The following is a 71,267-nucleotide window of genomic DNA, read 5'->3' as shown; positions in this document are numbered from 1 at the left end:
CTATGAGGGTGATAGAAAATAAACGATATATGTAGTATGTCGGAGAAAAGTGTGATGGAGACAAAGGAGGAAAGGGAGATCGGGCGTGTGGGTGGGAAGGAATACGGGTCTTGATGTTTTGAATAGGGTATTCGGGAAGTGCCTTCCTGAGAAATTATATATGAGCAAAGACAGGAAGGAAGTGACAGGGGGAGCCACATGGATGACTGTGCCAGACAGAGGGAGGAGCAGGTGCAAAGGCCCCGAGGCAGAAACGTGCCTGGCTCTTTGACAAAGCTGATGAGGGGCAAGGGTGGAAGCAGTGGGACCTGTTAGGAGGCAGCTGCCGTGATCCACGCCAGACATGACACAAAGGATAACATTGGAGGTGATGAGAAGTCCTCAAGTCTAGATTTTTTTTGAAGGTAGAACAGGTGAAATTTGCTCCTGGAGTGGATGTGGGTTATAAAAGAAACAGAGGAATCAGAGATGTCTCTAAGGTTTTAGTCCTGAGCGCCGAAGGTTGACATGGCCATAACAAGAACATCTTCAGTAACACAATTCAAATCAGAGCATCCTAACACTCCCAGGAAGTGAGTTGTGGAAGAGGGAAAAGCTGGGACCAGACTCTGGAGGATGAATTCCTATGCTTCTTCACCCATAGGCACCAAACATATCCCATTCTCATCCCACTCTACTCCCGTTTTAGTGGTTACTGATTTAAAAAAAATATTTAATACAATTTTTAAATGAGGTATAATTTATATATAATAAAATGCATAGACTTTTAAATTGTTTATTTTATTTATCTTATTTTTGGGTGCGTTGGGTCTTCATTGCTGCACGCGGGCTTCCTCTAGTTGCGGTGAGCGAGGGCTACTCTTCATTGTGGTGCGCGGGCTTCTCATTGTGGTGGCTTCTCTTGTTGTGGAGCATGGCCTCTAGGCATGTGGGCTTCAGTAGTTGTGGCATGAGAGCTCAGTAGTTGTGTCTTGCGGGCTCTAGAGTGCAGGCTCAGTAATTGTGGTGCACGGGCTTATTTGCTCTGCGGCATGTGGGATCTTCCTGGACCAGGGCTTGAACCTGTGTCCCATGCATTGGCAGGTGGATTCTTAACCACTGCGCCACCAGGGAAGCCCAAATGCATAGATCTTAAGTGCTCAGTTCAATGAGTTTTGACAACTGTAAACACCTGTGACAACAACACCCCAAACCAGATATAGAATATTTCCATCACCCCAGAAAGGTCCTTCACACTCAGCTGCAGTCACCTCCACCCTGACCCCCAGGGAACTAATGTTCTGATTTCTCTGTACCATGGATCAGTCCAGCTCATTCTAGGACTTCATGTAAATAGAATCGTACTGTGTGTTCTCTTGTGTCTGAATTCTTTTCCTCAACATAAAGCTTTTGAGAATCATCCCCACTGTTGCCTGACTCAGTGGTCTTTCTTTCTCCTTGCTGAGTAGTGTTTCATGTTTGAATAAATCAGAATCTGTTTATCCCTTCATCTATTGATGGACATTCGGGTTATTTCCAATTTGGGGCTATTATAAACAAAGCTGCTATGAACCTTTGTGTACAAACCATTTTGAAGATGTATGTTTTAATTTCTCTTGATAAAATATCTGAGTGGAAATGCAGTGTTGTGAAGTAAGTGTACAGTTAACTTCCTAAGAAAGTGCCGAATAGTTTTCCAAAGTGGTTGCATCATTTTACTTTCCCGTGAACTATGTGTGTGTTGCTCCATATTCTCTCCAAATCTGCTGTCATTCTTTTAACATTAGTCATTGTAGTGGGTGTGTAGTAGTATTTCATTGTGGTTTTTATTTACATTTCTAATTTGTAATTTGATTACTAATGGCATTGAGTACTTTTCATTTGTATATTTGTTATCCATATATATTCTTTGGTGAAATGTCTGTTCAAATATTTTTCCCATTTTTTAATTGGGTTGTCTTTTTATTATTGATTTATAGAAATGGTTATATACTTTGGAAATGAGTCCTTTGTCAGATATATGTATTTTGAATATTTTATATCTATATACTTCCTTTTTAAATATTTATTTTGAAATAATTTGACTTACAGAAAAGCTGCAAAAATAGTCCCCAAAATTTCCATATATCCTTCACCCAGGACCCATAAATGTTAATATTTTACCAATTGCCATGTCGACTTTATCACTCTCCCTGCCCCACGTGCGTGCACACACACACACACACACACACACTAATTTTTTTTCTGAACCATTTGACACTAAGTGACAGAGATTGTGCTTCTTTATCTCATACTTCAATGAGTGTTATCTATAAACAAGGACATCCTCTTACTTAACCACAGTACAGTTATCAAAATCAGTAAATTAACAGTGACACACACTATTATCTAATCTATAGATCTTGTTCAAAATTCATCAGTTGTCTCATGATGTCCTTGATAGGAAAAGAAAACAATTGCTAGAGTCAAGGATCCAAACCAAAATCATGTTGCCCTTAGTTGTCATTTATCTTTAGTCTTCTTTAATCTGGAACAGTCCCTCTGACAGGCAGACAGACTGCTTGTCTGTCCATCTGTCTGCCTGTCTGTATGTTATTGAATTATTGTCTTTCATGACCTGGACAGTGTTGAAGAGTATGTACCATTTATTTTGTAGACTATCATCTTCATTTTCCTAATGGTATCTTTTGATGAGAAGAAACTTTTGTTTTGATGAAGTACAATTTATTGTGTTTTTTTTTTTTATGGTTAGTGACTTTTGGTCCTGTCTAAGAAAATTTTGCCTACCCCCAAATTATGAAAATATTCTGGTTTTTTTGTTTCTATGCATTTTGGTTGCAGCTTTTATATTTAGGCCTATGTATGATCCATCTCAAATTAAATTTCCTGTGTAGAGTGAGATAGGGGTTGAGATTTGGTTTTATTCATACATATCCTAGTTGTTTCACCACCATTTCTTAAAAATGAATTTCCTTTCCCCACTGAATTGCCTTGGCACCTTTATCAAAATTCAATTGACCATATATACATGGGTTTTTACTGGAGTTTCTATTTTGTTCCACTAGCCTGTTCTCAGGCCAGTACCACACTGTAACTACTGTAGCTTTACAGTTTTGAGATCAAGTGGTATAAATCCTACAACTTTGTTCTTTTTTTTCAAGATCATTTTATCTAATCTAGATCCTTTGCATTTCCATAAAATTTTAGAATCCAATTTCTTTAAATTAAAAAAAAGCCTGTTGGGGTTTTGATTGGGACTGCATGAAATATATAGATTAATTTGGGGGGAAATCTTTAAATGATTGAGATTTCATAAACATATACCATGACATGATATATATTTACTTTTATTTAGGCCTTCTTTAATTTTTCTTAGCAACATTTTACAAGTCTTGCACATAGCCTTAGATTTATTCTTAAGTAATTATGTCTATGATGCTACTGTAAATGGTATTTTTAAAATTTCATTTTCTGTTGTTTGTTGCTAGAATATATAGAAGTACAACTGAGTTTGTAAATTAACTTTGTATTCTGCAATCTTATTAAATTCACTTATTTGTTCTAATATTTTTATAGATTAAATAAGTTTTTCTACATACACAATCATGATTTCTTTGAGTAATGACAGTTATGTTCTCATCTTCATGCCACTTGTTTATTTTCTTTTTTTCTGTATTGTACTGGCTAGGACTTTCAGTACAGAGGTGAATAGAATGGCTGAAATTGAACATTCTTGCCTTGTTCCTGATCTCTGTCTTCAAATTAAGCATGATGTTAACTGTAAGCTGTTCTAAGATGACTTTTATCAACTTGAGGAAATTCCTTTCTATTCCTAATTTGCTGAGAGTTGAGAGTTTTTTCTGGTTTTTCGTTTTTTGTGTTTTTTTTTTAACATGAATGAGTGTTGAGTTTTGTGACAGAGACCATCTGGCCCGAAAGCCTAGAATATTTACTATCCAGCCCCTTAAGAAAAAGTTTCTGACCCTTTCTCTAGATAAAAATATAAAAGACACCCTGGTTCATAGCACATTTATCAATTTGGATCTAATCAAGAGACAGAAACCACACAATAATTTAAACAGGATAAGGTTAATATAAAGACCATTAAACTACAATAAAAGGGTAACCGTTAAGATGTAAGAGAATCTGCATGACACCCAGGGCTGAAAGGGAGTAACCAAGGAAGGACAAACTTGGAGTGGGACCCCCCCCCCCATCCCCAAGGCTAGCATTTAGACTTTTTTGGATCTGGCACAATTGCAGCCCAGTAGATGGCAGAGAAGTTCACTGGTTTGCACAGGTCTGAGCTGATCTGCAGTTGCTGGGCCAGCAAGAAACAACTCACAGAATGCAGGTGGGGTAAGCCACAACCAGTGGCTGGCCACACCGGTGTGCAAAGAAAGCGGGGGCACCAGTGTAAGATGGAGATCTGGAGCTGTGGTGCTTGTGTCAGAAGGGTTATGGCGCCAAAAGTCCAAGGAGACAAACCTGGGGGGTGGGGCATAGGGAAGCAGATGGAGTTGCAGCACCAGTGCAGGCAGGATGGGCTGCAGCATTCGGTGTCCATGCTGAGAGAGCTGCAGGAAGGCAACCACCAGCTCGGGCTGAGGCTGAGACATCATCAAAGGACTGTGTGTTCTAGGTATATGGGGGGTGGGGGAAAAGCACCACTGGTCATTCTCACATCCTCATTGCTGACCGGTGGTGCAGCCGCTAGAAGCAGCACAAGAGTCCCTTCCTGCTTCCTCTACTGAGAAAGCTTAACATCTTGCACTCTGTACAAAACAAATGCTTAAAGTAATACCGGGGAGCAGGTAATACTGGGGAGCTAAAAGGTAATGAATTGATAACTGACATAGTATGGTTGAAGAACAGGGTATACTGGGCAATCAAGTATTTGACCCACCCAATATTCTATTAGAGCATCTTGGAATAAAAGTGAAAACTAGGTGCTGTTTTTTTTTTTTAATGGATGAAGAACCCGAGTCCCACATTAAATTAATTGCTCAAATTTAAAGAGATTTTAAGTAAAATTCTAGACTTTATGTCAAAATAAATCCAGTTGTATTACAGAGTTAATATTAAGGATAAAAACATGTAAAACCCTCAAAAGAAAAGAGTAGACATCATATGTGTAGTGGAATTTTGCTTCTAGGCCTTCAACGAATTGAATGAATCTCAGTGGGAAATGTTTGCAAGTCTGTATAATAAATATTATCATAGCTCAAATAAAAAGGCAAACCAACTGGGGAAAATATTTTCATCAAATAAACCAGAGAGAATCTCTCTCAGTATTGCACAAAACCTCATGAAAACTGAAAGGAAAAACATCAACTTTAATGTAAAGTTGGACATGAACAGATGATTCACCAAGAGGAAACACAAGTAACTGACATGAGAAAATGTTCAATTTTACTACCTCTTATTGAGATGCAACTTAAAACTATAGTGGGGTACAGTTTAGCATGAAATGTGAAAAATAAAATAGAATACTGGTGGAAAAAAATGGTGGAACTGGCAAATGTTTGATGGCAATAGAAATTGCTAAAACTTCTCTTGAATTCAGATGTTTATATCTCTGGAGTAATCCTACTTCTGGGAACCTAAGGAAATAATAAGTCTACCTTATAACCTAAAATAATTACAAGAAATAGGAAAAGGCTCTATGCATGTGTTTTTGGCAGTCATTTAAAGGATTGAAAAATAGGAAATAATTTAAATGTACATAAAAAGGTCAATAGTTGTGTAAATCATTCTATTGATTATATAATTCATTTGACCATGATCATGACCAGTGATAAAAGATTTGGCCACGGCTAAAAAGCATTGGAAACTAATGCAGCAAGATAGGCTATTTCTCAAGATAATTAAAAGCAGAATAACAAAATTGTATTTACATGTTATTATGACTGTGAAAGAGAATATGTGTATGTGAAGAAAATCTAGAACATAACCTAAAATGTTATGTTCTCACCTCTTTTCTATGTGATCTATTTCTATTAAGTCAGCTTTATTTCTCCTTAACTTTTTGCCAATTTTGTGGAGACACATCATCCTGAGGCTTAGCGTCACCTTGAATGAGGTCTGCTAAGCCACGTCTCCTATTCCTGTACTGGGGTGGCTGATTTTTCAGGACCCTAATGCAGAACCTTATACTTGTTCCCGTTACATTTTTTTTCTTGGTCTGTATTTTCAGCCCATTGCTGAAAGCACTCAAGATTATTTTGGATCCTGATTTACACCCCTTATTTGCCATATGTCCTGAGTGCATGTTAGCCATACATTCTATCTATATTAAAATGTACAGGAAGACTCCACATGTTTACCCCAGGCCCTGATGAGAATGTGGTCCTGAGTAGTTGAGCTCCAGGGTACATCACATCTATTAATGAGCACCTGTGATGACATTCATGATACCATCCACTAGAACAGCCTCGCATCCAGTACACATCTGCCAGCTTTAACCATTAGCAGAGGTAATTGTCCTCTTTTGTGGGTGGAAAATGAAGGCTTTAGGCTTAGAGGAAAGCTCGTGTGATGTTCCCAGGCCAGGGCCAGGTTCGGTGGTAATGGGGGTCAAGTTTGCCCTCAGTGTCCAGTGTCTGTCATCTGGGCCCTTGACCCCTCTGATACCACCCACCCCCCTGCCATGGCATCCACACCATCCCACCCTCACTGGTCTCTAGCATCATCAGAGGTTCTTCTCAGTCTTATCAGAACTTTTTATTTGATTCTTTATCCACACTCTATCACCTGGAGATGGGGGCCTTTTTGGCAGCTCCTACCTGTCCACTGCCTGCAAGGCTGGCCTGAAGGGGGTGTCTCCTGGGACAAGGTAGATTAGACCCTACAGCACCACGGTCCTCCTCAGGCTTTTAATGATATTTGGATAGAATTCATAACTCTTCACATTTCATTAATTTAAGTTAATTTTCCTTCCATTCTTCCAACTGCCAGGTAGGCGAGGGAAATATGTCATCATCATTGTCTGAGAAGGAAACAGGCAAAGTGAGCCTTAAAATCTAAAAACAACTGCTTCTTCACACCTCAGGGACTTTTCTCCCCAGATGACTTTGCACTGATGGGAGAATTTTTGCTGGGGAAACTGGTTCATCATTGCTTCTCCTGTGAACCTTGCCTGCCTCTGAATAAATATTTTATTTCCTAAAAGCCATTCCTACAAATTGCCTTATCGTTTACCAAGGATCTAGACCATCTGCCAGGGTAGGCCCACACCCTCCCCCTTACTGATAACTGGGCTTATCCATTTGCATTTCTACTTCTCATCTGCTAGTCTGGCTTATCTGCTTATTAGATTGTGTGTTCTTTAGCACAATGGACACCATATGGCCCCCAGCAGAAGTAGCTGCCTTGTTGCCCACCTATGGGCACAAATTATGTGCCTTCCAACCCTAGCCTATAATTATCAGGTCACCAGGACATCTGAAATTTGTTTGTACTGGACAGATTTTACATAATTAGAATAGCAAAAATTTAGTTCCTCTCCCCAGTTTATGAAATCAAAGTGCATCATGTGCACCCAGAATAAATAACAAATTGTATATTTACAGAGTAAAACTGAAAGACCTAAAGCTACAAGAAACATCACTGAATCTTAATATTGATTGAAAAAAATCCCAGAAGACTATAGACCATAATTACACCATTTCTAAATTTTAAAACAAAACTACATATCATTGGAGAGTCCCCTAAGCCACACCTATACAGGCTTATACTCGGACTCAATCCTTCTGGGCATGGCTAGTATTTATCCTTTCATTTCTCTGGCATTGAAATTACAGGTGAATAGAACTGGTCTCACCAGGTTCCCTGGGGCCAGCCTTCCTCAGCCCCTGATGGCTGGGTGCCACCCTTTTCCCCACAGACCCCTTCTCATTTCTGTAGTGAGTCCTGGCTGAGGCTGAAACAACCTAGGATTCACCTAGTCCTCCCCCTCTCCCAGTCTCACCTGCCCCATCAGAATGAGGAAGTGATGCCTTCTCCATAGCACCCTTCAAACTGTGGACTCCCTCTTCTGCCACAAGGCTTTGGGTTTCTGAAGATCCCTCTGCTGGGTGTCTGGATACCATGGACCTGTTAGGACATCCCGCTAACTTGTCTGGGATTGCCTGGTGCTGATAATGTCCTGCATCTTGATAAAGGATTGCTGTCCCTTCCACACTGTGCCATACACACCTGCTTGTACCTCAGAGGAAGCTTATTAAGCAATAGGACAGGGCTTCCCTGGTGGCGCAGTGGTTGAGAGTCCACCTGCCGATGCAGGGGATGCGGGTTCGTGCCCCGGTCCGGGAAGATCCCACATGCCGCGGAGTGGCTGGGCCCGTGAGCCATGGCCGCTGATCCTGCGCGTCTGGAGCCTGTGCTCCGCAACGGGAGAGGCCACAACAGTCAGAGGCCGGCGTACTGCAAAAAGAAAAAAAGAAAAAAAAAAAAAAGCAATAGGACAGGTCCCCAGAGGCCACCCCACTCAGTGTGCCTTTGGCCCTATCTGGACCTTCCATCCTGGCAGCCCAGGATCTTGCTGCTGGATGCCTTTCCAGGCAAATTCACAGATATATCTTCTCCGGGCTCTTTCTGCTCATTTCCCGTCTCAGTTCATCTGTTTCCACATTCCAGGTGCCAAAAGTTCTTCAGTGATAACTCTAGCCACCCACATAATTTCCTACAGGGCAATTACATGCTCCGTCCTGTAGTGGATGTTCTACTTCATCAGATTCAGTGCACTTCTCCATTTTATAGTCAATTTTGTAAGGTCTTTCTTTCCCCCTCATATCTTAGAAATGGTCTGCATTTCAAAAACAAAGTCCAAGTGGATTTTTCATTTCTAGTCTTATGCCTTAAAATTGTCTCATGATAGCTACTACTTTCTCCAAATTCAGCATTTAAGATTCTTTAGAAGCTCTGAAATGTTTCTGGGCAACAGAGGATAACCACCTGCTTCCTGTCTTCCCTGAGGACAAGCCAACAGGAAACAGCATTAACTTGTATGGTAAATTACAGGGATTAGAGGAAATACAGCATTTCCCAATAATGAGGGCTGAAAACAAAATTGCACAGGGTAATTGATGTATGTTGGAGACTCGCTGGATTAAGGAGACTAAAGGTCTTAATGAGGCCATAGTCTCATGAATTATGTTTTCTCATGTGTTAAATTCACTTCAGATTTCTTCCAGGAGCCCAAATGATAAAACAAGAACTCTCCTCCAATTTGTGGCTTCAGCTTTGTTTTGTTGATTCACCACTTCCATTCATTTGCTTTCATATAACCAGAATCCTTTGAATCTGAACAATTAAGCCTGACTTTTCAAGGAAATTTTTGCTAGGCTTTACTTCCCTTCTCTAAGATGAATGTGTGTACGTGTGCACGTGCCATTCTAATTCTTTATTTCTCCAGTGAATAGTATACACTTCATCTCTCCCTTGAAATGTTGCATGAACTTGAAAACTTGTCTTCTAAAGACAATTTGCTCCATGAATAGACAGTCTGATATGTATGTTCAGGAAATGCCACATACTTGAAGCCCTCAGAGAAACCTCTGGTTTTCAGGCTGCTGGGGGAACTGCTCCTTCGGAGTTTCTTACTCTAAGAGTGTCACTCATGGGAACCTAGAACCCAGAGGCTTCTTGTCCCAGACCAGAAGGCTCCTAGGACCTGTTCCTTCCATCTAGAACGTAAGTGAAAGGGAGGGGAGATTAGGTCTTCATCCTGAATATGTCCTTAGATAAATGACTTCTGTGGAGAAAGTGAGTTTGGAGAAATGTGGAGCCTTTGTTAAAGTTATTTTCTTTGAAAAGAGTTTAAGAAACTCATAAACTCTTCCACAGAGGGCAACGAATACCAGCTGGATTGGTGGGTTTTAATTTTTGAGTCGGGGAATCTGTGTTGTCCGGTGTGATAGAAGGAAACCAACATTCTGCAAGGAGAATACACAATATCCCTGAGAGACATTTGTTTCTAAAACCCTCCCCCTAAGATTGTAAACGAGCTTAAGGGGATATACATTCCCACCTTTAAACTTCAAACTCCCAGATCTCCGCTGTGTCCTCGTGCCGCATGGATTACACTACTGGTAAAACATCCCAGGAAGGAGTCCAAGGAGGCCGTTCGCGGTTAGGGGAGAGTCCGGATTTGACAGACGGACTTTCCTGCTTTCTTGCTCCTGGCTCGCCCCTCTTCCCTTGGAGGGCACGGTGATGCGAACGAGTGGCTTCTGCCTCTTCCGGGACCGCCTTTGAGGCTCCAGAGCCTCACCTGACTTTCGCAGAGAGAGGCGGGCAACCGGCTCCTTCCGCCACCTGAAGAGGAGGGTCCTGGGGCCCGAGTGTGTGGGAGGGAGTGAGGCCGGAGCTGCGGCCCGGAGCGAGGAGGAGACGCTCTGCCAGACACAGGCGCGCCGCGGAGAGCTCCAACTTTGAAGTGGGGTAAGGATTTTGGGGGCCCTTGGGCCGGTTGTTCTTGGGGCGCTGGGAGGTGCGCGGGGGACGCAGACTCCAGTCACTGTGTGGATTAAAGAAGTACGCCCAGGGCAGTGGGGTGGCGGAGCCCGAGGGCGGGCGCGGCGCTCTCCGCACCCCCCGGTGCTGAAACGGGCCACATCTCGGCAGGAAAGGAAGGAGCAGAAAGGAAGGAGCCAGCTCTGGCATCTGCTCCCACCCGCGGCACGCGCACACACACACGCGCGCGCACACACACACACACACACACACACACACACCCCTCCCTCCAGCAGGGATCAAAGGACTAGAAGGCGTCCCCTGCGCCTCCTAAGTCTATCGCACCCCTTTCTACTCACGTCCCGCAGACGCGCTGGGCCAAGTCGGGAGCCGTCAGGGCAGGAGGCAGAAGAAGCTGGGCTCCTTCAGCAGAAGGATGGACACCACCCCCGAGACACCTCCCCAAGAGACCCTGTACCCGGAGGCCGCGCCGCCTCGTTCCCCGGGCTCCAGAACCGGCTCCCGCGCAGAGACTCCCCGAGTACGCGCGGCGCGGGGGAAAGTTGTGTCCATGGCTTGGAGGGGGCAGGAGCCAAGGGGAACCCCGCCGGGGTCGGGGGACTACCTCCGCAGGGCCCTACTCAGCCGTGAGGATGCAAAGAGACATGTGGGCTGCGGAGGAGGCAAAGAATGAAAATGCTTTGGGGGAGTGAGCAGTCACTCTTTTTTTAAAAAATGACAAAATCATAATCCGCGATCTTGGCTGCTCTGACCTTAGGGACTTAGTGCTCAGGAGCGAGGAGAAGGAGCGGGGTGGGGGAGGGCCTCAGATCCTTTGCCAACCGCTAACCGGATAATCACACGGGCCCTCTGTCCTCGTCCTCCGGCTTTTCTCCCCAGCTCAGCCCTCACCCCCGCTCCCGACGCCCCGACGGGCGCGCGGCCAGCAGCCCCTCGCGCTCCGGCAACCCTGGGCAAGGGCTGGATGACTGGAGGAAGGGCCGATTCGTTTTTCTCTCCGTGTGATTCCCCAGTTCACAGCTGCCCTGCTTTGTGCTGCTGTTGAGACTAAAATTTGTCATTCTGAAGTGCGTGTCTCTAGTTAGACACGGCATGTGGCCGAGGATCAGTGGGGCAAGAGCAGAGGGGACCCGGAGCCCGCGGCTGGGACCCCGTGGCGGCGGACGCGGTGCCGGGGACACGCAATTCGCTCGCTCAGGGCTCTCCCTGCCAGCGGTTCCGCCGGCGCAACCCCCCTCCTGGAAACCCGACGGCACGACGGTGGGCGTTACTCATCAAATGTTCCGGAGGGGCGAAGCTGGGGCCGCGCCTTCCCTGGTACCTCACACCCTGAGGCAGTGACTGGCTACCGGGGTTCGGGCTCTACCCCGGAGTGTTCAGTCCAGACCCCTGTCTCTATGGACCTGTCCACCAGCCCCTCCCCCGCGCACACACGCACACACACACTTTCATTCATTCATTCAAGAACGGGCAACGACATCTTTGTCTAGGCATGGGGTGATGTACTCCATGAATGAGAAATCAGTGGAGGGGGCGATGGGAAGCCGGGCCGGGAGGAGGGAGGTGACCCCTGTCACAGCCACTCCCTGAGCTAGGTCCTTGTACGCCAAAGTCCCGGATTCTGCTAGGTCAGGGAAGCGAGTTAGCATTTCACTGAGCTAGAGGGACTCCCTTGGCGCGGAGCGGGTGTGGCAGGAAAGACGCGAACTTCCCTTGCTTCGCAAGAACGCCCGAGCGCACGCACTTTTCCTTCTCAGCCTCTGTTCTGTCATAAACGGGGCCCTCGTCGGGCGTGGGATGCCAGGTGAGGGTGACTGGCTGCTCTCTGGGTGACTGGTCGCCACAAGATCTCAGTCACTTTACCTGGGACTTTGGCCGGGACTGCGTGTGCCTCTTGCCTTTGATGCGCCTGTGTTTCTGCCTCTTCTGTCGTCATTCACTATCTGCCGGCGATTGCTGCGGCTGGTTAATAATGGGGTTGCCATGGCGACCAGTTTCCCGTCGCCATGGTACCCAGGAGGTAAACAGTTGGAAGCCACAGAGGCTCTTCAGTAGCTCTCCCCCACCCCCCAGATTTTGCACAGGCTGCGGGATTCCTGTAGTTGTGAGGGAGGGATGGCAATGATCACATGCTGTGGTCCCCTCCTCCCTCCCAACCCACACTGTCTAGCCGCCTGTTCACCTGAAACCCCCTCTTAATCCCTGCCAATCACTGCGGCCTCCAGGTTGGGATGGGTCAAGCTTTTACCTCCATCCCCCAACTGCTACAATGAGGCTGGGGTAAATGGTTTTCCCTCTGACCTAATTCATGTCAGCTGCACACTGTCTACTCCTGAGTACAAATGACAAGGCTAAGCCCTGCGGGAGACAAAATTAATTAAACAAACACAGTCCCTGGCCTCCGGACATCATGGTGTAGAGATGGCCTCTGCTCTGGGCTGCAATAGGGGTGATAACAGTGTCCCAGAGTAGAGAGAAGTGGGAGTGACAGACCCCTCCCCCAGGGGAGGCCATAATGGAGTTGAAACTAAGGAATTTCAACGGCTGAGCAAGAGGGAAAACGTCTCTCTAGGCAGAGGGACTAGCAGGAGCCGAGATGTGCGTTTGCTCAGGAGAGGATGGGCCCTGCTGTGGTAACACATGGACTCGTAATTGGGGCAGAGCCGCGCGCAGCCCTTAGCGCACGACAGTTATCGCGAGACCCTGAGCACGCGAGACCCTGAGTGCGCGAGACCCTGAGCGCACGAGAGCCGGGATGCTCCGGGAGATTGGAGGTCTGGCTCCACCGAGGAGCACAGCTGTGGTGTTGTCGTAGCAGAAGTGCGGCGAGAAGCGGACCTTGGCCTTCTCCCCTGGGCCCTCCAGGCCCTCCGGTCTCTGAGCCTGAGGGTGAGCTGGGGGGGTGGCCCGGGGACAGGCTGAGGGCTGTGTCCCCCAGAGCTCCAGAGTCCTCTTCACTGCCACCCACTGGCCGGGCCCAGGCCTTGAGGCAGCAGCGAACCCCTCCCCCATCCCCGCCTCCGCAACTTCATGGCGGCGGCCGTCTCCATGGGTCGCAGTCCCTGGAGTCCTCGGCAACGGGAGTATATGGACACAGCCATGAAGGTAACAGCTTCAACCAGCTTTAGTCTTTCCGTTCAAGTTTCAAAACTTGGTCCAGCTTAGACCAGTTGTCCACCCCTAGGAGGTGGCCAGAGGTCAGGGTTAAATTGCAAGGACATTGCACGTCATGACTGCAGGTCCACCTCTGTCGTGGGGCTATTCTCAAAGAAGGGCAGTTGTGGTGAGTGAGGCATTTACCTGATTGGTATTTGCTACAACATGTGGTCCTGTTGATGCTCTGCAAATGATTCTCTCCAGTTTAAATGAAAAGCCTGAGGGCCAACTGGGTGCAGCGTGCCTGGCTTCCTCAGTGATGATGGCTGGGCGGGGTCTGGGGACCTGGCCCCGAGGGCGCCACCAGCTGAGATCTGCCTCCTCAGCGGAGCCTGGGCATTGGCGGGAGGACCCAGACTGGGCACTGGATGAACACTCCCGGGCAGGGTAAGTGGCCTGCACAGGCTCCTCTTAGCCAGGACCTGGACCTCGGAGGGCGGAAGTTCAGCCTCGGGACCTTGCCCTTTCTTGTCAGAATAGAGAAAGACATTTGTTTTGGTGGAGATTTAGGGGAACATCATGACCTGACCGAGACCCGACCTCAAGAACAAAGGATCGGACACCAAGAAGTTAGCAACAACTAACCACGCCCCTCCCTCACCTTTCCTACAAAAGGGCTTTGCTGAAAGTTTTCAGGGAGTTCAGGGTTTTTAAGGCATGAGCCACCTGTCTCCTTGCATGGCCCTGCGATAAACCTTCCTCTGCTGCAAACTCCGACATTTTGGTATTGTTTGGACTCACTGTGCATCAGGCACACGGACTTGCGTTCAGTAACAGACCCAGAACGTCTCAGTGGCTTAGCCCATGGCCTATGCGATGTCTGAGGTTCCGAGGCATTGGGGGGCCCTGCATCATGGTGGGGACTATGCTGGCCAGATCCTGCCACCCAGCCCTCAGCTGGCCTGGAAGGGGGACTGAGAAATACAGCCAGCACTAGGGTGGGCTTTGGTGAGCAGTCTCTGCCACCAGGTGGGATGAGAAAATTCATGCCACTCTTAAGGGAAGGATGAGTAATTTCACTTAAATGGAGCACCCCTTTTAGGCTAATATGATCCAGGTTACAAAAAAGTCTTGAATGTCAAGCTAAGACTGCATGCTGGAGAAAATAGGCAACCTCTGAAAGTTTCTGAGTGACATGATTAGAACTATTGTGTAGAAAGACCCCAGTGTTAGTCTAGAAGATTCATTCATTCTTTCATTCCACACTCATTGAGTACCTCCTGAGTGCCAGGCCTTGGATAAGTTGCAGAGGTGAAACTAAACATGGGAGATGCGCAAAAGGAATTGTTTCAACAGTCCTGGGGAGGGGAGAACAGGGCTTGGACAGAGGTGGGAACAGAACTCAAGAAGGCCAAGAGCTGTCTCCGGCTTCTTCGAGCCCTGGCACATGGTTAGGGCTCAGTGCATTTCTGACTTAGTGAATGGATGAGTGGAAGGCAACAGAGGGGACAGATAGTTGGTGGTGTAACTGAGGGACTTGGTGATGGTGGATCTGGGGAAGTGAGGGAGAGGGAGGCGTGGAAGCTTATGCGAGGCTTAGCTGGGTGATTAGTTGGCTGCAGGTGTCGTTCATGGGGCATTAACCAGAATAAGACTGAGGGGAGGAAGGGTATATTTGGGATGGTGCCATTCAGGACATTTAGTTTTGTACCAACAAAAACTTCCTGGAGGGCTTCCCTGGTGGCGCAGTGGTTGAGAGTCCGCCTGCCGACGCAGGAGACATGGGTTCATGCCCCGGTCCGGGAAGATCCCACATGCTGCGGAGCGGCTGGGCCCGTGAGCCATGGCCGCTGAGTCTGCGCGTCTGGAGCCTGTGCTCCGCAACGGGAGAGGCCACAACAGTGAGAGGCCCGCGTACCGAAAAAAAAAAAAAAAAAAAACTTCCTGGATATACTGTATCCTCCCTCACATGGCCCACACCTTGGCCCTCATCTGATCCCCTTTTTGAGGAGCTTCACACATTCCGTCTTGTACTATAATAATGCAGTGTAGGAATTTTAAAAACACGAAAAACAAAACAGGCTTTTGTTCCCCAGTTCTGCCACTGGGTGACTTTGAATAAGTTGTTAACCATTCCAAGTCTCAGTTTCTTCATGTGTAAGTTGGTAGTAGTAGTTATAACATCTGCCTCATTGAGTTGTTGGGAGAAGAAATGAAGCAATTGGTGTGAATTTCTTAGTACAGTGCCTGGCATGGCAAGTGCTCAAAGTTGGATATGACCATCTTATAATTACCTATAATGACAATGTGTTACTTTTATATCATATCCCAAAAGTTAATTAAGGGAAAAAACACGCTTTACCTCCTATGTCTGCAGCTAGCCTTGGGGAAACAGTCCTTAGGGAAGGAAGGGAGGTCCTTTGCCTGGCCTTGATGACTGTGTGTGTGTCTGTGTGTGTGTGTGTGTGTTGGGAGGTGGGAGGAGAAGATGGAATTCTGGGCAGAGCATCTATAGGGCTGGCTACAGAGCTCCGGGTTCTCCAGCCCTAGATACATCTAGAAAGCACTTTCATCCTTTTGCAATCTCAACCCGAGCAACTGAATCCTATTGCAAAATAGTCATTTAGAAACTGAGTGCACTTAAAGCTCAGGAAACCAGAGTCCCATTAGTTCTGAGTCATCTCTACAGAAGACCAAGACACTTTCTAGGCATGAGGCAAGCCTCTGTCTGGTGGTTGAGTGACATAATTGATAACCTTGTTACAATTTCGGTGGGCTCTTTTTTACTCAGAATCTCTTCCTGTCTGGGGGAACAATGTTAGCTTTTCTTCTCGGGCAGGAATTGAAAATCTACAGCCGGTGTGTGCAAGCTTCCCTTTGCTTGTGTTATAAAAGTGCATAGAGTTGAGAAGAGGGAGGACTCCACCTCCCAGCCATTCAGAGGTTTCCTTGAAAAACAAAATTCAAGTCTCCTAACTCAGACTTATTCTTCCTATCTTGGTGCAGTGACATTCCTGGGTTTGCCTAGCCTCTACTCTGCAGAAAAGGGAGAACAGAGATTCTGACTTCCATTTCCCTTCATCAACCGGGAAGCTCAGCTCTGAGCACAACTGGACACATCCTCATGGTCTAAGACCTGAGCTACCCTTTTGGACATTCCTTGGGCAGATGGAGGAAAGTCCCAGAAATTGGCCTCATTTCTTGAGAGGCAGTGGATTAAGCTTTCAGGCTTTACAGTTAGATTGCCTGCTACAGTCCTGGCTGTGTGAACTGTGTACCTTGGTTTGCTCATCTATAAAATAGGGATAATAGTTGTACTTACTTCATAGGGTTATTGTGAGAATTAAATAAGTTGATACATGGGGAGAAGTACCTAGCATCATGTAAACTCTCAAAAATGTGATCATTATCAGTATTTTTATTAATATGATATTTTGACCTTTCTCCCCTTTAGTATATTTATGTTTCGTGAGTTTCTTGTAGCAGACATTGTGAGTTTTGCATTTGAAAAGTGTTTTGGGGGCTTCCCTGGTGGCGCAGTGGTTGAGAGTCCGCCTGCCGATGCAGGGGACACGGGTTCATGCCCCGGTCCGGGAAGATCCCACATGCCGCGGAGCGGCTGGGCCCGTGAGCCATGGCCGCTGAGCCTGCGCGTCCGGAGCCTGTGCTCCGCAGTGGGAGAGGCCACAACAGTGAGAGGCCCGCGCACCGCAAAAAAAAAAAAGAAAAGTGTTTTGATTTTAGATTTAACACTACTTCTTTTTTAGGTATAACTCACATGTGATGAAAGTCTTCTAAAGTATATATTTCAGTTATTTTTTAGTATATTCACAGCTGTGCAACCATTAACTCGATACAACGTTTAAACTTTTTGTAGGGCCGGGTCACTCAAGATGGCTGTTCTCTTGCCCTCTGTTCATCCCCTGCCCAACCAATGCCAGCTTCACCTGTACCTTACACACCTGACTGACCTTCCTACGTACTTGCCCCAGCCCCCAGCTAGTGATTATTCTTATGGAAGGGGTGGTGAGGGGCATGCCCCTCTGCTGGTTTCCCTGGTAACTAATGAGCCCACCTGCCGTCAATTCTCCTATAAATGGTAATCCCCCCTTCCTTTTGGGGGCAAAGACTGCCACCAGGTCCTGTCTGCCCTGAGCCACACACAGTGGGGTGTTGCTCCAGGACCTTGCTTCAGACGTGTAAGGTCCCCCCATCCATTAAACCATTGATGTCTCTATTGCTGACTCCAGGCTCTTTGTTCGGTCTTAAAGCTGGGCAAGCGCAAGCCTTGTAGGCCTGCGGGATGCAGCCCAACACTTTTCAACACTCCAAAAAGAAACCCTGAACCCATTATCAGACATTTTCTTTTCTGACTCCCCTCCCCATCCTTGCCCCTGGCAGTCACTAATCTATTTTCTGTCTCTATGGATTTGCCTATTCTGGACATTTCATATAAACGGAATTATACAATATGTGGCCTTTTGTGTCTGGCTTGTTTACTTAGCATAATGTTTTCCAGGTTCATCCATGTTGTAGCAGGTATCAGTATTTTATCCTTTTTAATTGCCAAATAAAATTCCACCTGAATAACATTTCATTATATAGATATACCACATTTTGTTTATCCAGTTATCAGCTGATGGACATTTAGGTTGTTTCCATTTGGGGGCTATTATGAATGATGCTGCTGTGAACATTGAGAGACAAGTTGTGTGGACATATGTTTTCATTAGGTATATGCCTATGAGTGGAACTCTTGGGTCATATTGTGATTATTTTTAGCATCTTGAGGAACTGCGCTGTTGTTTTCCAAAGTGGCTGCACCATTTACATTCCCACGAGCAGTGTATGAAGATTCCAACTTCTTCACCTCCTTACCAACACTTGTAATTGTCTGTTTTTTTAATTATAGCCATCGTAGGCAGTGTGGAGTGGTTATCTCATCATGATTTTGACTGACATTTCTCCGTAACTAAATATGTTAAGCATTTCTTCATGTGCTTGCTGAACATTTGTAATTTCCTTCAGAGAAATGTCTGTTCAAATCCTTTGCCCATTATTTAATTGGGTTATTTGTCTTTTTATTATTGAGTTGTAGTAGTTCTTTATATATTCTGGGTACAAGTCTCTTACCAATATATGATTTTAAATTATTTTTTCCATTCTGTGGGTTGCCTTTTTACTTTCTTGGTGTTATCGTTTGAAGCACAAAGGTTTTGTGTGTGTGTGTGTGTGTTTTAATGAAGCACAATCTAATTTTTATTTTAGTCACTTATACTTTTGGTGTAATATATAAGAAACCACTGCTTAATCCAAGGTTGTGAAGATTTACTCCTACGTTTTCTTCTAGGAATTTTGTAGTTTTAACCCTTACATTTAAGTCTATGATCTATTTTGAGTTAATTTTCATGTATGGTATATATTCTTTAACATGTGAATATCCAGTTTTCCCAGCAACATTTGTTGAAAAGACGATTTATTCTTTCCCCCATTGAGTTATCTTGGCACCCTTGTTGAAAATCAGTTGGCCATAGGTGTATGAGTTTACTTTTTGTACTCTCAATTCTATTCCATTGACCTATATATCTATCCTTCCACCAGTACCACTCTGTCTTGATTACTGTAGCTTTGTAATAGGTTTTGAAATCAGAAAGTGTGAGTCCTCCAACTTTGTTCTTCTTTATCAGGATTTCAAGTTTGTTTTGGCTACTCTAGGTCCCTTGAATTTCCATGTAAATTTTAGAATCAGCCTGACAATTCCTGCAAAAATTCCAGAAGGGATTTGATAAGGATTGTATTGAATCTGTAGAGTAATTGGGGAAGTATTGCCATCTTAACTATTAATTTTTCTGATCTGTGAGCAGGAGATATCTTTCCACTTATTTACATGTTTTTAATTTCTTTCAACAATTTTTATAGTTTTCAGTGTACAAAGCTTTCATTTCCTTGATTGAATTTATTCCTAAGTATTTTATTCTTTTTACTGCTACTAAAAATGGGACTGTTTTCTTAATTTCATCTTCTTATTATTTATTGATAGTGTATAGAAATACAACTGATTTTTCTATGCTGATTGTGTATCCTGCAATACTACTAAACTCAATTAATTCTAGTAGTTTTTTAGTGGATTCCCTGTGATTTTCTATATACCAGATCATGTCATCTGCAAATAGAGGTAGTTTTACTTCTTCTTTTCCAATCTGATGCCTTTATTTATTTTTCTTGCCTAATGGCCCTGGCGAGCCATACCATGTTGCATAGAGGTGATGAGAATGGATGTCTTTGTCTTATTCCTGATCTTAGGGGGAAAGCATTCAGTCTTTCACCATTATGTTGTTAGCTGTGGCTTTGTCATAGATGCCCTTAATCAGGTTGAGGACGTTTCCTTCTAGTCCTAGTTTATTGACAGTTTTTAACTTGAAAATATGTTGTATTTTGTCAAATGCCTTTCTTGTGTCTGTTGAGATGATCATATGGTTTTTACCCTTTATTCTACTAATATGGTGTATTATACTGATTGTTTTGAATGATAAGTCAACTTTGCATTCCTAGGATAAATATCACTTGGTCATGGTGTAAAATCCTTCCTATATGTTGCTAGATTTGGTTCACTAGTATTTTGTTGAGGATCTTTGCATATTAATATAATTTTCAAAATGCCCTCTCACGTTAAGGTCTGATATTCAAGTTGTTTATACTTATATTGTGCCATGTCCAGAGAATATTAATAATATTAATATTATATAGTTTTTTCCCCTTTCTGTTTTTGAAGCTCTGGAATATTTTTATTTTCTCCACATAGGATCACACTCACAGAAAATATGAGAGGACCCTTGGGTACAATATTTGCACTGTAGAGTTTTGTCCCATCATGGAACTTCTGAAACAGAAGGACCTTTAATAATCAACTTGGCCTTGGTTTTCAACTCTGTTCCACAGAGTTCCCTAAGGTATTCTGTATGCATTTTAAGGTTTTTTTAAATGTATATTTAAGCCCAAATGTATTTTAAAAGCCCAAATAAATAAAGATAGCATTGATTGACATGTATTCTGTACCAAACTTTACTATATTGGATATCATAAAACCCTAGCTCTTAGCATACTGCCTGGCACATAGTAAGTGCTCAGTAAAAAAGCACTGGATGGATGATTTCAAATTTGGTGTATTTCTTTTAGTGGGAGGCTCCTGGTTCCTATGTTGGCTTCAAAGTTTCTGCAGACATCTCAAACTGGAATCATTCTCTGCCTCAACCCTGCCCCTCCCACAGTCCCTGCCTCAGTGGGCAGCACCACCGACCCCCATGCCAGCGGTCACGGCAGCGTGACCCCTCATCCTTGATCAATTACCACGTCCCAGTGCTTCTATCCATCGGGTAGCTGTGGGGTTTTTAAAATTTATTTATTTTTATTTTTGGCTGCATTAGGTCTTCATTGCTGCACGCGGGCTTTCTCTAGTTGCAGCGAATGGGGGCTACTCTTCGTTGTGGTGCGCGGGCTTCTCATTGCGGTGGCTTCTCTGTTGCAGCTAGGCACGCAGGCATCAGTAGTTGTGGTGCACGGGCTTAGTTGCTTCCTGAATATATCCTCCCCAGTGGATATATCCTCCCCAGTGTAGCCAGAGTGGCCTTTACACATCTGACCACATCCCTGATGGGCTCAGAGGTAAAGCCCAAGCTCCATGACTCAACCTTCAGGACCCTCTGGTATACGTCATCTGCCCCACTAGACTTGTAAGGTCCTTGAGAACAGTCACTGTCTTAATATTCCTTTGTATCTCCTGTGGTCAGCCAGAAACTAAGTTACGTAAATGAATACAGTTTTTAAAAATCAAAACTATTTTTTATCTATTGAGAAAATTATAAAATTTAAAATTGTGGACTTAAACTATCAAACATCAGAGATGAACCAGGACTATCTGAGCCAACGGCTGCCCCCTGCTGAGTAACTCATGGTGAGCAGAGACCACATCCATGTTGGGGACTTAAGTGCAGTGCTCTGGGCTCCTGGCACTGACCTCCCTTTGGATATGAAATTAATTTAGTCCTGGAATTAGTCACTGGGCAATTTCTGGAAATCACCATCTTTCTCTGGAGTGGTCTGTACTGACTTCTGACACACTTAAACCATGTGGCTGCTCAAGAGAGCCTGTGCCCATCTGTTTCAGAGAAACTGTCCTCAGGAATTCATCTTCCTTCTGGAAGATTGTGATCAGAAATCATGCAGTTGGCCTGTCTTTGTATCCATCACGCCAGCTGTGCACTCACATCAGTTTTCTTTTCTCATCAGTCAGAGGGACACCTTCCAGTGTTTGCTGAAGGGAAGGTATTCATGGTCAGATTTCTAGCATCAGGATCATGCCACCGATAGGTTTTATCTATTTCTTTGCTTGTACAAGCTGTTTGACATCACTGAGTCTCAATTTAGTCATCTTTTTTTTTTTATTTTCTTTAAATTTATTTATTTATATATTTTTGGCTGCATTGGGTCTCTGTTGCTGCGCGTGGGCTTTCTCTAGTTGCGGTGAGTGGGGGCTACTCTTCATTGCAGTGCGTGGCCTTCTCATTGTGGTGGCTTCTCTTGTTGTGGAGCACCGGCTCTAGGCATGGCGGGCTTCAGTAGTTGTGGCATGTGGGCTCAGTAGTTGTGGCTCACAGGCTCTAGAGCACAGGCTCAGTAGTTGTGGTGCACGGGCTTAGTTGCTCTGCGGCATGTGGGATCTTCCCAGACCAGGGCTCGAACCAATGTCCCCTGCATTGGAAGGTAGATTCCTAACCACTGCACCACTGGAGAAGTCCCTCAATTTAGTCATCTTTAAATGGAGACAAAAGTTGTAAATATTTGATGAGGTTATTGTGAAGATTAAATGAGATGAAGTGTGTACTAGGTTGAACATCACATTGTAAAGGTTTTATAAATGTCAAGTACTTAGGGTTTTTATGCTTTGTTTTAAAACAAGATTTTGGGGAGTTACTAAAACATGTGCAAAATTATAAGATTAACATAGGGTAAATGAGAAAGCCAGAGTTAGGAGGGAAATTGCATTATTAAAGAGAATCGTGAGGGTTTTAGCTTTCTTACATTGGATACCAACTTGGCCATTCATTCATTCATTTGCTGAATCAGCGCTTAACTTTGAGCAGCCCTTGGGAATTCCCTGGCGGTCCAGTAGTTAGGACTTCGTGCTTCCACTGCTGGAGGCCCAGGTTCAATCCCTGGTCAGGGAACTAAGATCCTGCAAGCCACGAGGTGCGGCAAAAAGCAAAACAAAACAAACAAACAAAAAAACCTTTGAGCAGCTCTCAGCATGCAGCGTATACAAAGGAGTAAAAGACCTTGTTTGTGCTTCTGGTTCGGACAGCTAGCCCAGAGAGATCCAACTAAAACACAGTGTGGCAGGAACTGTGAGAGAAATGGAGGAGGGCACGTGTGCCAGGGCTTGCCTGGGGGAGTAGCCCTCCCATACCAGCTGGGTTTGCAGTTACTTCCTGGGGGGTCCTCATGACATATCTGCTTTGTGTTCATGTTTCAGCAACCACCTTGGGGCTGAATGTGACAAAGCAAGAAGATGGCCAAGATTAGCACCCAATACTCCCACCCTTCCAGGACTCACCACCTTGTGGTAAGGACCACGGACAGAGATCTCGATAGCATTGAGAATGGCCTCAGCAGGTAGGATGGGCTTTTAAGTTCATGCCTGGAACAGGTTATTTCCATAGCTGATCTAGACCTGGGGGAAAGACTGCCTTAGCCTGTGGGCAAGCACGGGTTTGAGGGCGGGGTCTGTTCACAGCACTCCTTCTAACTTCATTTTCCATGTCCCTTACTCCTCACAACCCACACTGAAGTAGTTTTTATTCTCATTTTAGAGATGTGGGAATATGAGGCTCCAAAAGTTATATAACTTTTGTAACTTTTTTTTCTAGAAGGCAAGAAAATGAATATTCATATGCAGCAGATTAAATTCTACTGTAAAAATGTCCCCAAACTGCCACACTTTCCCTTGTATACATCAGACATTTATCGGGCTCTGTCTGTGCACCAGCCACTGCCCTGGGCACTGTCCCTCACTTCCAGGAGAAGGCTAGGACTCAGCCGTGCTCATGTACCTGGGGGGGTGGGCCGTGCCCTGCCAGCAAAGCCGTCAGCCCCATCAGTGACATCCCGACACAGGCAGCCACATGGAAACCTGGGGCCTTGAGCTCTACTTCTAGCCCTGTTCCTAACTTACTAGTAGGCCTGGGAAAACTCACTAACCCCTCCATGCCTCAGTTTCTTCAACTGCAAAATGGAGCAGCAATGGGAAATGGGAGAGTATCTATTTGGTGCAAATGGACTTACATTCTCATGTTTCTTAAATTCTCAGTGAGTTGATTGAGTTGAACAAGAAGAAGCTTTATTTCCAATATTTATGTTATTTTTGTCTCACATATATAACACTTAAAACCTCCCTGCCATGAAAACTGCATATTACCTGATGGCCAAAAGTGCAATGACAGTCCCTCAATCCTCTCATCCCTGGCACTAGGCCCTCCTCCATCATTTCTCCTCACTAACTTATATATGTCACTTCCTCTCTCAAATGCACATTTGGTTTTTCCTACATCTAGGTGCTTTGTCCCAGCTCCTTAGCAACTCGGCTAATAAGTGATAGACAGCAATTTCTCTATCTTTGCAAACTTATGTAGTCTTTGGACCTCCACCCTCTGGGATTCAGGCAAAGGAAGGAAATCTCAAAGCATGGCAACAGATATTCCCTCCAACTCTTTTAAGTTGGTGCTCGGACCCAGGAAATTTGATAGACTCAGGGGCATCAGAAATTCTCACCCTACTCAAATTTCTCCCTCCTAACTGGCCGACTGTCAATACTTGTGTTCCACAACTGAGGACTCCTTCCTTTAGGTTAAGGCATTGCCCTTATTTAAAAGGAAGAGGAACACTATTAGGACAGTTGTCTACTATTAAAACTTAGGTGTGCATTAATAGTTTCTTTCCCACATCTGAGCTAATAAAACCCCCTGAAGAGGGGCTTCAAAGAGGATTGTGGTAGAGGGGAGAAAAGTCCCAAGCATGGAGCACAGCAGGAAGTCAGGCTCCCTGGGCAGCATCAGGCTCCTGGGGGCTTGGGCCCAATGGGAGAAGGAAGAAGCTGTTAGGATCAAGAAGAATTTGCAGCAAATGGAACTTTTCCCCATTACTCCCTTTTGCCTCGAGCAGGACAAAACCAGAGCATCTCGTGGAGCTTCCAGAGTCCCTGGAGTCTCAGTCTGGCTCCTCCCAGTGAGAAGGCGGGCCTGGCGAGTGGGCTGGGGCTCCTGCCCAGAATGCCTGCTTGACCCGACGCCACCACGAGCCAGCTCTGCCCGACTCATCCTGGCTCGGCCTCGGCCGGTGGCCGACAAGCTCCGTCTGGCTTGCAGGCCGTTCAAGAGCCTCTGACTTCCGAGAGCCTCGCTGTGGGCTCACACTGGGTCCGTGCACACTCCGGGGATAGGTTGTCCACACAGCCGGTGCTCTGACGTGATGCTCTGGGACAGTACTCTGCCATCTCACGGGTGGGCAAATGCCCTCCCCTCCCCCACCCCCATCCCCAGGCCAGCGTGGTGACCAACAGCACAGGCTCGGGGTCAGACTGCCGGGTTTGAAAAGTGGCTCTGAAAAGCTGCTCAACAGCTCCAAGCCTCAGTTTCCTCATCTGCAAAATGGACTAGTACTGACGTCAGGGCAGAAATGAGGGTAAAACAGGGTAAAGCTTGGGGCACAGCCCCTGCCACGCAGCGAGCGCTTAATCGGTGCTCACCGCGGGTCTTGGAGATGCTGCCCCTCCTATGGGCCTTCTCTGGCGTCCCAGCTGAAGCCTCCTTCACCTCCTCTGACCTCAGATGGCCCCAGCTGTCCCGACATCTGGAACGGGCCATTTCTTGCCTGTGCCCACATCAGGCTGTCTCAGCCTGACCACTAGCCGAGTCTCAGCAAGCTCCACTTGGGACCATGCCCAGCTACATACGTGGTAAAAGCTTGTTGACAGATTAGTACAGAATCCCGTGGAAACACTTGAGAGGTTTCAAAAGGAGAGAGAGGAAAAATGCTTCCTTCTTGAGAAGCATTATCTCATGGAGGCAGGAGTGGGTTAACAGACAGAAGTTTCCAGAATGGCTCCTTAGCATCACCAAAGATTGAGAATAGGAGTTCAGGCTGGGGGGAGCAGCCTTGGGCTGGAAGGCCGGGTCCAGAGCCCTCCCCTGCTTCCCAGAGCAGCCCGACATCTGTCGATTCACAGACTAGTTTTCCCTGTAAGATTGATTTGAGCAAAGGACTCTGGCACAGTCACATAAAATTTTTAAAGTTTCAAATCACTATTTGCAGAGAGGAAATGGTGTTTGAACAAATCGTAGATCTTTGCCTTGAAATTCCAATCCTTTTAGAAAACTTTTGGGAGAAATAATCATGAATGTGTGTCCTTAAATATTAATCCCTCTTTATCCTCAGTGATATCACACAGCTGTGCTGGGGACATATGCATTGGTGTGGTCCTTTGCCGAGTGCCCCCCAAAGCAGGGAGTATCATTTCCCCGACCCCTGAGACATCCCGCCTCCCAGGTCTTTCACCAAATTAGAGACCCAGGTTTCTGTTTCTCTTTTTAAATCATTGGGCCTATTTTCCTAGTGAAGAGTCATAAGGAAGGATGAGAATGTTTCCTTTGAACAAAAAAATTAAGTTTATACCTTGAAAAGACCAGAAATAAAAATGTCTTGAATTTTGCTTTTTCTATTTAGATCTGTTTGGTTGACTCAGTTATTTGAGAGCCGTCTGGCATATTTTTGCAGATAATGCAATAGAGAAAGACTTCACAGTCTGCCACAGAGAATTGCAGCTAGGACCGAGGGCACCCCAAACCCCAGATCAATCTCCTAGTGTAGCTATTTTAGGCGAGCTTTTGGGCATAAGGGGTTGTGTCCTACAGAGAAGGAGACTTCCTCATGCTTTACCCTGAACAGAGCCCAAAGCAATTACCACAAAAGAAAACCATTTTCAACCTGCTTCCCCAGGACCCCAAGACAAAAATGCAGTGACTTCAGTTCCCTGGTCACATGTGGCCGGGGCAGTATCTGCCCATCACTCTAGTTCCTCAGGGCTTGAGAGCAGGAAAAGTAAAATAAGGTATCATTTTCTCCACCCTTGTTCCAAAAGTCCACTTCTGTTTCCTCTTATGTCCCCAAAGTCACTGAAAGAAGACACCAGATCCACAGAGCACAAAGTTGATCACCAGTTCCTGTTCTAATGAGAACCTCTGTTCCCTCCCAGTGACGAAAAAGCTTCACCTTGTGGGCATTAATTCCTCTGTATAAATAAACTCAGAAGGTGAGCTTTACAGGTTGAAAATGACCTTGTCTTTCAAAACAGTCACTTCATTTTGTTTCACCAGTTGCCCTTGATCTTGCTGGTTGCTAACTTCACAGGGCTTCTTCCTGCAAAGGCACCATCACCACGGAGAACCGGAGACTGCGGGTAGAAGGCAACTTCAGGTTGTCCTGGCCTGATCTGCTTGTTTTACAGAGACCGAAGCCTGTCAAGTCCTGAGCCAGCTCCTGGCCGGACGGTACCTGGCCCGCACTCTCTCCTGCCTCTGTATTTCCCTGGGAGGTTCTGGATCCCTGATCTTGCACTGATTGCCAGAAGTTTCTCCCTTTTGGCAGTACCTGTGTGTCCTTGGGGACACAAAATATCACCTCAGACATTTGGTTCCTCTCCTCCTAGCCAATCTGCCCTTCCATTTACCTCGTAAATCAGTTTCTCTGAGGAATAACTAATTGAGTTTGCTATTTAAATACCCCCAGGCATTTAACGAGGGTAGAGACTATGGAGCTGGAAGAAAGACAGCAGAGTAGAACTCTGGGCATCAAGAAACAAGTGGGGAGATGCATCAAGAAGAAAAGGCCCCTTGGGTCCCTTGAACTTACATTGTATAAGACCCTTCCTATTCTTCACAGCTAAATGTGCCTTTCTGGACTTGGGCATTTGACCAATACTTAAATCAATATGAAATCAATTTTTCCTTTGTTTTCTTTTCGAAGACCAGGAAAATTAAACTCAGGGAGGGTAAGTGACCAGCCCACGGTGCACTTAGTTAATAGGTGCTGGGGTAGGGATTTGAACCCAGGCCTCCGGGCTGCCCACTACGCCGCCTCCCCTTCACGTAGGTGTCAAAGGTCCAGGCCACTTGCAGTAGCTCTCACTGCTGCCAGCTGCAGGCCTGCTTTGAAATCTGGGGCGAGTTCTGCCCTTCTCACCCACCCACAAGCCCTGATGTCATGGGCGTTGAGTCCTTTGCTGCTGATGCACATAAATCTGGTCTCAGGATGTACCCCCAACACCCCCCTGCAATGAACAGAATCCAGACTAGGCAGAAATGCTGGGCCGCCTGCTCAGTGCCTAGAGCTCCCTGAGGAGGGAGCTGCTGGTGGGGCCAGAACACCTCGTCCTGGGATTGCCTCTAGACCTTCCAGGCACACATTCTGTGGCAGAGCTAGAGCCCAGCTGTTAGTTGCTGCCCACACCCCAACTCCCCACCCCCAAGCATGCCAGCTGCTAGGATCCAGGCACTGGAGAGATGGACTCACTTGTCCCCCTGCTGCCGCCGCCTCCTGTAAGTGACCCGGGTGCCTTGCAACATGCATTCCCACCTTTGTAGTACGCAGAATGTTAGAAGCGCAAGGTTATTGTAGCTTCCTAACTGCAGCAGGGCCTCTGGTAGGGTCTCTCATAGGTATAAGGCTGAGGTGTGAGTGGTCTCTTATGAGTATAGAGAATTCAAATAGGCGGTTTGGAAATAAAAAAGCCATGCCCACATTAGTGCAGCCAGGGGAATCAGAGCCATGTCTCTAGTGGCATGCCACAGGGCTCAGCCCTCAGCCATGTCCTATTCAACTTTTGCTTTAATCAGTGCCATGTATGAAAATACAGAAGGCAGATTCATGGAGTAGGTGAGAGCAGGCTTTGAAAGGAGATGGAATGGCATACAAATCTCAGCTTCGCCCGCTTGGCTGTGTGACCTTGGGGAAGTTACTTAACCTCTCTGAACCTCAGTTTCCTCTCCTACAGTTTTTATGTGGATTAAGTAATAAAATGTATGTGGCTGACATACAGCAAGCAGTCAATAAATGGTGTATACTTTGGGTATCACATCTGTGAATGAGACGGAGTTGGGAGGACCCTGCATACCAAGTGACTCAGATAAATGGGAGAGTCCAATACTTATTTCCAACACATCAATGGTACATGCATAAGACAAGGCCTTCTGGCTTAGCAGCAGCACATGTTCTAAGAGATTGGGTTTTGGATGACGGTAGCTGGTGATGGGGCACCAAAAGCATGTCTTGGGCTCCAGTAACAGCAGGGTGGTTCTCAGTCCCTGTGCCCAGTCAGGCAAGAATACAGGAAGCTGCTCACAGGAGAATGACCGTGACGGGGAAGAGACTTGAACCTGCTGAGGACAGGCTGGGTGAGCTGACGCGTCTAACCTGGAAGAACGAGGCAACACGGGTGTGGGAGCCGTCCCTTGGTGGGAGGCGGGCTGTTAGAAGATGAAGTTGCCTGACTCCATGTGGTTCCAGCAAAAAAAAAAAAAGTGTATCCTCGATATGGGGAAGCAGAGGGAGAGAAGAACCTGCTGGCAATCAGGGCTGTGCAGAGAAGACCTGGAGGAGCCATGGAATGGTAGTGAGCTCCCCCCGCTGGAGACGGCAGGGAGGTTGTAGAAAGGAAGAGGCAGCGGCTCGGCGGCTGAGATACGGGATTCTGACTTCCGAATCGCTCACTGGGGAGAGAGAGCGCCTTTACCCTGACATTAATTCTTGCTTGCTTCTTCCGCCGTGTTGCCACCTTGTTAAGAAGGCTGATTAGGCTGGAATAGGTCATGTGATCGAATTAATTTGCCTTGCCTGGGCTCTTCAAGACTCGTAGAATGAAGTGCAGATCCCTGGAGGCCAATGCCTGGATGGCTTTTAATCAGGCCGATCAAACTTCAGCCCTAGGAAGTTTCAAAAGAAAGGGAAAAAAGGAAAATTACACCCCAGCAGGGAGGTCTTATTCCACGAAGTTCAACCAACACGAGGCTCTGCTGATGCTCAGACTGAGCTGTGGACACCTGTCCTGTGGGTGCTGTTGCTTTTCGCCCTGAATTGCACAGGTGAGGTCCCCGCCCCCCTTGCCTCTGCGTTACAGGGGACACGGGTTAGGGCTTGGCAAAAGGTCACAGCAGAAATGGATTTTCATTTGAAAGCCCTACACAAATGCACGTGGAGGGCTAGGCCAATTCCTTACAATATTGCTGGACCCTCTTAACCAGTGGGCTCCTGCAGTACCTACACACTACGACAGAGGGCAAGGGAAGACCTCTTGAAGGAGGTGGCACTTGATCTGACTTTAGGAGATAGGATTTCAGTATGCAGAGATGTGTGTGAACCACAATCCTTGTTCTGGAATCCTTGCATGGAAACAGCTGCTGTGGCTCCCGGGACCTCCCCCCGACCCCAGTGCTCTAATAAGGACCATTTGCTGCTGGCTTGCCCTTTTCACCTGGGCTATGGGCAGTAGCCTCCTTGTCATAAAGGAAAGGCCACTTTCTCCTGAAAGCCAGGACCTGCTGGCTCCTGCTGGAGTATGAACTGAAGTGGGGAGCCCTGGGGTGAGGATCTGTGATAGTAGCTTTCCTCTTTAAGCAGGGCATCTGGCCATCTCAGTCCTCAACGTGTCCAGGAGGTTGGAAATCAATGTTAAGGATGAGCTTGAAATCAATTTCACTTGCTGCATATTTGATTTCCTAGGACCCACTTGCCACGTGAGGAGACGCCGTCAGAACTGCAAGAAGGCATCACCATGGAGACCAGAGGACTGGCTGAATCCAAGCGAAGCTCCTTCACCAGCCAGGGGCCCGCCAGGTAACCGACCAGTCTCAGCCCTCACCTTGGGAAAGGGCAGACGGAGGCAGAAAGAAGGTAGACAAGTCTCAGGAAGACATGGTGGTTGAGGGTAGGGTTGCAGATTTGGAGAAGAAAGGGGCAGGAGAAGCGGAGTCAGAAATCTATCAGGGAGTCATTTCCTCTTGGGTCAGGTGTTCCGAGCTCAGAGAAGTCTAAGAAAAACTGCCTTTATCTGAAATTGCTCTCATAAAAAGTGATATTGAGGTACTTGCTCAATTCTGGAAGAATTCAAGAAAAAAAAGCCAACCAGAGAAGTTTCAGAAAAGAATTCAGAAGAAAGATCAGCCAGCCTTGGGAGACCGTTGGGTGGATCACGGTGGCATACAGAGGGCAATCGTGGCTCTGTCGGAAAGAGCCCCTGGCAGGTCCTCACTCATATAGGTCTAGACTTCATAGCTTACGTCCTCGCAAAAGTATTTGAAAGATTGACTAGGCTCCAAGCTCTGTCTCCCTTCTGATAACATCTGTCCTCTGGCTTCAGTAGCTGTACCACCTGGAGGAAGTCATTTCACCTTTCACGTCTCATCTAAAGATGCATCTAGTAACATGAGGGCTGCGGCAGAGCCCAGTGCTGCCTTGTGACGGGCGCTCAACAAATGTGGGGCTCATTATTTCCTTCCACTGATTTTTTTTTTTTACCAAAGCCAGAGTTTCATAGTCATGTGTTCTACAGGTTTTGCTTAAGAGTATTGCAAAATATTAATTTATCTGGTTATTCTTCATGTTTTTCATTGTGGAGAATTATTTATTTCACTTGCCACTTATAGCTGGGCATTTAAGTGATTTCCAGTGTTTTTTGTCTTACTAATAAAATATCTTACTAATAAGAGGCCTGTTGACCGTAAGTTAGAGAACACCTTCAACTAGCTCAAATGAAAAGGGTAGGGCTGGGGCAGGGGCTGGTATAAGCTAAGATCCAGGCCACCCTGTGGAAACGGAGCCAGTGGGGCTGGTAAGGGGCCGTGGGGAAGCAGCTGCCTTCCCTCTCTCGTTTCTCTAGCAGCATTTCATGATCTGTGTGCTTTTTTCCTGCGTGCCTCCTACGTTTCTGGCTTTCTCTGCTCACACCTGAGCAGGCACAGGCTGAAAACAGCCTTCACCATATGATCCTGAGTTGAAACACCCAACCCCACCTTGGAGTGGTTTTTAGTTCAGAGGCTTGAGTGACTCTGTGGGTCAGTCGTCCATCCCCGAGCCCGTTGGCTGAGGCTGGAGCTCCGGGGAGTAAGACCTTGCTTCTCTCCCTCAGCAGGGGGAAGATGTGGGTGTGGGGAGTGTCAGAGCAGAGAGGTTGGGCTGGGCAGGCACCTTGCCATTCATCTGCAGCAGCCGCTGTAAGCATCTCTGTTCATGGGATGTTCCCTCACTTCAACTTATTCCCTTAGGCTGTGGTCACAAGTGTGTGATGGGGATCAAGGTATGTGACAATTCATGACTCCATGCCAGGTTGCTCAGAACCGATTTCTTGGGGACAGTGGCATGCACAGTGGGTGCCCAGTCAGGAAAGCTGAGCTCCAAGAAACAGTTGAGTCTCTCTTTCCATTACCCCCTGGCCAAGACGGGGAAGCAAGAGGCAGGGCTGAGGGAAGCTTTTTTACAGAAAACTGAAGCTAAGATGAGCTCTGGGCGTGTGGACTGCCTGATCTCGGGTGCTTGAGGCCCGGGTGGTGTCCGCTCCAGGAGAGAGGTCAGGGCACATGGCAAAGGAACTTCTGCACAGGGCTGGGGGTAAGATAAGAGTTTGTATGAAGAGCAGTTCATAGGACAAGGGTTGGGGAAAGAACCTAGGGTGTATCTGGGTGCTTGTTCCTTTATACTTCGCTCTGGATTTTATCACTATTCGGAAATTGTATTTTTTACTGTTCCTGTGCTTACCAGTCGTAACAAAGAGCTCTACATGGGGCAGAGGAAAGATGAGCAGAAAAGCTTGCTAATGGCCCATTGGCAGGGTCACGCCTTTGATGGAGTCCAAGTGTTAAAGGGACAAAGCCATAATGAAGCAATGTCCCTTATGGAGGAAGCTCCGTCCCAGGTGGCAGAGGTGGAGGGAAGAAAAGGCTCTGGCGAGTGGGGGCAGGGGGTGGCGTGCAAACCTGAGCCCGGCCCTGGGACCCACATCCTGCCGGCATCTCTGCCCCTGCCCCAGCCCTCTGGGAGGGGGCTTCCGTCTCCTTCTGCACCGCCCTCGCTGCGGGTCTGTGCCCTTCCAGGTTGTCACGCCTCATCATCTTGCTGCGCGCCTGGGCCGCCAGGCACTTACGCCACGAGGACCAGAGGCCTGACTCTTTCCTGGAGCGTTTCCACGGATCCAAGCTCAAGGAGGTATCCAGCCGCGAAAGCCATGTCCAGTCCAACGCGGGCAGCCAGGAGCCGCCAGACAGAGGGAGAAGGTAAGGGGGGGCGGGGCTGCCTGCCCCAGACCAAGAGGGAAGCACCTGCTGCCCCTTCCGTGCAGCGTGGATCCCGCCCCCCACCCTGGGGTGGCCGGGAGCAGGAAGGGGTCTGTCCTGGGGGAACACCGCATGCTCTAGGAGTCTCCACACGAGCCCAAGAAGCCCTGCGGGAATGGAAACCCTTTAACCAGAGCCCCCAGCCTCATGGGCAGCTGACCCTGTCCTCCGCGGAGCTCCCGCTAGCGCCCCCTGGAGTTGGTGCTCAGAATCGCACCCGGGACGCTAGCCTCACCAATCTCTCCGTTAAAGGACCCTCATCCTACTCACCTTGCACTGTGACCCACCTTGCTAAAAAAATGGGCCTTTTGTACCACGAACCTCAGAGAGTACCTAGATGGTACCCACAATTTTATGGATGGGTATATGTACATTCTTCTGGGGAAAAGGTCCAAAGGTTGGTTAGAACTTTCAAGGGGAACCATCCTTGCCCCAGGTTGGTTTAAGAACCGTGGGGAGCACAGTAGGTGGGAGTAGGGTGGGGGATGAGGAGAGTGTCTGCTTTTTAGTAGGAGAAGGGTCTGCAGAACAAGGGCTCTGAGCACCTTGCACGGCCCCCTGCCCGGTGGGGAGCTTGTGGCTGGTGCTGTCTGGTGCCTGCAAGTAGAGAAATCTGCAGGGGCTGGACTGACACCCCCCAATCCCCCTGCCCCCCCCCGCACAGAGCTGCTGCCTCCCCTCCCCCCCCCTTCTCGTGTTCTTGAGAAGTCAGCCCAGCCTCTGGTGGGCGGGGAGACCACTGGCGACCGTGGGTTGAATCCATTGTCGCTGAACAGCAGAGGGTCTCTCTAGGACCCTTGGGGCAGTTGAGGGAGAAGAGGTAACACGTTCAGGGGAAGCAGACCCCCTCTCAGCCTCACAAACAGGAGGACACTTGCTCAGAACCTGTTCTAAGGAAAAAGGGGCTTGAAAAAGATCTTTTGGCTGAATTCTCTAGGTTTTGCCAGGGTTTAGAAGACGTAAAGTGTGAAAAAAGAAGCATGATTGTTGCAGAACAGGCAGTCCCTGTATAATTGGCTAGAGAAAATGCTGTCTGTTTTGGAGTCAAAGGAACAGAAGGGCTCGGTTGCGGGCCCCTCGAAAAGGCAAAGAAAGCCCCTGGGGGGTAAAGGCCATGAAGCCTCAGGGGAAACAGATGAATCTTTCTGGAGCTTCGATTTTATTTCCAGATTTGGGGCGGGGGGTTATGTTTATTATAGGTTATGCAGTGCATTGCAAAATGTACAAGATGTACAAGCGTATTTAAGATAAAATATGAGAGTTCAAAGAGATGTCTTGCCAGAGACATTAGGAGACCTACATTAGTCTTCTCTGCTGGGGAAAGGTGTGAGAATCTCTGGCTGAGAGGCGGAGGCCCAGTGGAGCAGCGTTCTCAGGCTCCCATTTCCCATGAGCTTGGACTATAAACCCTCGGGCTCCCTGGGCTGTGGGAAGGGGACCGTGGAGGGCCTGGGTGCTGGCTGGATGTGTGCAGGGCCATCCCAGGTTCCCAGGGCCAGGCATCCCAGGCTGTGAGGGAGCACCAGGACCATGAAGCCCACATGCTGTTCGCTGCTGAGCCAGAAAGACAGGAGGGATAGCAGCTAAGGACGAAGTGGGGGTGGAGGAGGAGGAAAGAGTGTGTGTGGGGGGGAGGTTTGCTAGCAAGCCAGCCAGGCTGGTTCAGTTCCTTTTAGGCAAGCAAAGACTTCCATGGCTTAATTGATCAAACTTCTTCTCCACAACTTTAGACTCATGGAGGTGAACATTAGACTCTGCCCATTTCCCTATGTGACCAGATTAACGGAGGGTTGACCCCATCAGAACCAGGCCCCAACTATGCCACCAATGCCTGGTCACTTGCTGGAAGGTTCAGAAGGGGCAGGTGAATGCAAAGGTGCAGGATGGGAGCAGATCAATCAGGGAGGCTTCCTGCGGGAAGAAGACTGAATTTTCAAGGCCAAGTCCCATCAGCAAAGCAAAGTGTATGCAGAGATGGGTCTTTGTTCTCCTGTGGGTTTGGCCCGATGAGATTATGGCAGATTATGGTGCAGCTCACAGGCAACTGCACCCCAGAGAGCTAAACTTTCCTCCATAATCTCACAGTTTTGATTCCCCAGGGGATTTTTAGATGATCTGAACCAATCCTGAAACAAGCAGTTAGAGCCACATCCTGGATGGGGAGAGGGAGGCTTGGGAGGGATGAGCAGAAGTACCAAAAAGGCATTTGGCTGGATGTTCAACATCATAGAACAGGTGCCCTGAGAGTCAGGCTGGAGTGTCACCAGCACCTGGCTCTGGGCCCCAGGGTCTCCTGTCCTGTGAATGGTCTGCAGTCACCACAAACAGGCAAGCTGCCCTCCAGCCCTGTGAGGCCAGGCTGGCTTTCTAAAACCAGCTGTCAAAGATGCAAACTGGCAGGTGAGCTCAGGGAGATCACGCCTTTTCCTAAAGAACATCACCAAGTACCGCCCAATCCAGCTTTCAATAAACGTGCTTGGTTGTGAAAGCAGCCCCCACCTTCTACCAGATTCTCACAGAGATCTGGGGTGGCAGGCCCTGCAGTTCTAAGATGAACGTGGGGCAGGGGAAGGGGGAGAATGGGCTGAAACCTGGGGCAGCTCTGGCCAGAGTCCTTTTATTTATTTATTTTTGGCTGTGTTGGGTCTTCGTTGCTGCGCGTGGGCTTTCTCTAGTTGCGGCACGTGGGGGCCACTCTTCATTGTGGTGCACGGACCTCTCACTGTCATGGCATCTCTTGTTGTGGAGCACAAGCTCCAGACACGCAGGCTCAGTAGTTGTGGCTCACGGGCCTAGTTGCTCCGCGGCATGTGGGATCCTCCCAGACCAGGGCTTGACCCCGTGTCCCCTGCATTGGCAGGCAGTTTCTCAACTACTGCGCCACCAGGGAAGCCCCAGAGTCCATTTTTTGCCCTGAGAACTGGAAGCGGCCCCCGTGATGGGGTTTCCAAGGGAAGGGCCCTGTGACAGCCACATCTGCAGAGGGGGCAACAAGTTGCTGCTGCTGCTATGTCCATTCTGGTCCAAGGAGCTTGGCCTGTTCACCCAGGAGCACCCGAGGGCAGGCGCCATGCCGGGTGGTCTGTGTGTCCCCCCCCCCATAGCGCCTGGCCCACTTCCTGGCACATGCTAAAACTGGAGGACATTGAGAGGAATTGAGGCTAGGATGCGGGATGGGATTCAAAGAGTTAATCCTCAGTTATTCAGAAGCCTCAGTTTACCCAGGTGTTCATCCTTTCCCCTTCACCAACACTAACTAGTCACAAAAAAATGTCTGTCCCTGACGATAACAATTCCCTCTCTTCAAGCTGTGTGGAAAGGCCTGTGAGACAGGGGATGGGAGTCCCAGAATAACCACCTGGGGGCAAAGGGTCCCCAGCAATTGGACTTGACTTCAGATTCCCATGCTGTGCTCTCTTTACCTCCCCGCAGTGACTGGCCCCTGGCCAGAAGCAACACCAATGCCTGCAACAACTCAGAGAAGGAGTGAGTACCTCGGCTCCCTCCCGCTCCCTGCGGCCAACCTCCTCCCTGTAGACACCCCAGCTTTGTACTGCTACTTCCCACAAACCCCACCAGACCATTCTGGGGTCCTGCTCCTTCCATTGGAAACCCATCCCCGTGGACAAATGGGGAGAGGGACCTGGTCTGTGTGACTTCTTTGGGCAGGTCATTTTATCTGTGTGTCTCTCATTGTTCTTATCTAGAAAGCGAAGGGGTTGGATCAGTAAACATTTTCAGTGCTAACACCTCTGTTGCTATGTATCTGAAGATGCAAAGCTGGAGTCCCTTTACAGAGCAGTGGATAATCTCCTTCATGATGAGAATGCACTTTACATTCTACATCCTCAAGCTCCTGTGTGCCAGTGAAGTGCCCTTGTCTTAAGGCCAATTCCGGCTAATTTGGAGGGCATGATCAGGACAGTGGAAAGAGGAAATTTAAATAGTTCCGGAGATTAGCCTCTTGAAACCGTGACCCACTGTAATTCCTTCCTACCACCCGATGCTGAGCTGGCAGAGCAGTTTGATGTGTGATTCTGGCAACATCACGCAAGAGCCCAAGCAGACAGTGTGCGTATGTGTGTGACCATATTTGTGTGTGAACACGTGTGCGTGTGTGCCCCATTCTCCATCCTTCCTTTTTGGAACACCGTGGGGGTAGGTAGCGGAGGGGGGTCTCAGTTGGAGCTTAGAGGAAAACCATCAATATCAGCCAAGAAATGCCAATTTCTTGACTTCCAATTGACTGAGAACTGTGCCAAGGCTTTTTCTTGTTATTTCCCTTTGTTCTTCTGATAGAACTTCTTTCCATTTCCCTCCGTGAACCTTAGTTGCATTTTGGGGCTTTTTTGTTTGTTTTTTAAATGTTTTTTTTTTTAAAGGGCTTCAAATGCTTGGCTATTTATTTATTTATTTATATTTATTTGTTTGTTTGTTTGTTTATTTATTTATGGCTGTGTTGGGTCTTCATTTCTGTGCGAGGGCTTTCTCTAGTTGTGGCAAGTGGGGGCCACTCTTCATCGCAGTGCACGGGCCTCTCACTATCGCGGCCTCTCGTTGCAGAGCACAGGCTCCAGATGCGCAGGCTCAGTAGTTGTGGCTCACGGGCCTAGTTGCTCCGCGGCATGTGGGATCTTCCCAGACCAGGGCTCGAACCCGTGTCCCCTGCATTAGCAGGCAGATTCTTAACCACTGCGCCACCAGGGAAGCCCTAAATGTATTTTTTTAATTGAAGTGAGTTTACAATGTTGTGTTAGTTTCTGGAATACAGCAAAGTGATTCAGTTACACATACATATCTTCTTTTTCAGATTCTTTTCCATTATGGTTTATCCCAGGATATTGAATATAGTTCCCTGTGCTATACAGTAGGACCTTGTTGTTTATCCATCCTATATATACTAGTTTGCATCTGCTAATCCCAAACTCCCAGTTGATCCCTCCCCCGTCCTCTCCCCCTTAGTTGCATTTTGTTTACATAAATTGGGACATCAAATCCAGAGACCCAAATGCCAACAGTCAAGAAAAATGAAATGATTTAATCTGCAAAATGATAGCTACTGTGATATGTGTTTGATGCCCTTGGAAACCTGGTGTTGAGTCCCACAGTCAGGCAAAGGCTCAGGGCACCAGAAACCATAGGTAGAGGTCTTGTGGGTGGGTCTCCACGCTTCTCCATCCTGGGGCTGGGATGTGGGCAAGGATGGTGTGGATGCCGTCAGCTACATCAGGCTCTTATAAATCTTTTCAGATGGGCTCGTATTGTGGGTCCACACTGCAGCCAAGGACCGAGGGACAAAATTGGGGGCTGCCCCCAAATGGAGCCACCTGGGTACAAAGATACAGAAGTAATTCTTATGGACACCTTCCCCCATTCTTCCACCACATTTCTAGCATTTTCACTTAGTCCCATGGGTTCTGAAAATTTCTTTCTCCCGATCAATCTGTTCTCAGCCAAAACCAGCCTCATTCTGTAGCTCTGTGTAGGTCCCCTGGGGCAGTGCTGGGTGGATTCTGGGGCACAGCTGGATGGAACGGACTCTTCCCTAGGGCCTCAGCAGGTTGGTAGCCAGAGGAAAGTCCAAAGCTTGTAACCCGGGGCCACAAATCCTGAACAAGGGTGGCAGAGCCTGGTGTAATTAAACTCCCGATAAGCTTGTGGGCAGCGCCCTCTGCTGGTGTCTTGACATTAAGACTTCAGCTGCAGAAAGACCAGTAGATTCAAGAGAACAAAGGATGGGTGAGTGTCCTTGCTCTTCTCATTTAAAGATTCTAACAACTTTTGTTCTTAGTTTATTAATATGCTCATTGTCAAAAACTAAGAAAACACAGAAAAGCACCCACGAGCATACACCCATAAAAAAGTACACTTTATGTTAGCAGTTGAACCCCATTATCAGAGACAACCCCTCTTCACATGTTGGCAAATATCCCCTCAAATTTTCTCTAGGAATATATATATTGAATAGATAGATACAGGGATACATAGATATACAGATACATAGACAGATGCAATATGTTTAATATATGTACTGGTTAAGAGCATTTGCATCCCAGCTCAACCACCTAAGAGCTTTGTGACCTTGAGCAAGTTACCTGACCTCTCTGTGCATCAGTTTCCTGACTTGTGAAATAGGGAGTGTAATTGGCGTCTTACAGAGTTGTGTTAAGACTAACTGTTCTAATACCTGTGAAGTGCTTACAACAGTGCCTGGTACGTAGTAAATGATCAATCAGTATTGACTACTGTGGGAAGCAGAGTAATTTCACTACCACAACCTCACCAAAGATGTGTCCATCCTAATCCCTGGAACCTGTGAGTAGATTATCTTACATGACAAAGGAGACTTTGCAAATGTGATTGAATTTAAGGACCTGCAGATGGAGAGATTATTCTGGATTATCCAGGTGGGCCTAGTGTAATCACATGAGTTCTTAAAAGCAGAAGCGGGAGGTAGGAGAGTGAGTCAGAGATATGAGAGGGAAGGAGGAGAGATTCGCAGTGTGAGTGGGACCGTCCTGTCATTGCTGGCTTTGAAGATGGAGGAAGCGGGGAGGGAGGCATGAGCCACAGATGCAGCAGCCTCCAAAAGCCAGGGATCCATCTATAGCCAGCAGGAAAACAGGGACCTTGGTCCTGAGCTTCAAGGAGCTGGATTCTGCCTGCAATCCCAGTGAGCAGGAAACATTCTCCCCAGAGCCTCCAAAAAGGAACACAGCCTGAGGGCACCTTGATTTTCATCCAGTCAGATTATGCTCCTGCATTGTGTTTATGGAGATGATTCGTTTCTTTAGTTCCACAGGTAGGGAGGACTCGTGTCTCAAATGATTCACACCCAGAGTCCACACACACCTGATTTAGATGATGAAATTTGGGACTTCTGAACTGATGAGACTTAGATGATAATTTTGGACTCTGAGTTGGTGCTCTAATGGGATGAGGCTGGGCGATCTTGGAATGGGGGTGAAGTCATTTTGCACACGGGATGCAAGGAAATCTTTGAGGGCCAGTGAAGACTGCAGTAGGTAGCCCGGAGGTGCCCATATGCTAATCCCCACATCCTGTGACTATGTTACCTTACACAGCAAAAGGGACTTTGCAGATGTCATGAAGTTTAAGGACCTTGAGATGGGGAGATTATCCTGGTTTATCAAGGTGGACCCCGTCGAATCACATGCATCCTTAAAAGTGGAGAACCTTTCCCAGCTGCAGAGAGATGGCATCTTGAGAAGGACTCAACCCGCTGTTGCCGGCTTTGAAGATGGAGGAAGGGCGCCATGAACCAAGGATGCAGCAGCCCCTAAAAGCTGGGAATGTCCTCAGCTTGCAGCCAGCAAGAAAATGAGGATATTGGTCCTATAATTCCAAAGAACTGAATTCTGCCAACAATCCAAGTGAGCAGGAAACAGTTTCTTCCCTAGCGTCTTCAGAAAGTATTACAGCCCTGCCGACACCTTGACTTCGATGAGACCCCTACCAGGCCTCTGACCTACAGATCTGCAAGATCATACATTTGGGCTGTTTTAAGCCACTAAGTCTGTGGTAATTTGTTCTGGCGGCAATAGAAAACTAGTACAGCTATTATTAGAAAATCTTTTGTAGTCTACTTTTTTTTTTTTTTTTTTTTTGCGGTATGCGGGCCTCTCACTGTTGTGGCCTCTCCCGTTGCGGAGCACAGGCTCCGGATGCGCAGGCCCAGCGGCCATGGCTCACGGGCCCAGCCGCTCCGCGGCATGTGGGATCTTCCTGGACCGGGACACGAACCCGTGTCCCCTGCATCGGCAGGCGGACTCTCAACCACTGCGCCACCAGGGAAGCCCTGTAGTCTACTTTTTAACTTAGCAAAATCTGAAGAACATTTTCCCCTGTCACTGAATATTCTTCCACAGCCTCGTTGTAAGTGGCCTCATAGAATTCTGTGGTTGATGAAGAATTTCCTCTGTTGTGTGATTAGATTGTTTATGCTGTGACTGTTAGAAATAATGGTGGTGGTGATTCTTCTGTATGCGTGTTGGCACACATCTTTGATTATTTCCTGGGGAAGTGCTGTGTAAAGTGCATTGGTCCTTTTCAACAAGTGTTTAATTAGCAGACACTATTTCTCAGCCTTTCCTTCCTCCAGGGGGAGGAACAGGGGAATCAGAAGGGCCTGCGGGTGATTCCGGGGGTGCCCTGAGGCAGGCAAGGTCTTTTACCCTCCACCTTTGTTTCCTCGGCTGTTCAGTGGGCAGTAATGCGTGCCTTGCAGGACTACTCTAACCGTTAATAGGTAACCCTTGTAACTGTGTCCAGCCAATAAAAGACATGCAATAAAGAAGGGGAAGCAGAGTAAAGCTGTGTGTTGAGGAAACATCTGCCTTTACAGGCCCTTCCTGCTGATGCAGACAGGAGGGCGAGGCCCCACGTGCAACGCCACATCCAGCAAAGTCTGGAAGCGTCTGAGCGTGGCTGCATTTGCCTCAGACGACTTGAAGACTTGCTGCTGCACAGCACACCTGTGCCTGCCTAAGGGTCTTGCTTCCTTTCTGTCCCCTGGCTTTCCCATCGAGGGCCAGGTTTTCATGTGACCCCAGAACAACGGAAAAGCCACCCCCTTTCCTCAGAACAAAGCGCGTTCCATGTGACTCCCAAAACTCTGAGTGACTTTTCCACCCTAAAGGTGTGGATTTGGGTTTATTTCCCATTACCTCAAAAGTTTCCGGTCTCAAGCTGCTTGTGACTTTCTAGGGACTCACGGAAATAGGTCAGAAATCGTAGAATATTAGACTGAACCATTGTGTACATTTCACTGTATACAATGGATACTTCAGTGGAGGTGGTACCCTCCCCCTTCAGGAATAATAATAATGATATTATTCATGAAATCAACAACCTCATTTCATCCCAGTGTGCTGGAAAGATTGGTTTCCTGCACCACGCCCTCTCCCCTGTGTCACTATGGCCTACCCTCTCCCCGTGGTAATGACCTTGGTATATGAAAATTGCTAAATGTCACTCTGTGTCATCCAGTGACAAGGCGAAAAAGGAGGAAGAGAAAAAGGAAAACCCAAAAGAGGAGGGGTAAGTACTGAGAGAAACTGCCCTCAAAGAGGGGGTTCCATGGTCACAGCAGGCCTGGTTCCACACCACCCGGCCCTGGCCCTGGGGAGGAGAGAGATGCAGTCAGGCCTTAGGGTCAGCCCTGGAGAGAGGGCTGCTTAGGGCTACAGAAAAGGAGTTGGTCTCAGGCAGGGATCAGGCCTGCTGAGATCACGTGAGGGTCTCGTTCTGCAGGGAAAGTCGGGGAACCCAAAGGGGCGCTTGTAGGTAGGCAGGTTTGTCTGCAGCCTCAGGTGAGCAGTTCGGGGCTTCCCTGGGAGCCTGCTCCGGTGCCCTCCCCTTGGGCATTCTGTTTGCCCACAAGGTGGCCATCCACTCAGTGGGGTATGCGGAGCCCTTTTCCTGGGTACTAGAAAACACTATATTGACAAACTTTAATCCAAACCCAGTGGCAATGAGTGTTGGAAACGTCCAAAGCCCAGTCGATCAGCAGCTGATCTTGGACTTGCTGAGTTGAGGTGAAAACAGAAAGGCAACTCAGGGTCTCCTCTGGGGCGCGGGAGCAGCTCCGCAGGCCTAGGCGGGCATGGGGGGCAGATGGCATGGGGGAGGAGACGCGTGGACCCAAAGAAAGATCTCCAGTACCGCCTATAAATTCCAATCCTCCGAAAATCCTGAAAATAAACACCAAAAGCACCCTAAGCTATTTCTTCCATTCAGTGTTGGCTGACATAACCTCCATGATTCCCAGGTTGGTGGTTTTTGGTGGAGAGGCAGGAAATGCCTTTAGAACGTCTGCACGATGGCAGTTAGTGAGGTGGAGAGAGCACATTCCCAAGGGAGAGCTCTGGGCTCCCAAGTTCAGTCCAGAGAGGAGCTGTCTCAGAACCACCCAGGGCAGTGATTAAATGCACATTTCCAGACCCCAGTCCTGGAGGGGTCTGGCTGGGCCTGGGAGTCGGCATTTTCACAGAGCTCCCCGAGATGGTTCCAACATCACTGTGCTCCATTTTCCTCCTCGGCATCCTGAAGGCTATGGATGATACCCCAGGACATGGGAATGTCATCACTGTGGTTTTGTAGTCACCGGTGGCTTCCTGGGGCACTGAGCTGGGAGAGAAGGCCTTTGGAGTCTGCCCTGCTCCCAGCCTGGGTGGGGGCACCCATACAGGGACACCCATGTGACCCCCCTGGGACTGACAGCACCCTATCTGGGAAGCCATCTCTAGCTGCAGCCCGCAGTTGCCCTGGGGTCTCTAAGCCTTTCCGAAGCTGTGGTCTTCCAATGCACTGTGCTGCTTGTGTGTCGGGGTTTCCAGAAAGAAGAAGGACACCATCGTGGTGGACCCCTCCAACAACATGTACTATCACTGGCTGACCGTCATCGCCGTGCCCATCTTCTACAACTGGTGTCTGCTCGTTTGCAGGTAGGGGCGTGGGGCGGGGCCTCAACACAGAGCTCTGAGTCCCTGGCAGCCACCATCCAGCTGCATGTGCCTCAGTTCCTCCTGGGTTCCCTGAAGCACTGGTGGAGGCCTGGCTTTGAGATCAAAACCATGGTTCTGGCACCTTGGAGCCTCCTTGATGGAGTCGCAGAAGGAAGATGCAAGGGCGAGCGTTGCTCTTCTGAGGGGAAGTGGGAGGGGCTGGGTCACTCCTGAGCTGACCTGCAGGACAGGGATGCAGGCGCCAGGAGACGTTCTCAGGCTGTCGGCTGTGGGCTTTGGGTTTTCTGAGCCGGTTGGGAAGCAGGGTGAGCTGCTGCTCTTGTGAGGGCAGCCGGGGCCTCGGGGTGCTCCCAAACTGCTAACTTGTGGGGATAGATGTGGCTTGTTCTGTTGTTAATCTCTCAGAAATTGTTATATCTTTGTTGGTATTTAAAGGCCCCAGAAAGGGCAAGTTCTCAGCCCCTTCATCTGAGGCCTGGATAAACTGCCCCACGGCTGGGGGAGGGGAGCAGTCTTGTCGCTAATGCTGCGAGGCAATGGGGCCCACTCTTTGGGGTCAGTCCCAGCTCTTCTTAGGAGCTCGGTGACCTTGAGACAGAAAAGCTTCTGAGAGCCTGGGTCCCCTCATCGGGGCTGGGACGCTGATTTTGGGATGCAACCCTGTGGCCTGGGCTTTTAGCAGGATGAGCTGACCCCAGGTTTGTAGCACAGAGCTGCTGCCCGCCTTGGTCCCTCCCCCCTACACACCTGCCCCTTCTCACACTTGTTTAGGGCCTGTTTTGATGAGCTTCAGTCTGAGCACCTGACGCTTTGGCTGGTCCTGGACTACTCAGCCGACTTCCTCTATGGCTTCGATATTCTAGTCCGAGCCCGGACAGGTGAGCAGGCCCAGGACCGCAGACCCCACGGCATGATTCGGGGGCCACCTGGGGGCCACAGGGCAGGTTCAGGGAGATCCAGAATGGTAGCCCTTGGAGTTCCTCTTCTTGGACAGTCAGAGGAGCCAGGGCATGTTACCCCATGGCTTTTAGAGGAGGTGTAATATACTAAAAGTATATTAGTTTCAGAACTAAAATCTAAAACAGGGCCTAGGGGAATATGACTTCCTTCAGATTAAGACAGGCTGGGACCTGGGACCCTCTACCAGAGTGCTTGCACTTGCCGCTAGACAAACATCTCCTCTAGCAACAGGACACAAAGAACCTGTAAAGGACTAAAAATAAGTACATGGCATGTGCAGACCACCTAAGCCCCCCCTCCAGCCCAACCCACCAATCCACCCCCATATCCTTTAAGGGACAAGCTCGCCCCCACCCCTCAGGGAGCAAGCAAGGCCACCTGTTACTGTTTTCACCCCCTTGTGCTGCAGCATGAGTCCCAATAAAGGCCTGAATTCCTCATCTGGACTCTTATCAATTTCTATTGATTAAAGAGTCCAAGGACCCCAGTCGGTAACAAGATCACCTCTAGTTGTGAGTGGGGGCTAAAGCCCCACCCATGCCTCAGTCTCCAAGCTGTGCCTCCTTGGGCCTCCTTTTTCTGATTTGCACAAAGGCATCACATAAGCTGGTGGAGGCCCTGCTTGTCATTTCCAAGATTTTTAAACTAAAAACTGTGCCATGGTTGTGGTTATAAAAACCACTGGATCACAGCAAAACCTCAGGGTGGCTTCATGGTGTACGAAGCATTCCAAGCACGTCTTGTTCTCTCATGAGAACTGCTGCAGAAGACAAGAAGTGTAGGCATGATTATCTCCATCTTACTGCTTTAGAAACCGGGGCCCAGAGATGCTGAGTGGCCAGCCTAAAGGCCACAGTCACCACCCAGCAGGCCAGATGGGTGCCCCCCCTGCTCCAGAATTAGTGCCCTGCATCATAACTTAGAAGATCTCAAGAACACAGCTTGAGGCTTGCCTGGGTGACTTGGCCCGTCCTGGTGGCCTGCCACTCCATGGTTACATGAGCCTATGGAGATGCAAGAGCCCCGTGGGTGGCTGACTCGTTGGGGGGACTCCCTGCTTCAATCAGGCTTCAGTGGGACAGGCAGCCTTCACCCAGACATCGACCCCACCCCTTTTTGTGCTTGGTACTGTCCTTGGCAATCTAAGATTCAGCAGAAGGCTGGGAGAGAGAGGGGGACAGGTGGGCACAGACACCAAGAGGCCATGGATCATACTCCAGGAGAAAAAATCGTCAGAATTGAGGCAAGATTATTAAGGAGGTGTTGAGGAGTCCCAAGGCACACGAGTGCAGTGTAATGATCCAGGCACTCAATAAACACGAGTGTAACCAAACAAATAGGGGATGGGGAGCAGGGAAGCCAGGTGTCCCTAACGTGTGACAACAAACTTGATGTTTGCTTTTCACAGAGGGGGCAATCCTACCTCTGTCCGGCCCTCGAAGTGTGGCCCTGGACCAGCAGCATCACCTGAAAGTTGTTAGAGATGCCCCAGACCTATGGGACCAAACTCTGGGGACAGGTCCAGCTCTGTGACTTACAGAGCCCTTGGTGTGTTGCTGTTGCTCACCCAAATCTAAAAAGCATTTGTTGTATTAGTCTGTCTACTCTTTTGCATGTTTGAAAATGAAAGAAAGAAAGAGGGAGGGAGGGAAAGGAAGGGAGAGTGGGACGAAGGGAGACGGCAGGTCATGGCCTACTTGGTGGATTTCCCCAGTAATAACACTTCACGACTCCCAGGGTCCAGCCCATCTCCAGACTAGGGTGGGTCCCAGGCTTCATGTGTTTTCAGAGCCCCTTGGGTGACAGTAATGTGCAACCAGGAAGGAGAACCACTGTGCTCCTGGGCAAGGTTTTAAAAAGATAGGTTGCGGGACTTCCCTGGTGGCGCAGTGGTTAAGAATCCGCCTGCCAATGCAGGGGATGCGGGTTCGAGCCCTGGTCCAGGAAGATCCCACATGCCGCGGAGCAACTAAGCCCGTGTGCCACAACGACGGAGCCTGCGCTCCAGAGCCTGTGAGCCACCACTACTGAGCCTGCGTGCTGCAGCTACTGAAGTCTGCGCGCCTAGAGCCCATGCTCCACAACCAGAGAAGCCACCGCAATAAGAAGCCCATGCACCGCAGCAAAGACCCAATGCAGCCATAAATAAATAAATAAATAGAGTTTAAAGAATAAATAAATATAAATAAATAAAAAATAAAAAGACGGGTCATGCCCCATCAGTGACTTGTAAAGTCAGTTTGCTAGGCCATGACCAGTGTTTTCAATTTTTTTTCATAAATTTATTTATTTTATTTATTTTTGGCTGCTTTCACCTTCATTGCTACGCGCAGGCTTTGTCTAGTTGCATCAAGTGGGGACTACTCTTTGTTGCAGTGCGTGGGCTTCTCACCGCGGTGGCTTCTCACGTTGCGGAGCACGGGCTCTAGGTGTGCAGGCTTCAGTAGTTGTGGCACACAGACTCAGTAGTTGTGGCTCACAGGCTCTAGAGCACAGGCTCAGTCGTTGTGGCTCACGGGCTTAGTTGCTCCGCAGCATGTGGGATCTTCCCGGACCAGGGCTCGAACTCATGTCCCTTGCATTGACAGGCAGATTCTTAACAACTGCACCACCAGGGAAGCCCTCAAATTTTTTATTGTTAATATTTTCAAACATATACAAAACTGAGGCGGTAGTGTTGTGAGTCCCCACATACGCTTACCCAGCTCCAAATGTTATCAACAGTTTGCTCATCTTTTTTCATTTATCCTCCCACTCCCTGTTCTTGGATGGAGTTTTTTAAGGCAAATCTCAGACAGTAACCATGTTAGCATGTAGCCTTAACTAGGGGCCCATTTTTTAAGTATAACTTAAAAGTATATAAGTATAACTTCCATTTATCTCTGAAAATTTAATAAGCATTCCTTACTACCATCAAATACCCAATATCCACATTCAAATTTACCTAACTGATCTATGTTTTTAATTGAATAAAATAGATTAGGTCATTGAATAGAAAATACCAGAGTGCATTTCCTGTAGTAATGGTATGTGTGGTTTGTGGAAATTGTTTCTTTTATATATGTATAACCACGTTTTGTGTGGTCTTGAGGTGAGATACCTTTCTGCGGGCCATGGTCATAAAAAGGTCTCTTTGATGCCCACGTGATCTATCTTCTTCATCAGGCTTCCTGGAGCAAGGCTTGATGGTCACGGATGCCAACCGGCTGTGGAAGCACTACACAAAGACCTTGCACTTCAAGCTGGACATGTTGTCCCTGGTCCCCACGGACCTGGCTTATTTTAAGCTGGGCATGAACTACCCAGAACTGAGGTTCAACCGCCTACTGAAGTTGGCCCGGCTCTTCGAATTCTTTGACCGCACAGAGATGAGGACCAACTACCCCAACATGTTCAGGATTGGGAAGTTGGTCTTGTACATCCTCATCATCATCCACTGGAATGCCTGCATCTACTTTGCCTTTTCCAAGTTCATTGGTTTCGGGACCGACTCCTGGGTCTACCCAAACATCTCAAACCCAGAGTATGGGCGCCTCTCCAGGAAGTACATTTACAGTCTCTACTGGTCTACCTTGACCCTGACCACCATCGGCGAGACCCCACCCCCCGTGAAAGATGAGGAGTATCTTTTTGTGGTCCTCGACTTCCTGATGGGTGTCCTGATTTTTGCCACCATTGTGGGCAATGTGGGCTCCATGATCTCACACATGAACGCTTCACGGACTGAGTTCCAGGCCAAGAGTGACTCCGTCAAGCAGTACATGCAATTCCGCAAGGTGACCAAGGACTTGGAGATACGGGTGATCCGGTGGTTCGACTACCTGTGGGCCAACAAGAAGACGGTGGATGAGAAGGAGGTGCTCAAGCGCCTCCCCGACAAGCTGAGGGCCGAGATCGCCATCAATGTGCACCTGGACACTCTGAGGAAGGTCCACATCTTCCAGGACTGCGAGGAGGGGCTGCTGGTGGAGCTGGTGCTGAAGCTGCGGCCTGCGGTGTTCAGCCCCGGGGATTATATCTGCAAGAAGGGGGACATAGGGAGGGAGATGTACATCATCAAGGAGGGCAAGCTGGCCGTGGTGGCCGAGGACGGGATCACCCAGTTCGTGGTCCTCAGCGATGGGAGTCACTTTGGCGAGATCAGCATCTTGAACATCAAGGGGAGCAAGTCGGGGAACCGCAGGACGGCCAACATCAGGAGCCTCGGTTACTCGGACCTGTTCTGCCTCTCCAAGGACGATCTGATGCAGGCTCTCACTGAATACCCTGAGGCCAAGAAGGCACTAGAGGAGAAGGGGCGGCAGATCCTGATGAAGGACAACCTGATCGACGAGGAACTGGCCAAGGCCAGGGCGGACCCCCAGGGCATCGAGGAGAAAGTGGAGCACCTGGAGTCCTCCTTGGACACCCTGCAGACCAGGTTTGCACGGCTCCTGGCTGAGTACAGTGCCACCCAGATGAAAGTGAAACAGCGGCTCAGCCAACTGGAAAACCAGGTAAAGATCGGCCTCCCGCCTGACGGGGCTGCTCCACAAACAGAGGCCAAACAACAGTGAAGACGCAGGTGTCTGTCTCCCGCTTCCCAGAGCTGGCTGTCAGTGTGATGCTGCACGGCGCGGGACTTGGCCAGCGTTGAATTCCAGCTTTCCTTACCCTTTGCGAGCTGCATGGCCTCAGTTTCCTCATCTAGAAAATGGGGCTCTTTACATCTGCCCCAGTTAAGTGGCAGGTTGCTGTGAGCTCCACAAGAAACACTGCATGGGGCTTCCCTGGTGGCGCAGTGGTTGAGAGCCCGCCTGCCGATGCAGGGAACACGAGTTCGTGACCCGGTCTGGGAGGATCCCACATGCTGCGGAGCGGCTGGACCCGTGGGCCATGGCTGTTGAGCCTGCGTGTCCGGAGCCTGTGCTCCACAACGGGAGAGACCACAACAGTGAGAGGCCTGCGTACTGCAAAAAAAAAAAAAAGAAAAAAGAAAAACACTGCATGCAGCAGGGCTTTGTAAAGTGTGAGTTGTCCCCTGCTCAAGAGTATGAAAGTGTGAGCACAAAACTCTTTTAATTTTTATCCACGGGGAATTTTTAGACTTTTGAACTTCTTTTTTTTTTTTTTTATAAGTGGAAGATGATTTAGTCACCCACCCGCTCCTGCCCCTCACTTCACCCCCTTCTGCTGAGGGAGAGGTAACAGAATCTAAAGTACATGTGGTGACTCTAATTCAGTACACGAGACAGTTTGGGGCTTGTTTCTGACTCTGGTATATCCTCGTGTGCTCTTTGGGACCCTAGAAATCCTGGCCATTGGTGCTGCAACAAGCACAAGGGATAAAGCCAGGTTGCCCCAGTTGAGGTCACTTCGAGTCTGAGAAGCAAATCCAGGCTCCCTGCCATCCAGGTGCTGTGAAAACGGAATCTGTTTCATAGAAAAGAGCATCTCCGTTAGGGAAAGAGACATCTCCTAACTTGCCAGCGGGGTTCAAAGACAACCTCTCTCCTGGTATCTGAGTCAGGGTTCTGGGGCAGCCTGTTCTGACTTGGTGGGGGGAGTTATGTGGAGGGGAAAGGCTCCCAGGTTGGAGGTCGGAATGGGGTCCTAAGCCAAACAAGCTGACCACCAGGACTTTTAGGAGATGAGACCCTTAGGCCATGTTTTTGCAAACTGCTCCTTGACCCCTGAAGAGGAAGCCTTGCTCTCCCTTGGAATTACATCCTGAGGCAAAGCTCTTAGCTGAAAATGTGCACAGTGTAGAGCCTAGCTCTTTTTGTCTAATCCAGTAAATAGTATTGCATTAACATTTTATATAAGATCTCTAGATTTGGGTTCTGTTTGTGAATTATTACCTTAATGGTCCATCCTTTGTTTAATACACATTGTAAATTACCCAAAGACGAGTCACTCTCCTGATGCAGAGAAGCCGTATATGTAGGTTTTCCTGATCCTTTTTTCCATCAGTCTCTCTGTCTGTCTCCCCTTCTTCTTCCTTCTTTCTCTTCCCTTCCTTCTCCTCCTCTTTCTTCCTGTTCTCTCTTGTTCTCAGACAAGATGCCCCATTTGCTTTGAAGTCTCTGTGGTCCACTGTTATATAATCCATATTCTATATAACTCGGCCCTAATGTAGTTCATCCAAAAGGTGCTGCCTTTTCAAGTATGTATTTTGGATTTACATGGGTCTCTTCTGGTTTTTACTATGGATCATTTGACCATTTTAACTTTCTAAAAGGAATTTCAAAGGCCTATTAAAGGAAAGTGTGATCCAAGCTCATATCAACAGCAAAATGTAACTAGCAGCGTGTTATCAAAATGCATATATTTTAAAAAGCCTTTTGACTATTAATTTTGCCTACATTCATGTTTGTACAGGAAAAATAGAGACCTGGATTTTAAAAATACTGAATGACTCCTGCTTCATAGTTTGTTATAAGGGAAGATTCAGTCCTGGGGTATGTTTCTAGGGCGATGAGCCCGGCTTCCCCCAAAGAACGGGCACTGGTGAACAGGGACAGCACATGCTCGATGTGAAGGGGATAAGTACAAAAGCAGGTAAGAAAATGCAACCGAAGCGGCAACGTTTGTCAGAGTGAGTGATTCAAAGCATTCAGATATATAAGAAGTGTATCCCAAGCAGGATGCTAAGATTCCTGGCATCATTTGTCCCGGGTCATCATGGGGAGTTGGTCAGGCAGTTCGGGAAGGCATGGATGGACAGGAAGCTGGGTAAGAGTTTCCCCAGCTTTGTCCAGTGCTTATGCCCAAGGAGTTTGGGTGGCAAGTTAGAATATGGGCTTTGGGGAATCAGGACTGCTGTCGTTCAAGTCACAGCCCTGCCTCTTGGGCAGGTTATTTTGCCTCACTAGACCTCGCTTTCCGCACCTGAAAAATGGGAACCATATTGCCTATCTCACAGAGTTGTTGTGAATAAACTTTAAAATAACACAGTATAATGGGGATGGCCCGTTCAACTTCTTGGGTGCACAAAAAGTCACATTATTGTCCTAGAGAAATAAATGAATACAATTTCATCTAGTTAAGATGAAAAGATTGTTCCAAGATTGTTGGGAAGTTGAGTCTCGGGTTGTTTTCAGGACTGCCGTTCACTGTCTTGGAACCTGAGACAGGGTTTGTGGTCTCCCAGCCCCTGAAGGCCATTCTTCCCTCTGTACTGGGTTCAGCCATGGGGATCCATGCTGGGAGACAGCTTCTCTTTGTGCCTTTTGTGGGAATCTAAGCTCATTGAGGTCCGTGTGTGTGTGTGTGTGTGTGTCTGTCTGTCTCAAGAGAGAGAGTCTCTGAAACAAAGAAAGAAAATGTTGGTGGGCACCCCTCAAGGTATGGACTGATGCAGGATCCCTGGCAGAACCCTGGGAAGGTGAGAGGTGGCAGGACCTCAGATGACCGGGCTGGAGCTTTTTGACTCTGGGGAAAACAGCCTGGTAAAGAGTCCAATGCCTCAAGCTTGGAAAGTCCCAAAGCTTCCAGGCCTCAAGGAACCACACAGAGCTGGGCAAAGGATATCTTGGCAGTAACAGTATAAGGAGCATCTGAAAAAATTTGTAACTCAACTGACGCAGTAAGAGAGAAGACTGCTCCATCCCCCCTGAAACACTGGCCCTCAGACATCTGATGCTACCAACTCCCAAAATTAAGCAGGACCAGAGACCTGCTGTAACTTTATCAAGCACACTCTGGTCCCTCTCAGACCCTTCTGCCAGGGTTCTATCAAATAGAAGGAAGCCAAGGCAGATTCCTTCTCTGGGTCTGGGGCCATTAGTAATACCCTGAGGAAGGAGAGGTGAAATGCAAACCCTGAATGAATAAAATGGAGAAGAAAAATGCTTCTCTGAAGTGCAGGGAGTGATTTTGATTAGTAAAGTTGAAGACTTACTCCTGTAACATAGCAACCACACTTCTGGCTCCCATACACAGGAAAGCTTTCACACATGTGTACCCAGAGACATGTACAAATGTTTATTGCAGCATTATTTTAATACAAAAAACAAAATAACCTAAATACCAGAATCTAAGAACACCCTTGCAGCCCACAGTTATTACAAGGGTTGGGGAGCACCCCTCTCCTTTCAATTTAAAGCCGGAAACATCCTGTGATCTCGGTCCTAAATGGGCCCCTCCTCTCCCTCCCACTTTGCACCCTCGGTCCAGCCTCTCTTCTGACATAACACACGAGCAACCCCTGTCCCTCACTGGACACTGGCCTCGCACTCAGCTGCACACAAATGCAGTCAAGGTTGGGGGAGCCTCCGAGAACCACTTCCGAACACCTACAGTGCTCCCGGAGCCCTCCAGAAATTTTTTTTAAATGCCAAGCAATTGCCAGGCCCCCAGGGTGGGCGCTCCATTGCACCGCTGGGGCACAGCTGGTTCGCAGAGTGCACTGGTACAAGCCCGGGAGCCTGAAAGAATAGAAGGCGCACCCCCGGGCTTCCCAACTCTGCAGCCTCCTCTCTGCAGAGAAGAAAAGCAAGTGGCTTTTGGCACCTGGATTGTGGTTGTCTTCTGTCTGGTGTCTGCCCCCTGGTGGATGAGGCTGGTCTAGAAGCTGGTGCGGGCTTCCACCGCTGGGTGGATCATGGTCTTGGCCCTCTGGTGGACAGGGTCATATCTAGAGGTGGCTGTGAGCTCAGGAACTCTTCAGGCAGCCCTTCTGCTAATGGGTGGGGCTGTGTCCCTGCCTAGTTAATTGTTTGGCCTGAGGCTTCCCAGCACTGGTGCCTGTAGGCTGTTGGGTGGGGCCAGGTATTGGGGCTAATGAGCCATAGTGGAAGCCCCAAGGAGCATTGTTCCCACACTAGAATGTTCCCCAATATCGCTGCCACCAGTGTCTATGTCCCCCAGGTGAGCTGCAGCCACCACCTTGCTCAACCTCTCTGGGACACTCTCCAAGACCAGCAGGTAGGTCTGGCCCATGCTCCTGTCAAATGACTGCTTTTGCTCTGGATTCCTGTGAGCATGAGATTTTGTGTGCACCCTTTATGAGTGAAGTCTCTGTTTTCCCCAGTCTTCCCAAAGACTCCTGAAATTAAACCCTGATGGTCTTCAAAGCCAAATCTTCTGGGAGCTCATCTTCCTGGTACAGGACCCCCAGGCTGGGGAGCCCGAAGTGGGGCTCAGAACTCTCAGTCCTGTGGGAGAATCTCTACAATATAATTATTCTCCAGTTTGTGGGTTGCCCACCCAGAGGTATGGGACTTGATTATATCACAAGTCTGCCCCTCCTATCTGTGTTGTCATGGTTCCTTCTTTATGTCTTTAGTTGTAGAAGATCTTTTCTGATAGGTTCTGGTCTTTTTAATTGATGGTTGTTCTGCAAATAGTTGTGATTTTGTTGTGCTCGTGAGAGGAGGTGAACTCAGGGTCTTTCTACTATGCCTTTTTGGTCATTCTCCCCTCATCCTCTCAAATCTGACCTGCACTTTGTCCCTCAACCTTGGATGTGAGCCTGGATATAACTTGAACCTCAAAAATAGTCATGGGCCTTGAACCAAATCCTGGACTTGGACATTGGAAGTAGACCTTTGACCTTGCACCTGAACTTTGAACCTGGAACTCAGACCTAGCCCTAGACCTCGGACCTGATCTTTGGACTATACCTCAGATCTCAACCTGGTCAAAGGCCTTGGCTACTGACCTTGTCTTCGGACTTGGACTTGAACCTGAAAACCAGACACCAGACCTCAGCCATGTACTTGGATTAGTCCTGAACCTTGAATCTGGCCTTAAATCTGATCTTTAGTTATAGATCTGAACCTTGATACATGGTCCTCAAACCTGTACCCTAGACCTCAGTCCTGGGCCTAGATATGACCTTCACCCTGGAACTTCATACTGAAACTTGATCTGCCCTTGAACATTGAACCTGGGAGCTTGGACATGAATTTGAAATGAAACATGTGCTTGACATTATTATACTTTGGACCTAGGACCTAGAACCTAGAATTTGGAACTGGACTTCTAAACTTGAATGTAGGGACTTCCCTGGTGGCTCAGTGGTTAAGAATCCACCTGCAAGTGCAGGGGACACGGGTTCGATCCCTGGTCTGGGAAGATCCCACATGCTGCAGAGCAACTAAGCCCATGTGTGCCACAACTACTGAGCCCACAGGCTGCAACTACTGAAGTCCACGTGCCTAGAGCCCATGCTCTGCAACAAGAGAAGCCACCGCAATGAGAAGCCCACACACTGCAACAAAGAGTAGCCCCCGCTCACCACAACTAGAGAAAGCCCGCGTGTAGCAACGAAGACCCACCTCAGCTATAAATAAATATATAAATAAATAAACAAACAAACAAACTTGAATGCGGACCTTTGGTTTAACCTCAGATTTGGACCTAGACCTGACCTTGTTCATAGACGTGGGCCTGGACCTTAGATCTGGACGTGGATACTGAACTTGGACTTTGGACCTGCGTGAAGTCATCAGGGCTCGTGGCTGAACTGTTCTCCTATACTTTGGTAATGAACCTAGACCTGGACCTTGAACCTGTACTTGGACACTGGTCCTTCATCTTTGATCTGGTTTTGTCCAGGATCTTACGGTTCACTAGACCAGCCAATGGTGAAGACAGAAAAAAGCTAACTGATTATTCATTGCTATAATCATGCTTGCTTTATCCAACCCAATGAGAATTGTGGATTCAGTGTTGAAAATAATCAGGTATTTTAAATTTCAGTCCATTTCAAGGTCCTGGGCTCTAGGCATTGATTCCTCCCCCCCCCAACAACATTGTATTTTGAAAATTTTCAAACATGCAGCAAAACAGAAATAATTGTGCAGTTAAACAACCATATACGCACCACCTAGATTCTACCATTTACATTTTACTGTATTTATTTTATCAGTATCCATCTATCCATTCTTCTATCCATCCATTAATGCACCTAATTTTAAAATATATTTCAAAGTAAATTTCAGCTATCAGTATTCCTCCCAAATACTTCAACATGCATATCATTAGAGTTCTGTGTTTACAGATTTTTTTCTATTGAGGCAAAATGCATGTGTGAACTATGAAGTACACAAATATTAAGTGTATGTCCTCTGAGTGTTGATAAATGTATACCCTGCAACATACCCCTATCCAGATGTAGAACATTACCAGCACTCCAGAAAGTTCCTCACACTCCTTCCCAGGCAACCTCCATTCCACTCTCAGAGGCGACCACCTTTCTGAGTTGTTCCCATCAGAGACTGCTGGTTTTTAAAAAATATCTAACAAAGGTTTTATACTAACCTTTCCTGATATATGGGGCCCATGTGTCAGTGGTCATGGCTTTGAGTGGCTTTTTGTGAATGGTGATGGGAAGTGTGACACCAGGCTAGGTCAGGCCCTGATGGCTCATCAGGAGGATCTTGCATTTGCTGATGGATGCCCTAAAATCCAGGAATGGGGGCTGGCTTGTGACCAGAAAGTACTAATTTGCCTTGGGCCGGCATAGAACTGGGATTTCCCAGACCCAGGCTCTAATCAGTTAAGCTAATAGGAAGAGAGTTGGAGACACATGCCGTAATACTCCCTGACACGTGGAAGGCACTTGCTTGGTGTCTGGTACAATATCAGCTGCTCTGCATTTCTTTTATATTCAACCCTTGAAGGCAAGGAGTAGAATCCCCATTCTACAGCCATGGAAACTAAAACTCAGAAAAGTTAAATGTCCCACCCAGTGTCAAATCAATTGAGATAGAGAAAAAAGCACCAAATGTTGGCATTGGATTCACCCATATACATTATCTGTGATCAGAGCATAAACATTTATTAGTATATATTTTGTGGCCAACTTTGGATTCACGATTTTTCTTCTAGCAGGATAGCATGCCTGCTAAACAAAAATGAAGTTAAATGCAGCCCAACAAAAACCTGGACTAATGAGAATTTCACATTCTCTTAATAATTTACTAGGATAATCATAGCATAGAAGGTAGAAATTTATCTGAATTTTAAAATTTTTCTTTGAGCCAGTCATCAGATGAGTCTGTAGCTCAGTTGTCCTCACCCTCATCCCCACTAAGACTTCAGTATGTATTTTATAAGAAAAAGAACAAGAACATTCTTTTACCACAGAGCAGTTTTCAAAAGCAGAAAGTTTAACTACTTACTGATTTAATACTTTTATCTGATCTGTGATCCGTATTCACATTTCAGTGAGTCCCAAGAAGCTCTCCTTTTTCCATGTCCAGGATCTAACCCAGGTACAAATTGCATTTATTGTCACATCTCCTTAACCTCCTTTCATCTGGAACAGTTGGCTCCTCAGTCTTTTTTCTGGTCTTTTGCTCCTTTGACAGTTTTTTGTGGTTTTTAAATATTTCTTTCTTTCTTCCTTCCTTCCTCCCTTCCTTCCTTCCTTTTTCTTCGTTATTGTACACCGGCTTTCTCTAGTTGCAGTGAGCGGGGGCTACTCATCATTGCAGTGTGCAGGGTTCTCATTGCAGTGGCTTCTCTTGTTGTGGAGCACGGGCTCTAGGTGCGTGGGCTTCAGTAGTTGTGGTGCATGGGCTTAGTTGCTCTGCGGCATGTGGGATCTTCCTGGACCAGGGATCGATCCTGTGTCCCCTGCACTGGCAGGTGGATTCTTAACCACTGTGCCACCAGAGAAGTCCCTGTGCAATTTTGGGCCCTAAGATTTAAATGGTTAAAGGTTGAACATCAAATTGGGCTCCAAGGATCCAAACAATGAAAGTAAAAAGGCAAACACTGTAAGTCACGTGACTTGTTATCAGAAACCAAGAAACCATGCCATTCTTATTCAAGAGGCTTACACATTTAGCATTTTTATACATCCTGCCTGAGTCTCCCACCCCCCAACAGCTCTATCAGTGTACCCGCCCACCCCCTGTCTGAAAGAGCAATTCTCCCAGTCTTGCTGGTGGTGAGTGCGGTCAGTCTTTAATCACACATCTCCACTATTCATTTCTTATTTTGTGAATGATTTTTTATTCTCTTTGTTCGTTTTTCTCTTGAGGTTTCATCTGATTACCTCCTACGCTAAATTCCATTCTGACAAAGATCAAGTCTTTCTTTTTTTTTCTTATCACAGTATACCCAGCAAAGGGCCAAGCGCAATAATAGGTGTTCTATGAATATGTGCTGAGAAGTTGAAGGGATGAAGCTCCTTAGGGTAAATTCCTGGAAGTGGAATTAGTGAGTCAAAGTGTAGAAATTCTCCAAAAAGGCTTTTGATGCACATTAAGTTGCTTCCCCAAAAGTTTACATCATTTTACAGTTTATAAGAGTAACTGTGTGTTATCATTTTTTTATTCTTTATCAAACTGATAGTTGGGAAATTATCTTATTTTAATATGATTTATTTCACTATAAATATAAATGGATCTTTTATATAATAATTGGTTATTTATAATTCTTTTTAAACCCCTGTTTATAACTCTTCCTATATTTCTGTTTTTCTTCTCTTTCTTATTCATTTGTGAGACAGTATTAGGAAAATGAATTGGTATTCCTTTGTCAACATGTGATACAATTTCCCTTCTGCTTAGTTTTTGTCCACAAAAATTTCTACATTTTTATGTAGTTGAAGTTATCAGTCTTTTATTCGTTTTGGCCTTTATGTCATAGTTAAGCCTTTTCATTCAGGATATAGAAATATCCACCCATGTACACCTCTAGGATTTTTATGGCTTCATTTCATATATCTGAATTCTTTATCTATTTGGAAATAATTCATTTTGGTAAAAGGAGTTAAATGAGGTTGAGACCACAAAGTTCCAGAGCAAAGGTTTTGATGTAGATAAGATACACACAGTGAAGTGGGGAAATCGTAGATGTAGAGCTTGATACAGTTACATGTGGACATGAACTCACAGGCATAGAACAGTTCCAGCATCAGGAAAGACCCCCTAGTGTCCCTTCCCAGTCTAGAACACCCTGAAAGATAACCATTTTGACTTCTATCACTAGAGATTAGTTTTGTCTGTTCTCAAACTTCATATTATAGAATCATATTGTATTTGCTTTCTGTATCTGACTTCTTTTGTTAAACATAAAGTTTTCAAGATTCATCCATGACGTTATATATAGCTGTAGTCCATATTCTCATTGCTGTCCACTATTTCATTGGTTGAATAGAACCTGATTTATTTATCCACGCTGGTAGTGACGGGCTTTGGGGCTGTTTCTGTTCTTGGTCATAATGAGTAAGGTTGCTATGAGCGTTCTTGTGGTGGATGTGTGCGTTAATTTCTGTTGGGCAAATATACCTATGGATCATATGTTTTTATCTCATGTTTTCTCACACAGTAATGGGATGGCTCATGAAGTGAGAAGCTCCTTTCAAAAGTTCAGCTACGTTATCACTGGTAGACTTTGACCACCACAGTGTGGAGTTTCAGGATCACTCAGTACCAGGAACTCTGTTTTGGGAGGAATAAAGAATCTGTTGCTGGGAGCTGCATGGCTCTACTTCAAGGCCACTGAAAGGAGGCAGCAAACAAACAGATGCCTTTATTAAGGATTCTAATAGTTATTTCTTTGCCTCTTCTGTCTACTTGCCGAAATGTAAAGATTTGACCATGTAGAAAAAGATAAATCATGTTCCCTCTCTCCTTTCTAAATTATAAAGCACATTCAATTCACTTAAAATATGAGCAACAGAAAAGGATCACAGCCAAATTCCAGGCAAAGTCATTATTAAAAGAGAGAGAGAGAGAGAGAGAGAGAGGGAATAAGATAGAGTATAATGTCTCTCTATATAATGAAATCCACCAAAAAAACATGCTTACAAAACAGATGTAAACTGTGACCTGACATTTCAAAATCAGCCCAAAGAGATTAAGAAAATGATGGACACTCTAAAGAACAACATAAAGCAAAATCAGGATTGAAGTGATTGAGGAAAAGGGAGAGTCAAAAAGAGAGGTCATAGAACTCAGAAAAGTATTGGAAATAAAAGAAAAAAATCACTTCAAAATAAAGACTGAAGTAGAAGAAACACTGAAGCAAATAAACACAATAGATAATGAGAGAAATATCAAAGATGGAAAGGAGGAATACTTTAAAACTCAAATGAAAAAATTGAAAAGATTTGAAAGCGATAGATACAGAGGACAAGCAATGAAGATCTAACATGTTGACAAAAATTTCCAAAGAAGTAAACCAAAACTCTGGAAAAGAGCAAACACTATAACTTATAATTTAAGAAAACTTTCCTAAAATAAGTCAGCTTGAACTGTATATTGAAAAAGCATCCTGCATCCTGACAAACTGACCCAAGAAGCTGGCATTGAGACATATTCTTCCAAATCGTATGGATCTTTCTTTAAAGGAAAAGAAAAAAATATTTTAGGCGCTCAAGCAAAAAGACAAAATCACTTGTAAGGGGGAAAAAACAAGGGGGACTTCTATAAAGTAGCACTTGATGCTCGAAGACAATGCAGTAACACATTTAATATATTTAAAGAAAGAAAATATGAGCCACAAATTTTATATCCAGCCAAACTGACCTTGAAGTATAAAGGCCACAGATAAACAGTTACAAACATGCAGCAACTCAGAGAATACTGTTTCAATGAGCCCTTCCTGAGTAATCTCCCAAAGTACAAGAAGCTTCTGAAGATCAAAAGATTGGGGGGAGACGAGACCAGAGGCCGAACTCGGGATCTGACAAGATGGCCGGGCTGCCCCGCAGGATTATCAAGGAAACCCAGCGTTTGCTGGCAGAGCCAGTTCCCGGCATTAAAGCAGAACCAGATGAGAGCAACGCCCGTTATTTTCATGTGGTCATTGCTGGCCCTCAGGATTCCCCCTTTGAGGGAGGGACTTTTAAACTTGAACTATTCCTTCCAGAAGAATACCCAATGGCAGCCCCTAAAGTACGTTTCATGACCAAAATTTATCATCCTAATGTAGACAAGTTGGGAAGAATATGTTTAGATATTTTGAAAGATAAGTGGTCCCCAGCACTGCAGATCCGCACAGTTCTGCTATCGATCCAGGCTTTGTTAAGTGCTCCCAATCCAGATGATCCATTAGCAAATGATGTAGCGGAGCAGTGGAAGACCAACGAAGCCCAAGCCATAGAAACAGCTAGAGCATGGACTAGGCTATATGCCATGAATAATATTTAAATCGATCCGATCATCGAGTGTGCATCACTTCTCCTGTTCTGCCAAGACTTCTTCCTTTTTTGTTTGCATTTAATGGACACAGTCTTAGAAACATTACAGAATAAAAGCCCAGACATCTTCAGTCCTTTGGTGATTAAATGCACATTAGCAAATCTATGTCTTGTCCTGATTCACTGTTGTAAAGCATGAGCAGAGGCTAGAAGTGTCATCTGGATTGTTGCGAAATGTTTAAAAGCAGTGGCCCTTCTCTGCTTTTATTCATTTCCCCATCATGGTTTGAGTGTAAAGCACTGTGAATGAAGTTAGTTGTCAGGGTTAGCTGCAGGGGTGTGGGTGTTTTTCTTTGTTATTATTATTTTTTTTGGTGGGGGGGGAAGGTAGTTTTATTTTAATTTTATGGGCTCCTTCCCCCTTTTTATGGTGATCTAATTGCATTGGTTAAAAGCAGCTAACCAGTTCTTTAGAATATGCTCTCTAGCCAAGTCTAACTTTATTTAGACACTGTAGATGGACAAGCTTGATTGTTTGAACCAAAATGGGAACATTAAACAAACATCACAGCCCTCACTAATAACATTGTGACTTTGCTGTCAAGTGTAGAATCCTCCCTTCAAGAAAAAGCTTGTGACCATTTTGTATGGCTTGTCTGGAAACTTCTGTAAATCTTATGTTTTAGTAAAATATTTTTTGTTATTCTACTTTGCCTTTGTACAGTTTATTTTACTGTGTTTATTTCATTTTTCCCAATGTGACAATCGTATTTAAAAATTAAAACTGACGGAACATTCTCTTTTGGTCTTCAACGTCTGACAAATTGAATGGCGAGAGGTAGATTTTGCCCGTTTCTTTTCACTAATGCAAAATTTGTGTTAAGATATATCACTGAATGGAGTATTTATAAGCTGGCCCTGAGCATGCCTAAAGCATCAGTATGTGACATTTTTTACCTCCTAGAAATTTGAAATAAATGTGTTTGTGTTGTCTGATTAGTTAGATGATCATTGGTGTCTTGCCACAATGTTTGAAAATTACTGTAGAGGAGAGTCACAGCACAGCCACACTCGTGACTGGCTTTATGTGGGACTTTCATATGTGCCACATTTGTGTCTGACATTTGCATTATGACCTTGCTCTTAGTTCTTGTCTCGGAACTTCATGTGTGACCACTGGTGTGTGTTATTAGGAAACACCAATCTGATAATCACTTGGGGTTTGCTCAGGCCATTTATGAGTCTTTCTTACAGACCTGCTGAGCAAATCTCAAGCAGCCAGCTTGCATAAGTGTCATCAGAAAGATTTCTCCTTTAGAGGGCATCATATCCTCAATTAATGATTCTTACTGTCATCCCTCTAATACTTGCTACGGGAGCTCCTTTTATTCTTTAATTTGATAATCAACTCTTTTTTCTGCATTGACAGAGTTCCTCCCCGACAAAACTGTTCTTTCCCACCCTTCCATATCTAATTCCTGATTCTTGTTATTTTTAAGACATAAATGTAGTCAGTCATAAGTATGTAAATGTTAACCTGTGGGTTGGAACCTTTGTCTCTTGCAGTTTAAGGTAATGGATATTGTAGCCCATCTGAATTTTCCCCCCCTCTTATTCTCGTAACTTCTGGAGTTTTTTCAGAATGTGGTGTATTTTATTGTGCTCCTATGTAAGATGAAGAATTATCTATTAAAATTACATTTTCAACATACAAAAGTTTTTGATGACTGGTAACTGGTATCCTTCCAAATAAATGCATTGCTTGGAAACAAATGCTAGTTTAATTCAGAATAAAATTGTTCATAACCCTAAAAAAAAAAAAAAAAAAAAAAAAAAAGATTGGGAAGATATTGGCATAAGGAGTGTCCATTGCAAAAGCTCAGAAACAACTACAATTCTGTAGTATGAGTATCCATAGAACCCAGATTGCAGTCTTTAAACTTATTTTCACATTTCAGAAACCAAAATGAACCTGAACATTTTGTTTTGCCAGAAAGCAAGGGAGCTATCAAAGACTACTTATTGGGGTTACATCCATAGGACACAGGAGCCGGCCTGAATGAACTTCCAGTGGCCAAAGATGGGAGATTTGAGCATTGAAAAGAAAAGCAACTGCAGTGGTTCGAACTAAATCAAATATATATACATATATATGTGTGTGTATATATATATATATATATATATATATATTTTTTTTTTTTGAGGTACGCAGGCCTCTCACTGCTGTGGCCTCTCCTGTTGCGGAGCACAGGCTCTGGACGTGCAGGCTCAGCGGCCATGGCTCACGGGCCCAGCCGCTCCGCAGCATGTGGGATCTTCCTGGACCAGGGCACGAACCCATGTCCCCTGCATCAGCAGACGGACTCTCAACCACTGCGCCACCAGGAAAGCCCTATATATTTTTTTAATCTGTGAGTTGATAAGTATACTAAAAAGTAATCTATTGGTCACCATTGCAACTCGACATTCTGAAGACCGTTGAGGGGAAAGAATCAAGCACTTATCCTGATCTTCCTGTACAAACTGTATTTCAGAGCAGCCTAAACAGTTGAGGAAGGAAAGTTCTTCTTTATAGAAGAATTCCAACTAAAAAAATCACCTTATGAAATATTGGATCTAGGCAATAATATTAAATGGATGTCAAAACTGCTAGTTGAAAAGTTGATGGGGAAATTTATTGTGGATCAGACTGACAAATCTGAACTCAGGGACCCCCTTTTAACATCACTACAGGTGGCTCAATCAAGCATTATGGGCCCCCTCACTTATGTAATAAAAAGGACACACCACGAGTTATGAAATGTTTTCACCAAAAGTGAAAGGAAGGAAGCAAAGGAAGGAGAAGGGAGGTAAGGAGGGAGAAGGAAGAAAGGAAGGAAAGCACTTCCTCCCTATTACTTCAGCCCCTGATTTATGATAGTCTTTACGGAAAAGATGGCCTTGGAGATGTTCCAAACCCTCAAGCTCTACACCTGGCTCAGGTGAGTGTGAACAGCAGTGTTAGAGCGATGAGGACAAACAGAGTCCTGGTAGGTACAGGAGAGCTTTCTGCCATGTACTTAGCACCACCAGGCTGTTCTCCTGAAGGAGTGAGCAGAAAGCAGCCTTCCTCAAAACCATTTTCTCATGGAATGTGTGTGTGAGCTTTGCTCTGAAATTTAGAAAGGGCAGTCTTTTGCCAATCAACAGAAAACAGTAATGGCCTTATTTTTTCATTTTCCTCCTTAAGGTTTGCTGAAACTTTTGCTCCCCGGTACTATTTGTGCTATTCGCAGACAAAATGCCTTAACTATTAGCAAATCATATTAAGATAACACTAGCTGCTGTGATAAATGAACTCCCAAAGGTTCGTAGCTTGATGCAATACAAGTTTCTTACTCTGCAACAGGGCAATGTGGGTGCTTCTGGCTGGCAGGGATCCAGGCACTGTCTGTTTTGGGGGTATGCCCTCCCCTTGGGTCTCAAAGCTCTGAAGCCTGCAGATGGGGGGCAAGGGAGGTAGGGAAGGCACCCCTGCTTTCATAATAACCTCAGCCTAGAAGAGATGTACATCACTTCTCTTGGCAAAAATTTGTCATGTCTAGACACACAGGAATACAGGGAGGGGAGTGAAAATTATGGTCCTTGACTAGGCAGCCCCTTCCTGGTGACAACTCTACACGCTGGAAGGGAGCACAGTCTTTTAATAGACCTATAGTTGTCCATGCAAACTAAAATGAGCTGAAAAATCCTTCAGAATTCATGTAGCTCACCAGCTTCCTTTTATGTCCTCATACTTGCTCTTGAATTTGATGTATTTCATATACATATAATAGAGTCAGTCCTATTCTCTGATGACGAAACAGGATCACCCTTTATATAAAGGCTGGGTAAGGAAAAAATCAAGTGTAGCCAAAATTACCCTAGGAAATGTTTCGAATTGCCCTCTGTGTACAGTCTAGGATTGTGTTAGGTCCAGCATGCCTGTATTCCCTTCAGTGGAGCAGATTGCTCACTCATTGGCTGGGAGCCAGAGGAAGGCATTGGCTTGCTTTTAGTGACTATATTCAGGACTGCCACATATGGTTTGCTCTAGTTGTGCGCTGCTCAACAGTGTCCCTTCTAAAGAGGCATCCTGCCTTGTTAGCATCACAGATTTTTGTATTTATTATGACATATTTCCAGCAGATGGCAGTAGAGGGTCCTTTTTTTTTTTTTTTTTTTAAATAGGAGTATAGTTGATTTACAATGTTGTGTTAGTTTCAGGTGTACAGCAAAGTGAATCAGTTATACATATACATATAGCCACTCTCTTTTAGATTCTTTCCCCATATAGGTCTTTACAAAGTGTTGAGTAGTGTTCCCTGTGCCATACAGTAGGTCCTTCTTAGTTATCTATTTTATAATATAGAGAGGGTCTTGTTCTAATATGTTAAGTATAGTATGACAGTTCTCTAACAGGGTAGGTAAAGAGTCTTGTCTGGACAGGGCAGCTGTATATCTTTCCCTTCTGTATAACGGAGAGATGTGAGTTCTTAATGGAGTCATTTTTTGACTCCCACAAGGGTGTTGGAGCATACTTGCAGCAATGATTTACTGGATTCATTTCTGAGTTCTTTTGTATATACTTACATACGAAATCAGTTAGCCAATATCAGTTGTCAATAGAAAATGTAGCTTCCTAAGGTTTACAATGCCACAAGAAAAACTGGCAAATGCAGTGATCATTTCTATAGAAAAGAGATAATGGACACACCACCATTAAAACTGGCAAAGCATTTTATTTCCGTGAAAGCAATAGGTGTATCTGTTTCACAACAAATTAATTTTTCTCAGTGATTTTGAGTTTCCAACTCATTAACAATTCAAAATTTCTATTTTATGTTTGATAATTAGCTTCATATAATTTTTATTAAAAATTTTTTTATTGAAGTATAGTTAGTTTACAATGTTGTATTAGTTTCTGGTGTACAGCAAAGTGATTCAAATATATATATATTCATATACATATTAATATAAATGTATTATTTTTCAGATTCTTTTCTATTTAGGTTATTATAAGATATTGAATATAGTTCCTTGTTTTATACAGTAGGACCTTATTATTTATCTATTTTATACATTGTAGTTTGTATCTGCTAATCCCAAACTCCTAATTTATCCCTCCCCTACCCCTTTTCCCCTTCGGTAACTGTGAGTTTGTTTACTATGTCTGTGAATCTGTTTGTATTTTGTAAATAAGTTCATTTGTATCATTTTTTAGATTCCATAAATAAGTGATATCATATGATATTTGTCTTTCTCTGTCTGACTTACTTCACTTAGTATGATAATCTCTAGGTCCATCCATGTTGCTGCAAATGGCATTATTTCATTCTTTTTTATGGCTGAGTAGTATTCCATTGTGTGTGTTTACCACATCTTTATCCATTCATCTGTCAGTGGACACTTAGGTTGCTTCCATGTCTTGGCTATTGTAAATAGTGCTGCTATGAACATTGGGGTGCATGTATCTTTCCAATTATGGTTTTCTCCAGATATATGCCCAGAAGTGGGATTGCTGGATCATATGGCAACTCTAGTTTTAGTTTTTTAAGGAAACTCCACACTGTTCTACATAGTGGCTGCACCATTTTACATTCCCACCAACAGGAGGGTTCCCTCCTGTAGGAGGGTTCCCTTTTCTCTACATCATCTCCTGCATTTATTATTTGTAGTCTTTTTGATGATGCCATTCTGCCAGTGAGAGGTGATACCTCATTGTAGTTTTGATTTGCATTTCTCTAATAATTAGTGATGTTGAGCATCTTTTCATGTGCTTGTTGGCCATCTGTATGTCTTCTTTGGAGAAATGTCTGTTTAAGTATTCTGCCCATTTTTTGATTGGGTTGTTTTGTTGTTGCTGTTGGGGGTTTTATGTTTGTTTTGTTTTTGATATTGAGCTGTATGAGCTGCTTGTATATTTTGGAAATTAAGCCCTTGTTGGTTGCATCATGTGCAAATATTTTCTCCCATTCCATAGGTTGTCTTTTTGTTTTGTTTATGGTTTCCTCTGCTCTGCAAAAGTGTATAAGTTTGATTAGGTCCCATTTGTTTATTTTTGCTTGTATTTCTTTTGCCTTAGGAGCCTGACCTAAGAAAACATTGCTACAATTTTTGTCGGATCATGTTTTGCCTGTGTTCTTTTCTAGGAGTTTTATGGTGTCATGTCTCATATTTAAGCCTTTAAGCCATTTTAAGATTATTTTTGTGCATGGTGTGAGGGAGTCTTGTAACTTCATTGATTTACGTGCTGCTGTCCAGCTTTCCCAGCACCACTTGCTGAAGAAACTGTCTTTTCTCCGTTGTATATTCTTGCCTCCGTTGTTGAAGATTAATTGACCGTAGGTGTGTGGATTTACTTCTGGGCTCTCTATTCTGTTCCATTAACCCATATGTCTGTTTTTGTGCCAATACCATGCTGCTTTGATTACTGTAGCTTTGTAGTATTGCTGAGGTCTGGGAGGGTTATGGTTCCAGCATTGTTGTTTTTCCTCAGGATTGCTTTGGCAATTCTGGGTCTTCTTTGGTTCCATATAATTTTATGATTATTTGTTCTAGTTCTGTGAAAAATGTCATGGGTGATTTGATAGGAATTGCACTAAATCTGTAGATTGCTTTGGGTAGTATGGCCATTTTAACGATTTTAATTCTTCCAATCCATAGCATGGGATATCTTTCCATTTCTTTGAGTTATCTTCAATTTCCTTTATCAGTGTTTTATAGTTCTTAGCATATGTCTTTCACATACTTGGTCAGGCATATGATTTTTGAATAATGGCCTTATGTTTGTTATAATTGTTAAGACTGGGAAACAAAAAATCTATTAACTGAAAAAATGTTTGTCGTGTTATGGCATGTTAGGATGTCTGTGTGGTAAACTGCTCACACTCTGAGATGCTCTTGGGAATCCCTGCTCATTTCAGCAGCAGAAGGACAGGCAGAGTCTCCCATACTGTTCAGAGTGCTTCCCTCCTTCCCTCCCTCCTGCTCAGCCCCAAACTCAAGACAGTTGGATTTGCAGAAGCTAAATGAGCAAATGCTACAGCTCCACCATGTTTCCAGATGTTTTGTTGAGAAAGGCTACTGTGTCCAGGGTTCTGGGGCCGCTCTGGTCGGTTAATGCTGTTGTCAACAGGGTGATGTCACAGCTATTGCATCTCTCTGCGCCTGGGGCAGGGCTGGGGGCATGGGGTCAGCCAGTGTCCAAGGCCCCTCCAGCTCTGCCCTCCTCTGATCCTACCAGTAGGAGAAAGGGGGACTGTGCCCCTTGTGTTTTATAGGTGGCCCTTATCCTTTGATACTGGAGGGTTCTGAGCTGCCTCCTAAATAAACCACTGTGTGTGGGAGTTGGATTTGGAGACCTAGGGAGACCAGTTGGGAAGCCTTAGCGCTGGCCCAGGTAGGGAGGATGGCAGGCTGAACAATCAAGAAACATTTAAGAGGCCTAGTAGTTAGTAGTATTTTAAAGCCTGGGGAGCATCACCATTTTTAAAGGGTAGGAGAAAGAAGACACACCTATGAAACCTACAGAGAACTGAGGCAAGCAAGTAAGTGGTCAGGATGTGGTCAGAGTCAGAGATGGAAATTCAAGGAGGAGGGTGCGATCGATGATGTCACGTTCTGGGAAGAGCTGCAAAGTGTGCATTGAATTTGGTAACAAAGAGGACGTCGGTGACCTTGGCAAGTTCTCTTGTGCTATTTCATTCAGTCTTTCCTTCTGGAAGAGGTAGGTATGATAGCAAAAGGTAGAAAGATACATGCACTAAATCATTAACCGTTGTCTCCTGGTAGAATTGTGAATGATCTTTTTGTCCTTCTTTGCTTAACTGTACCTTCCAATTTTTTTTAAACCACAAGCATGTATTACTTTTGTTATTATTTATGAAAAAAAAAAAGAGACATGAAGGAGGAAGAACTCTGGACCAGGGGCCCTCAGAACCTTTGGTAAGCAACTCTCATCTTCTAATTCCTGTCTCGGCCAGAGAGGATCCTGCACGTCTAATAATCTTTATTCTCCAAGTCTTCTGTTTTAACACTTTGCTTCAACGTTGTATTTGCTAAACCACATCATGAGTACAGAGAATAGATAAGTAGGTAAACATGAATGAAACCATTAAAATTAAAATGATAGACCATTTTTTTTTTCTGTGTGCAAGAATTTCACGATGAGTGGATTTCCCAGAACCACAACAAAACAAGATTTTTGGGAAAAAAAAAACCTCATGCCCGTGAGTGGCATTGTACTTCAGAAGTTGCCTGTCCCCAAGACAAGGCAATTATATCAGAAACCAGGCTTTGTATCTAGTAATTGCTACAATGTGGCAACTGCAGTCCAGAAGAATCTGATGTCAATGACCTTGAATATAACCATGTAGCCAGCTCCCCAACTTGAGCAATGATGCTTTAGATGCCAAGGATCAACTTCTTTTTTTAAAAAAATGAGGGGCTTCCCTGGTGGCACAGTGGTTAAGAATCCACCTGCCAATGCAGGGGACACGGGTTCGATCCCTGGTCCAGGAAGATCCCATATGCCGCGGAGCAGCTAAGCCCGTGCGCCACAACGACTGAGCCTGTGCTCTAGAGCCTGCGAGCCACAACCACGGAGCCCATGCACCACAAATATGGAAACCTGCACGCCTAGAGCCTATGCTCCGCAACAAGAGAAGCCACCGCAATGCGAAGCTCATGCACCACAACAAAGAGTAGCCCCCGCTCTCCGCAACTAGAGAAAGCCCACATGGGTTATGAAAACTTCAAAACTCTTTTGATAGATCCTTCAAAATAATCTGAGTTCTGTTTTACTAAGACAAGCATTTTAAGATGAGAATCTCAAGATGGTCTTTGGAAATTTTTTAAACTTCAGATAGACTTTCAAATATTAAAATTAAATTTTGGTCAGTACGTTAATAGACACCTTATATTACCAGTGAAATTGCCTAAGATTAGACAGTTACGCATGACACATTATGAATCATTTGGGTGATATTTTCCCCTGGGGCCTGGTGAACCACTGAAGCAAGCTTGTCATGGCTGCTGGCAGCAGTGGTTTACCCTAGGCCCAGATGAGGAGTCGGCTTTGACAGAATGATTTCATTCTTCCATATATTTCAGGTGGGTATGCAAGATGCATGCTGTTAATAGAAATCAGTGTTCACGGATTTGGCAATGTTGGACTCTCCCATTGTTTAAGTACAGCCCATATCTTTCCTAAGTGCATTGGAGGAGAAATCGTGTGTGTGTGTGATTGTTGTATACAAAGTTTAGATTAATAATCAGGGGAGGGAGGGATCCAGAGGGCACATCTACCAGTACTTGGAGTGGTTTTCCAGGGAAAGGTTAGGCTGAACTGTGCACATACACCCACCCAGGGGATCCACCCAGCAGGGAACATGCCTCAGAGCCAGAACAAGTAACAGTGGGAGGGAACAGCTCTTTTCTGTGCAAACAGCAGCCTTCAGGGTTGGCAGCAAGGTATGGTTTGGCCTTTTTAGCACCCTGCAATAATTAAGTCAAGATGCCAAAGCAAGAATGTGGTTGACACCATTTGTAGAATTTAAGATCCAATGACTGATAATAAATAAACTCCTAAGTGCTTGTCCCTCTCGTGGGAGGGTGGCTTTTGATGATGGTGATGGTCACAAGCACCCTCTCTCCTTCCTGTCTCTGTGGTGAGGCCACGGTGCAGGCTCACTGACAGACACTGAGGGCCCCCTCTGCCTCCCTTGCAGTTCAGCTGATGAGGGGACCAACAGTGGGCAGAGATGTGTGAGCGGAAGTAGCGTGTCTACATGTGCCCACCCCACGCTTTCTTCCTCGTCTGCCTTGGTGACCTGCAGGCCTCATGATGCAGAGTCTGCATCTCCAAGCCATTGCTGCAGCCCCCAAGACTGTGATATGAGTGAGAAATAGGCCTTCACTGTGTAAAGCCCGTGACATTTGGTGTTTATTTGCACTGTTTTATAATATCTGCCTTTGAATAAGGAAGGAAGCATTTTACTTCCTGTGCCAGCAAGTCGGTGTTATATTTCTATAAAAGTTATTCCCAACCCTACCTCCTGATCCGTGATGCTCCTAAGGGTGCTGTCCCCATCCCTGGGTCCCTGCAGCACCATTCTGCCCATGGATGCACAGAAAGCCTTGGGCCCCGAGACACACCAGTTATTTTGCCACCTGTGGGACAGCTAAGGGTGAGCGCAGTTTCTAGGAGAGATCTAGGAAGGAGGAAGTAGCTGTCATCATTCCCATTTTCAAATGGGGAACCAAGGCTGAGCAAGATGAAATCACTTGTTCAGAGCATACAGCTTTGAAGCCAGGCAGGGATTCCGGAAGCCTGTATTTTTAACCACTATGCTAAACTGTGCCTCACGAGTTGGGTCAGCTTGACAAGTTCAAACAGAATATGTCCAGTGCTTTCCTTGCAAAATTACTATGATTCTGTGAAAAACATTTTTTTTCCAAATTGTGGATTGCAATCCATTATTGGGTCATGAAATCAATCTAATGACAGATTTTAAGAGAATATAATAGAAAATAACAGACTGCATTGGCACCATTTACAGGGGTATGGCTCCATGAAAATTGTGTTTGTTAGACTCACGTATCATGTGTTTGATTGGGATGTAAAATTCAATCTTTTGCTACAGATTGTAGTCAACAGTCTGACAACACCACAACAATTAGGCCTCAATTGTTTGTGAGTTTAATGGGAAAAGAAAATGTTACATTTGGGGGTAA

At 46.1% G+C, this 71,267-nt stretch overlaps 2 protein-coding genes across 2 annotated transcripts; both read left to right on the top strand.

Moving 5' to 3' along the window:
* The first annotated feature begins 13,268 nt into the window (after nt 1-13,268).
* CNGA3 (cyclic nucleotide gated channel subunit alpha 3) lies at nt 13,269-49,186 on the top strand. The gene is made up of 9 exons (XM_060117330.1): nt 13,269-13,344; nt 23,081-23,220; nt 30,376-30,489; nt 32,742-32,921; nt 36,414-36,467; nt 41,991-42,041; nt 43,340-43,447; nt 44,240-44,346; nt 47,594-49,186. The coding sequence occupies exons 2-9, from the start codon at nt 23,117-23,119 to the stop codon at nt 48,982-48,984; spliced, it is 2,109 nt and encodes a 702-aa protein (XP_059973313.1). The 5' UTR covers nt 13,269-13,344; nt 23,081-23,116; the 3' UTR covers nt 48,985-49,186.
* Nucleotides 49,187-60,030: 10,844 nt separating this feature from the next.
* LOC132501509 (ubiquitin-conjugating enzyme E2 N) lies at nt 60,031-61,220 on the top strand. The gene has a single exon (XM_060117111.1). The coding sequence runs from the start codon at nt 60,064-60,066 to the stop codon at nt 60,520-60,522; it is 459 nt and encodes a 152-aa protein (XP_059973094.1). The 5' UTR covers nt 60,031-60,063; the 3' UTR covers nt 60,523-61,220.
* The last annotated feature ends 10,047 nt before the right edge of the window (nt 61,221-71,267 follow it).

Source organism: Mesoplodon densirostris, chromosome 14 (assembly GCF_025265405.1).
Source record: "Mesoplodon densirostris isolate mMesDen1 chromosome 14, mMesDen1 primary haplotype, whole genome shotgun sequence".
NCBI lineage: Eukaryota > Metazoa > Chordata > Mammalia > Artiodactyla > Ziphiidae > Mesoplodon > Mesoplodon densirostris.
Note: the sequence above shows the minus strand (reverse complement) of the source record. Positions and strands in the feature narration are given on the sequence as shown.

Bases quoted from the DNA above. Each gene is read 5' to 3' on its own strand.
- CNGA3 (XM_060117330.1), top strand. From the start codon at position 23,117: ATGGCCAAGATTAGCACCCAATACTCCCACCCTTCCAGGACTCACCAC. The intron at 30,490-32,741 runs GTAACCGACCAG...GTGCCCTTCCAG, and splicing joins ACCAGCCAGGGGCCCGCCAG to GTTGTCACGCCTCATCATCT. The intron at 32,922-36,413 runs GTAAGGGGGGGC...ACCTCCCCGCAG, and splicing joins CCGCCAGACAGAGGGAGAAG to TGACTGGCCCCTGGCCAGAA.
- LOC132501509 (XM_060117111.1), top strand. From the start codon at position 60,064: ATGGCCGGGCTGCCCCGCAGGATTATCAAGGAAACCCAGCGTTTGCTG.